Source organism: Humulus lupulus, chromosome 1 (assembly GCF_963169125.1).
Source record: "Humulus lupulus chromosome 1, drHumLupu1.1, whole genome shotgun sequence".
In the NCBI taxonomy this organism is placed as follows: Eukaryota; Viridiplantae; Streptophyta; class Magnoliopsida; order Rosales; family Cannabaceae; genus Humulus; species Humulus lupulus.
The window spans coordinates 231907795-231979883 of NC_084793.1; the positions used below are offsets into that span (position 1 = coordinate 231907795).

Sequence of the window (72089 nt, forward strand, 5' to 3'; positions counted from 1 at the left end):
ATGTTTTCCCCCTGGACATGTGGCGCGATGCAATGGGCCCATGGGCTCCCTTTTAGAGCTCTAGGCCCATTTTGAGCTCGATGAACAAGGAAGTAGAAAGTTCTAAAGGCTGAATCATCAGTAAGCCTAACAACGTCTGATATGTGCGACCATGACAAGGGAACCAAGACCAAGATGTACGCCCAATTCATCTTCCCGGTCCCAATCTGACTGTATCCTCCTGGATGCCAATAGAAGTGGTCGACTAGCTAGTCTGTGGATAGACCATGTCGTGGATGAACCCGTCCTAGTGAGTGAACCAGGACTCTGGCAAATGAACCAGGATATTAGTAAAGGAACCTGGACCAGACGTTTGGATAGGGCAAGATTGATCTTCCCTGACCCTGACATATCCCCAAGAAACACAGAAGTTGGTCTCCTCAACTGGCATGCATAAGAGGTTACATACGGAATGTACATTGCTACTAGGAAACAGTACTGCCACTACTCTAACAGATCCTGTCCCCAGGATCCCCTTAGAAGCCCACATGGACCAGTCTGGGGTTATGTACGATTGACAGCTGTAAGGCTTGGCCATGCCCAAGTCGGCCCAATGGGCCTTGATTAATATGTATTATTTAGCAATATTAGTTGTATTAAGCCTCCATTAGCGAGCAAACCATGATTACATCTCTATTGGGCCAGGATTAGTCTGGCCCAAGCCCATCGCACCTAACTGCCTATAAATAGGACCAGTTGTGCACTGTAGCGGGGATCAGAGATTTTCTCTGGTAAGCAATAACTCTGCTCAAACTTGCAGAAAACTCCATTGTCAAAAGCTCACTAAAAATCTAATACAATCGACTCGTGGACTAAGGCTCATTAACGCCCCAACAACGTAAAAATCCTGCTTGTTTATCTTCTATCCAATCTTTCTAGCTCTTTTTTCTTATTATATTTCTAGTTTCCGAAAAACTCGGTAAACAGTTTCAATAATGAAAAACACACTCATATAATTAACATTAACAATATTAAAAAATATATACATTATGTAAATAATATAAAAATTCCCAAACTCTAAAATATTAAACAAAAAAAAAAACAAAGTCAAGTTTAAGTGATCTATACCTGTTTTGAAGCTTGAATATGTGTTCTAATCCTCCACAAACGTTCAAAAAATGCAAAAAATGCAACAACAAAAAAAAAACCACCCATAAAACATACATTAAAACCCCATAAAACCCACTAACAATCTCTTCAATTTTTCCCTAAAACTTCAAAATATATCAATTTTATGAACATATATACATGATTTAAAGCATTAATAGTGGAAGAAAATTAAAAAAAAAACACATGAAAATGGTGGAAGTGGACATTACCGTGCCTGGGGAAGAAAAGGTTTCTCCATGTTCTCGCGTAGTGAAAATGTGGGAAATGAGGGGTCTGTAAAGGGTCAGGGACGACGGGGTAGGTATAGGAGACTTTTCTCAGTGGTTTTTATGGGAAGCTCCTCTTTCCCACATTCATAACTTTCCATTGCATTTAAAACAAAACCACAATAATATAATATTTTTTAGGCGGGTATTAAATATGATATTTGAGAGTCATTAAAAAAAAAATTCTGAGCTTTTTATTTAACGTTGAAAAAAAAGCCGATAAATCTTATATTTATAGTAGTGAATTAAGAAATTATTTTAGTAATAAAAATTAGAAACTATTGTTATGTTGCCTTCAAGTTCCCTTCAATTCAATATGCTTGTGAGTCATTTTACTCGTCTTTTTGTCGTTTTATTAATATTTATCATGAATGAATAATTTCAATTAACGTTCCTTATATAATATATTTTTGAGTAATGCATGTGTTCGTTTTAATAATGTTTAATGACTATTTATATATATGGGAAAATAATTGAGTGGTCTGTTTTTTTATAACTATCTATACGTACTTTGCAATATTTTTTACATAATTTTGTATAATGTAGTTATAACGAAAATATTAAAGCTAACTATAGAAAGTGATTTAAAAGAGTTACTACTGTAGTGGTACCCATACATATATTAATACAGATCATATTTTTGAATATTTTTTATTATTATGCATATTAATTACCTATCGTTTGGCACGTTTGGCTATTAAGTAACTTATGGTATTAGCCAAAAACAAAACTGAAAACAGCTCATACTAAGTTAATATAATTATAGTGAGACTTAGAGTATGTTTTCTTCCTTAACTAAAAAACTGTTGTTATACCCAGATTTTGAGCCATGGTAAATGTGACCTCGAAAGATGGATTCGCAACGAATGGTCTCGTAAGGATTAGAGTATGTTCCAGGATTGTATATCGAGCCTGCAAAGTACGATGTATGACCTCGAATATGGTGACCTCGAAACGATCTCGATCTCGAAGGGTAGCTCCGACAACACACTCATCCTCGGGGACGACTTCGGATCGGGGGTCTCGAGCTCGATGTACGTACGATCTCGAAAGACACGTGATCTCGGGAGATGTCATTAGCTCGCACGATGACATGAGACCTGGGATGCTAAAGCCTTAGAGATACGCGATAACCACCTTGAATATCTACAAGTATTATAAATATGAGATGTAATCCTCATTTATTAATGTAAATCCCCAAGAATCGTGGGATATTATTAGGTCAGTTATGCGTTTCCTGGTCTTCAGGGGCGTTTCCTTTTATATCTGATTATAGGCATTTAAAGCCATTTATTTTATTCACAAAAGAGTAACTACCCAAAATATGTGGGATAGTATTCTGCATCCTTCTCTATAAATAGAGAAGCCATGCACCATTGTAATGGACCGAAATTCTGATCCTTGAGAGAAAACTCTGAAGAATTCATGCTTAAGAATTTTCAGAGACAATCTTGAGATTAATAACAGAGACTAGTGGACTAGGAATATTTAACTGCTGAACCACGTAAAAATAGCGTGTTTGATTTGTTTTATTTCATTTAGCCATTGTCATTCATTGTTTACGTGCTCTTCTTTCACTGTTTGACGAAAAACGGCGTCAACAACTGTTTTATTGTTTATAAAGTTAAGAACTATTTTTTGAAAACAAGTAAGGGGGTTTGGTATTGTTTTCAGAAAATAATTTTTAAAAACAAAGTTACAAAAAACATAAAATTTAAAAAAAAAAAGTTGTTTTCAGTTGTTCTCAAATTTTTTTGTCAATTTTTTTTCTCATATAACATTTTTAATTATTATTATCCCACATGACTTTCACTCTCATTAATCTATCTCACTTTCTCTCTCATCACTTTTGATCTTCTTATTTTCTATCTCATCACTTATTATCTCATTATTTTCTTTGATAGCCACGGCCCAGAGGTACTAGACCAACAACACATTAGTACAAGGGCCAAACAATGGATAAAGGAAGCCCAAGACCCAACTCTGGAAGCAGCCCAAGATGACACCAAACACGGTATCAAGCCGACAGGAGAGGAGAACTCAACGCAGGAAAACCCCAGATCCAGTGAGACTACATTCGGAGCCTATCATGAAGCCGAGCAAGGGAGTATGGGGCGTGGGATGAGAAAACATGGGAAGCCAAGCTGGTTGAAGGAATTCGTTATGGCAGAAAGCCGTTAACCCATGTTTGTTACTCACGGCTATCAAGAGCCAAGTTGGTTATTGTTGTTTGTTGTTTTTCTTTTCTGTTTTTGGGAACCCATATGTAATGGAGATAGTTTGTATTCGGGATTTTTATGTTAAAGCAAATGCCAATTTGAGGCTGGGGAGTTTGGCACAGACTCGAAGTGTGCTCTTCTAGTATCATTCTCTCTCATCACTTCCTATATCATCATTTTCTCTCTCCTCATTTTTTATATCTCACAATTTTCTCTCTCATCACTCTCTCACATTTTTTTTCTTGAATCAATTTCTCTCTTCTTAATTTTTTTTCTTCAAAATTTCTCGTTACTTTCTTTCTCCTTATTTTTCATCACTTTTTCTTTCACATTACTTTATCTCATTATTTATTAAAAAAATTTAAATGATTTTTCTATTTGTAAATATATTTATTAATTTTTTATTTAAGATATAAAAAAAAACTAAAAAAATATTTTTAAAAAATATTAACCAAATACCTGTTATTTTTTTAAAACTACAAAAATTGTTTTCAATTCTTATTTCTAAAAATACAATTTTAAAAATAAAAAACAGAAAACAATACCAAACAGGCCTTAATAATCAACCATGACTAAAAATTACTAAGAATTCGTAATAAAAGAAGCTTAATGCTGTAGGCTCAAACAATTTGACTAATCATTGAAAAGTGTTTTTATTTTGTTTGAATGAAAGTAATTCTATCACGTAATATATGCTACTGGTGCATGTATTTTTAATCTACTTATTTTGCACGGGAAAGATTAGAATTTGCTTAAAAGATCTTTATGCGGCTTGAGGCAAAGTCCAAACTGCTGTGTATGTTAAAAAGTAAAGACAGTCCATACCCAAGTCAAATATTACTCAAATAGTCAAACAATTTAATGAGGGAAAATTGAGCATCACTCTCATGATGTTACTGCTATTTGTCACATGGTGTGGAGGCTGAGAATGGTTGAGGATAAGTGGAACTTGGTGCTAAATGAGAATGGTAAATTCTCAACCAAATCTGCCTATATGACCTTGGTGGAAAGTCGTTGTCCTAAGCAAGAGTGGATAAAGCTGTGGAGCTCCAAAACTCATGACCTTCCGATTTGGTCAATATTGGCAGCGCTCTTCCCCGTTGAGAACCAACTGTGCCCTTTCTGTGCACAAGTTCTTGAAATAGTGTATCACATCTTCTTGCATTGTGATCTAGTCTATGGTCCTCTTCTCCTGAAGTCTGGCTGCCCCCGATTAGTACTTGTAGAGATTGGCTAAAATGGCTTTGGAGTTCCGGCCAGCGTCAAGTGCCGCATGATAAGCTGCTTCTTTTTGCTTCTGTGGTGCTGGACTGCATTTGGCGTGCTAAAAATGACCCTGTTCACAACAATACCAGCCCTGATATCACTACTCTGTGCAGGACTGCTCTTGCTTATAAGGATTTTTTCACCACTCTCTTGCAAGTTGATTCCAAAGTCCAAGGCCCTGGTGCCCACCTTTAGATGGTTGAATTAAGATTAACTTCGACATGGCCTTTGGACAAGGTATTGTTATGCTGAGTGCTGTTGCTAGATCTAGCTTTGGGGAGATTGTTTCTCTGCAGGTCTAACCCATTGCCCCACGTACCCCTGTCTGGTGAAACTCAGGCCGCTTTAATGCTATGGAGGTGGCCTGTGCGCCTTGTTATTGCTTTGTCATAAGTGAAGGGGTTCCAAGACTGCCATCGATTGCCTCAAGGGAGTGCAATCCAACAGGGAGGCTCAACCTTGTGTGAATGAGGCCAATTCACTTCTAATTTTAGCTGTTCCTCTAGTTTCATTCCTAGAACCTTCAATTTTTGCACTCATCATAAGGTCATCTCCAATGCATATTATAAATTTTGTGCTAAATTTGACTCAAAAAAGAGCAAAATTAACTCAAAAATCAACCAGTTTATTTAATTTTTATTAAAAATATATATAAAAAATAAATAAAAAGTTAAAAAGCTTTCAATTAATATAAAATATATTAATTAGTGGCAAAAAAGTAAATAAAAATTGTAACATTTATTGTATGTCAAATTTGACTCATGCGTGCAAAATTTGGCACAACTTTTAACATGTAAAAAATTTGGCACAACTTTTAGTATGTGCTAAATTTGACACATCTTTTACAATATTATTAGAGCTATATTTTTTAAAGATGTGCTAAAATATAGCAATGCATCACTTTTATAGCACTCAATTAGTGATACTTTCTACAACTTCTATAGCACTCCATTTGTGATACTCTTCAATGGAGTGCTAAAAAGGTAGTGCATTTTTATATTTAACACATTTTAGTAAAACTATCACTCCAGTTGAATTCTAAAAAGTTAGCCCAATTTTGAATTGGCCATGTTGACTCGTTTTTTTGGTAACTTATATGGAATAATAAATGAAGAGTTGTTTTGTGTGTAAAATCCGAAGTGGAATCTCTGCTGTGAATAATGAACCAAAGAAAGAGAAATAAATGCAGTAATAAATGAAGGACACACATGTTTATAGTGGTTCAGCCCAAAAAAGATGACCTACGTCCATTTTATTCAGTAATATTTATGATGAACTTTGAACCCGCAAGAATAGCTGTACTGAGTTTGATCTTGTCCTTGTGTTAGTTACAAGAATGGAGAGTATGAGCTCTCTCTGAAAATGAATGGTTATTGACTTGTTTCTCTTCCCAGAACAGCCAACCAACCCCTTTTACATTTTGATTTGCACTATTTATAGTCGCGGAGATGGGAAGAGTTGATGGTGGCAAGTTTTCAAATCAGGCTAATTTTTGGGACACTATGATGAAGACATGTTTATGTCTCACCAAAAATGGTAATGTGATGTGTCCTACTAAATTAAGAGGTTGAGGATGCACTCTGGTGTAGAAGATGGCTCATGTGGCTAGGGCCACCAGCAATTGGCTTGCGCTCCTGGCGATTGGCTAGAGCCCTTTCCCTCTTGCGATTGGCGGCAATATGGTCATCTAGGGACCACTTGACTTCACACAATGGGAGAAGTAGACTTGTGTTGGCGAGGTCCTTTTCTGCCTAAGTGTTGAGGGAATGACGGGGGTCATCCTCCTTGGTGAGCGATCATGACTGCGATGTCTCGCAACTTCACCACTTGTTTTGAGACGTCATTAGCTTCCCGGGCCGCCACATGGCAATGCCAAAATTTGGGTATAAGAGTTCAAATTTAGCACAACAATAAATAACACTTTTTTATTTGTCATAATGTGGGTAATTATTATAATTTATTAATAATAATTGACGACTAAGCGTATTATTTTTTTCTACACTTTTTTGGGACAATAAAAATGAAAGAAGATTAATTTTTTTCATATTATCAATAAATATTAAATGTTTTGTTTACTTTTGTAGTGAATTTGCATCGTGTGCATTGGAGCACAATTATAAATATTGAGTCAAATAAAATATTGACTTATTTTATCTGCAAAATTTAGCACAAAATTTACATATTGTATTAGTTATGGTGTAACGTAACCAAATTGACTCTCTTTTGTAACCACACAGTGGTGGTATAGAACCCGTCAATGGTGCCTTTTAGGGCCCGTTTGGTTGATGGTAATGAGCCAAAAAGGAATGGAATGGAATGTTAATAGGCTGGATTCTTTTGTTTGATTGGAAATAAATAGTTTGGAAAAGAATTCCACAGTAATCCTTATTCCTCCAAACTAACGGAATATCTTTTCCAATTTTGAGTCAGTGGAATTATAATTCCATTCCTGCCCATTAACATCATCTCTCTCCAGGGTCTTCGTCTTCTTCCCCAAATCGCTCCACCTACTGAGGACTTCTTCTCCAACTCGCTCCACCGATGAGTTCCTCAGGTACTTATTTGCTTTATTTATTTTGATATCTCACTCTCCTCTTGCTCAACCCCTGAAAACCACAAGCAATCCGACATAACCATCTCTCATTCTCACTCTCAGCAAGCAACACACCCAGTCGAAGGTAGCTGCTCGTCCCAGTCGGAGGTCCGTGTTAGAGACACTCTTCTCTTCTTCCTCTGCTTTTCTAATCTGTTGCAGAGGTACTCTCTCTCTATCTCTCTTTCTATGAATTCAGTAAAAGCACCAAATGTTTGATGGAATGCCTGCCTATTTGCATATTTTAGATTTTTTGGCTTCAGTTTAGTGATTGAATTCCATGTTTTATGATGAGAATTTAGTGCACATTCTGCGACTTAAGTGAATTATTTGGTGTGCTTTTGATGGTCAGATCATATCACAGTTCGTTCATAAACATTTGTTATAGTATGATGATTTTTGGTAACCTGCATGAGAATTGATCATGTTTGCATATTCTAGTTGGTTTCGTAAGGCATAATTTGTGGATTTAGTGCAAAAGAATTTTGGAATATGATCCTCTCTTTCCTGGTGATTTTAAATAATGCCTTGAATCTCTTAATATCTGTCTAGTCTAGAGGCTCCATATGGGTCATTATTAGGTTTAAAGATATGCTGTAATAACAACTATAGTAAAAGCTAGGGCCAAGGAGTTGTATCATTGAGCATTATACAAACTGGATTCATAAGCCAAATCCATTGCCCTGTATCGATTAAGCAACTCCCCTATTTTCATGCACACCTTTGCCACTTTTCTAATTCATCACTCTTAAACAAATAAAAAAAATTATCATCTTTGGTAAATGAAACAAACCCCATATAATAATATTACTCCCCCAAAATCCCACGTTCACTCCCCCTTTACTACATTGAAATCCATGCTAAAACTAAGGCTGCAAATCCCTCAGTTTCCGAACCTGACCATATTCACCTTCTCCCTTCAAAACCCAGTTAGCCCTTTTCCATTTTTTAATCAAATTTCAAGATTCTGCTACATATATAAACACACCCTCTAGCCTCCTCTAACCCTCTTCCGAGCTTTTTTTTATCAGAGCCTTTTTATCAAACCCATCATACTAATATAATTCATATCAAACCATGGATGCTTATGGCTATATATATGTAATCAGTCTACTTAAGCAATATTAATGAGTACCTTTTAAATCTTGGATTTAGTATTAACTATCAGGAACCAAATGGAATCTGAAGCCCTTAAACTCACACAGGGAAGATGATTAAAAGGGCTTTTACTGAAAAGTAATACCATTATGATCACCTAGTTGTACTCAAAATTTACCTGGAAAAAGAGCTCATAAAGCACTGGTTAATTTTTTTTACATATTTCAATTAGTTCGGATATTGTATATAATATTTTATTATATTAATACAAATAGGACCAGATGAGAGCATAAACAAAACAGCTAATAGAATAGTATCAAATCTATATATGTTCATTGCAAAGGAAACAGCACACACAAATTAAAGCAATTTCTTCATCATTGAAAAAGCAAACCCAAAAGAGAGCAAAATTAACATAAACCAAATATTAATTTTGAAAAGAAATAACTAATCATATTATATTTTAGTTTGCACAATATAAGCTCACCAGTCCACACATTCAAATACATACACACAGACACTGTGATTCAACACTGCAATAGAACCACCAAGACTGGTCCTTCTAAAAAGGGTCATGGCTTTTCTAGAAAATGTTCATCTCTGGTCAAAGAACAGCGAGCCAGAATTTACATTCTACGCTGCTGTGCCACCATGCTTCTCTGCTGGTATATTCAAGGAGATGACTAGTTATGGTCATCTATAACTATGGTCTTTATATTAGAAAAACAAAAAAGTCATCTCTTTTTCTCTTTCTCACTCACTCTTCTAGAAATTGAGGGATTAAAAAGCACACTTAATATGTTGTAGCAAATTGACAGATTGTTAGTTTTCAATACATTCTTAATACTTAGTTAATTCATTGAATTTATAACTAATCAAATTAGAACATGGGTTTTTGCATTTGGCCATAATGTTTCCTTTGACTTTCGAGGAAGGAGATATTTAAAGTTTGGACCATTTGTGAATTTGTGATTTGAGCCAAACATGAAGCTTATTAAGTTTAACCAATCTTATTTTCCTTTGGTAAATGTTTTTATTCAATGACCATATAATGAAAGAACATTTTTTTCCAATTATATACAGCTCCAAAAATTTTAACTGCTTGATTATATTTGCTTGTTGGATTAAAAATTTTATTTTCTTGATTATATTCATTGTAGGATAATGGTTCGTTTAACTGTCAGTGAGAGACAAATTTTGAGAAAGAAGAAGACCATGGCTCTTTATTTGCATTGGATGAATGTGTTGCATGTAGTGCAGTGGTTTTTCAAATTATGGGAAAAAATTATTGTACATGGTATTGAATCAAGCTCTTTGGGAAGACAATTATACATACTTGATGTTTTTGTCAATAGGAAAATTGTGCATCAAATAGCTTATGAGAGTGATGTCATTTGTTTTGATCAACTTAGGATGAATAGGAAAGCATTTAGCAATTTATGCATAATGCTTGAAACTAGGGGTGGGTTAAAAGCATCTAAATACTTGCAAGTAGATGAGCAAGTGGCCATGTTTTTACATGTAATTGCTCATCATGTGAAAAATAGAGTCATTAGATTTCGATTTATGAGATCTGGTGAGACTATTAGCAAATTTTTTCACAATGTGTTACATTCAATCATTCGACTACATGGAGCGTTATTGAAAAGACCTGAACCGGTTGTTGAAAACTCAACAGATGAAAGGTGGAAATGGTTCAAGGTATATTATATATTACTTGAATTAAAAATCACTACAAATTTTTATTTGTTTGAAATACTAATAAACAAAGTTTGTTTATTATGTGGTAGAATTGCTTAGGGGCACTAGATGGAACTCATATTAGAGTGAGAGTACCTATGGCTGATAAACCAAAATATCATACTCGAAAAGGTGAAATAGCTACAAATGTCTTAGGTGTATGCTCCCAAGACATGCAATTCATATATGTGTTACCTGGATGGGAAGGCTCTGCGGCAGATGGTAGAGTTTTACGTGATGCCATACGTAGAACAATTGGTTTGTGTGTTCCAAATGGTATGATTTGTGTTTTAGATTATACATTTTTTTTGGATAAGTCATTTAGGAGACAACTTAATCCTTATCTTTATTTTATTTTAGGTCATTATTATCTTGTAGATGGTGGATATACTAATTGTAAGGGATTTCTTGCTCCATATCGAGGCCAACGCTATCACCTCAACCAATGGGAAGATGGGAATCCTCCCAGAAATCCACAAGAGTTTTTTAATATGAAGCACTCATCTGCTAGGAATGTCATTGAGAGATGTTTTGGTGCAATTAAGAATCGATGGGCAATTCTTAGGAGTCCATCATTCTATCCAATAAAGACTCAAAACCGAATCATTTTAGCATGTTGTTTGCTTCACAATTTTATTAGGAGAGAAATGCCTAATGATAATACTGATATGCATCCAGAGAATGAGAGTGATAGTGGAGACGAAGAAGATAGCATGGATGCTGATGGATCCATAAGAAGTATTGAAGCTTCTGAAGGGTGGACAACATTTAGAAATCATTTAGCACTTGAGATGTATAACGAATGGAGAGAACATAGGAGAGCAAGCTAGTTTTTTTTTATTTCTTAGATTAAATGCATAATGATTGTCTAGGTTTCTAAATTTTGTTTCACTTGGCTATGCCAATTCATTTGACTGTTTGTGTAATTGACCACCCCAAAAACTTATATCACTTGCTTTGAAATGGAAAATTTATCTTTAAATTTATGTAAAACATAAATATTAAAGTCAAAGGTAATCTAAAAAGGCAGAAGGACATGTGAAGGATTTACGAGAATGTTTTGATGTACTGAACAAGTACCATATGAAACTAAATCCTCTCAAATGTTCCTTCGGAATTGGATCAGGGAAGTTTTTGGGGTTCGTTGTAAATTCAAGAGGAATCGAGGCCAACTCCGACAAGATAAAAGCCCTGATCGATATGAAATCTCCAGAAAGACTCAAAGATGTACAAAGTTTAACCGGGAGAATTACAGCCCTAAGTAGATTTATTTCAAAGTCAACAGACAAGTGCGTCCCTTTCTTCAATTTACTTAGAGGCAATAAGAAGTTAGAATGGACGGGAGACTGCAAGCAAGATTTCCAGGCCTTGAAAGCCCATATGGCACAACCTCCCATCTTATCAAAGCCAATCGAAGGAGAAACTTGTTTATTTACCTGGCGATCACTGAAGTTGCTGCCAGCGCGGTACTAGTACGAGAGGAAGAAGGCGTACAAAAAGCGACCTACTATGTTAGCAAGAGGCTGATCGGGGCAGAGCTGAGATATCCACCCGTTGAAAGGTTAGCATATTGCTTAATCCTGGCCTCAAGGAAGCTACGCCCTTACTTCCAAGCCCATCCTATCACAGTTTTAACCGACCAGCCCCTTCGGCAAGTCCGCCAAAAGCCAGAAGCGACTGGGCGCTTATAAAAATGGGCAGTCGAACTAGGGCAGTTCGATATAAAATATTCGTCGCGAGCAACAGTAAAAGGACAAGTCTTGGCTGATCTTATTACAGAATTCACCGAACTCCCAGACAGCGAACAGTGCGAACAGCCCAGTGCGCCTGAGCCTCAAGAGAAAGCTCCTTCGTGGAAGTTATTCACGAATGGGTCGTCCAACAAATCCCACGCAGGAGCAGGGGTGATATTGATACCGCCAGAAGGGCATCGATTTCACTGCGCCATTAGGTTTGACTTCACCGCGTCAAATAATGAAGCTGAATACGAAGCCCTCCTCGCTGGATTGAGAATGGCGAAAGACATGAGCATAAAGACGCTTGATATTTACAGTGACTCACAGGTGGTTGTGAATCAAGTTCTTGGGGAATATCAAGCGCGAGGCTTAAAAATGGTGGCCTACTTGAATAAAACTAAAGACCGTCTAGCCCAGTTCCCGAAGTATACCCTCCAGCAAATACCGCGGGATCAGAATTCAAATGCAGACGCCTTAGCCAAACTCGCAAGCGTGAAAGATGCTGACACCTTGAGCATTGTGCCAGTAGAAAGATTGAATGAGCTGAGTATACGAGCGGTTGAAGCCAGTATGGAAATTCGAATGGAGGATACTTGGATGGCACCGTACTTGGAGTATCTGACAAACGGTGTGCTACCAACAGATAGAAACAAAGCCAGAACTCTACAAAGGCAGGCCGCTAGGTACATACTGGTCGATGGTGTTATGTACCGAAGAGGGTATTCGATGCCACTACTCAGATGCATTACGCCAGAAAAAGCTAAAGAACTAATGAAAGAGGTGCACGAAGGCTTCTGCGGGGATCACGCTGGGGGGCAGAGTTTGGCAAAAAAGATTCTAAGGCAAGGTTACTTCTGGCCAACTATGAACGAGGATTCGATGGAATTTGTACGAAGATGCGATAAATGTCAAAGGTTCTCCAAAATTCCACGAGCAGCTCCGAACGAGTTGAAATAGATGCAGAGTCCGTGGCCTTTTGTGGTGTGGGGGATAGATTTGATTGGATCCCTGCCCATGGGAAAAGGTGGAGTGAAGTACGCAGTTATGGCAGTTGATTACTTCACCAAATGGGCCGAAGCTGAACCACTCGCTACCATAACGACCAAGAAAGTTCTTGACTTTGTCATCAAGAACATTATTTGCCGGTATGGTTTTCCCCGAAAGATCGTTTCAGACAACGGAACCCAATTTGACAGTGACTTATTCACCGACTTCTGCAAAAGGCACGGAGTTATTAAAAGCTTTTCATCAGTTGTGCATCCCCAAGCAAACGGGCAGGTCGAGGCCGTGAATAAAACCCTTAAGGACACCCTAAAGAAAAGGCTTGAAGACGCTAAAGGAGCATGGCAAGAGCAGCTACCAGTAGTCCTCTGGTCGTATAGAACGTCTCACCGAACAGCGACAGGTCATACCCCATTTTCCTTAGCCTACGGATATGAGGCTATGTTACCTGTCGAGTTAGATCCCCCCTCACATCGACGCTTAACATACGACCAGGACCAGAATAGCCAACTAATGATGGAGTCCCTAAACTCAATTGACAAGATACGAGAGAAAGCCCAACTCCGAGTTGCTGCATACCAGCAAAAGGTGGCCCGTTACTTTAACTCAAAAGTAAAAGAAATAAAATTCAACGTTGATGACTTGGTGCTACGACGAGTTTTCTTAAATACCCGCGACCCCACTGCTGGAGTACTCGGACCTAATTGGGAAGGACCTTACTAGATTGAAGAAGTCCTTCATCTGGGCACCTACAAACTTGCACGCCTAAACGGAGATCTCGTTCCACGTTATTGGAATGGAGAACACCTGCGCAAGTATTATCAGTGAACAGTCCTTTTTAAAGGACTGGCTTGTATTAATTTTACTTTTTACAAGTTTCGCAGAAAGGGTTAGCCACATTTTATGGCTAATCGCTTATATATGTAAGATCTTTTTTTTAGGATCACTCGTAAAGACATGTTTAGTCCATTTTTAATACGAGATTATAAGGGACTGTGCGCAGCCAGTCATTCTTGCCAACCTTTGTAAATTTATTTTTACAAGTATTTGTTCATTACGTGTGTTGTTTTGCTGTATTACAAGTATTACGTTTCGTACTGAGCAGAAATGTTCGAACAGGTCGTGGTCAAGGCAAGTGACCCAGGACCTAAAGCTCCTCGATCACTTGGGGGGCATAAAAGGCACATCGATAGCAAAGCGTACCATGAGGTATGTAAAAACATGAACAAAATAAGTGAAAGCATGCTAAGGTACTTAGAGCATTTTTCAAAAGTCGTATTATGTTAAATCAAACCAAAGTACTATGCTAAGTTTGGTCATACGGACAGATATTATAGTAAATGAAAATATTATAACATTGTAATGCAGTCTTTTACACTGCAAGCATCACTGCTTGGATGTAATTGTTCTAATAAAAGGAAAGTTTGCTGCCCACGCAGCAAATTCAAAAAAGATGTATAGTCTTTACATCATGACCCGTGGGACGTGTAATTGAAGAAAAATAAAAAGAAAATAAGCTTAAGGAGCAGTAGGAGCAGGAGGTTCTTGCTCAGCAGACTGGTTGGCCTCATCCTCAACAACTCCTCCTTCCTCTGCGCCAGTGGCCGGCTGGATGCTTGGGGAAGCAGGGATCCTTGCTCTTTCCTCTTCTTCAGCCAATCGAGCAGTGCAGCGGGCCAGTTCAGCATTCCTGATATCTTCTGAAAGGTAGTCGAAGTTGGCACCCTGGTTGTGTTTCCAGAAGTTATAGAAGCACCAAAGCGTCGCATTCTTATACCTTTCCAGATTCTTGGAGTTGTCAAGCTTCAGGTGCTCTATTTGGCTCTCAAGATCAGCCACGACCTTATCCTTGGAAAGATTCTCCTCTTTGAGTCTCTTGCATTCGCGATATTGGACTCGGTTGGCCTCCTGGTACTCCTCCCTTTGCTTCCTCAAAGCTGCCTTCGAGGCTTCGACCTTCGCCAGCTTTGCCACCGCAGCATCCCTCTGCTGGGTGACCACCTCCAACTCCCCCGCATGCCTGGCTTCTGCAGCCTGGAGCTCCTCAGCAGCTTTCGCCTGGTACTTCTCGATGGCCTTTGCCCGAGCCTGGTCGATGGTAGCTTGGGCACGGGTAAGAGCAGCAGTTGCGATCAGCAAGGCCTGTAGACAAAGGATAAAGTTAGAACATATTGCAAAGAATAAAAGACTAAGGCCAAAGAGATAAGGACCACTTATGCTGGCCATTTCATTTAGGGCCCTGTTCAGAATTTGGTCGACCCCCATTTTCTCTGCGTCAGCCATCGCATCCTTACAACGATTGTACTTCACGATGTGTGCAAGGCGGTCCTTGGCCGCTCGCAGGGAGCGGCTCGAGAGTTTGGCCCCAAGAGCTTCGTCCCGCTGGGTTTGTTCTTTGGCAGCTGCAGGTGGAGGGTTCGTCGTAGCAGGTGGGGTTTCCTTCTCGACAGGAACCGAAGGCTGGGCAGAAGTTTGCCCAGTTGGCGCATCCTTGGGAGGATCTTCTGTTCGACTCTTCTTGGCAGGAGATTTTTGGCTCAATTCGACGTTATGCCTCCTGGACGTCTTTCGTCGAACTAGAGGGACCTCTACTTCCTCCTCGGTCTGATATAAGTCGAAGACGTTGGGAGTGGCCATATTTGCACACAAGTAAACATATGCAAATGATGAGATAAAGGCAGATAAAAAATCTTGATAAAACAGAAAAGAGGTCACAAAGTTTAATACCCGAGCTACAACTACTGGTCACTATACTATTGAATCTATTAGTCACACACTCACTATCTGGCACGAAGAAGTCTGGCCCTAGATTTGGAGCATACGTAAAGTTGCCCTCCCCGTCAAACAAGTGACAGGGAATTGGCAAGCTATTTAAAAGCAAAATAACTGTACCATTTTCATCGGAGGATTCCCCCAAGTCCACAACAGATTCTGTTGCCTTTTGTTTCCCCTTGCCTTGGGGTGCAGAAGGCCTTTCTGCGGAAGGATTGCCCGTTGGTTCCCTGATTGTAACCCCCGTCGGCCTCCTTCGCGGAGGGGACGCAGGGGGTTGCTGCTCGGGAACCCCTCGGTAGTGGCATCTGCAACCACGGGTCCTCTTGTTTCATGGCGAGGAGCCAGGAGGCCAGCTAGCCTCAAATTTTCATCAGTAACCAGGGACTTGACGCTTTTTTCTGCATCTGTCATCCTGGCCAGTGCGGTGGACCTCAACACCATGTCTGGTGTTGGGGTCGGATGTAACCATGGGCCTGAAAGACAAAATGTGCTTTAAGAAAAATGAAGGAAAATTCGCTGATGAAAAGTATCGACCAGTAAAAATAGCACTTACCTTCCCAGGAGAAGGCTAGGTTGTTGCTGGTCATGTCTGGAGTAAGGAAGTACTCCTTGCTGTACTGCCCCACGTTGGATATGTGCGTGGTGTCACTCAGGAACGTTCGGTTTGTCTCCTAGTGACAAAGATGGAAGAAGCCCGTCCCATACTGTTGAGGGTTGGACTTGAGGTCGAAGAGATAATTGACCTCATGGGGGGTAGCTTCTGGCCATTTTTTTAAGTTTGTATAGGATATAGAGTGCGGCCAGCATTCTATATCCATTTGGAGTAATTTGGAAGGGGACGACACCAAAATAGTCGGCCACCCCCTAATAAAAAGGATGTAGAGGGAGGGTAGCCCCCGCCTCTATGTGATACCGAGACCAAGCACTGTATACACCTCCTAGGAGGTTAGCCCTTTGGTCTGCAGCAGTAATCTTGAGATTGACCCCTATGAGAGGATACTTCCTAAGGTAGTTGGCAAGCATCCGAGGAGTGACTTGGCTGGTCGGGGAGAGATACCACTCGACATCAGGCAGATTATGATGGCGAGGGCGGGCTCTAGTTTGGATATTAGGGTCAGGAGCAGGATTTTCTCGACCACTGGTCAAAGGAACCCTAGCCTGTGAATCAGGCTGGGCAGAAGAGTTTGGACTATCTTCGGATTCGGGTTTTTTCTTGCCTAAAGATTTAGAACGGGCCATTTGAGATGGAGATGGGCGAGGTCTAGGAGAAGATCGTGAAAAAGGGATCTCGTGAATTCTGTCGGTCGGTTGCTCTTCGCCTTCGAGCAGCAGGGAAAGAAGATCGTCGTCGATGGGCCGTTCACCTCCCCACAAATCTGGCATTAAAGTCTGCAAACAGAAGAATGGGGAGGTAAGGATAGAGAATTTTTAAGACTTCTTAGAATAGCGCTGTTCGAGTATAAAAGTTAAGCTTTTATACAGCAGCATTCTAAGAAAAAGCTAAAAAAAATTCGCACGAGCAGTTTGAGAAACGAATCAAAGGTTGAAAGCAAAAAGTTTTTCATAAAATCTTTTTCAACTCCCCTTAGGGCGGGAAAAACCAATTTTTCGGCTGGCCTAAAAATCGAATTTTTACTTCGGTTTTACGTCCTAAAAAGTGTGATCCCAACTATCAACTTAACTTGTAACTTTTTTTCACCCACAAGACATTCTATTGACAAGCATCTCAACCCAGAAGCAGATAAACTCAACAGTAAACATACCGAAACATGCATTACAAGAATATGAAGCATAAAGGGTCAAAAACTTATCGGAAAGAAGGTCGTGGAGATTGGTGAGAATTTTCGAAGATCGAGGAACTCTCGGGCTAAGTCTTGAAAACGCAGAAGAACGGTCTCCAGAAGAAGATGGAAGCTCTGGTTTTAGGGTTTCTTGAAAGAGTAATGGCGTGTGTAAAAAGAAAAAGAAAACTTCGGAGATGTTATATATAAGTTTGTTCGTGGCATTAAAAGGGAGTAATCATCAGTTTCCCCTTTTTCGAAGTATGGGGAAGCGAAAAGTCATGATTAGACAAGAGTAGGTTGCTTTTTCCAAGAACACACGAAGGGTTCTGACACGTATGGCGGGGTCACCGAAGGGTCGTTTCCTCAAAAGTTTATTTATTGCTCGTAATAAATAAACTTGGGGGGCAAATGTTATCCAAAAAACTGGCATAGATGATGTGGCAAGTGATCCCTGGACACGTGGCTGACACTTGGAAGAACTCTGCTAGGATATCGACCAGAAGGCACGTTATAAGCAGTAGGCGGCCTAGTCTTACCTGCGACCAGTCTGGTCGATGGTTCCGCATGCAACATGATGTTTCCATAAAGACCTTTGTATATCCCGAAATTGACTCCCTCAATCTCCTGAATATCCGATTATTTAGGAAAGAATATCTGTAACAAATTCATGTAATCCCCCTTGATCCTATATAAATAGAGAAAGATAGCTCAAGGAAGGGACTTTTGGCTTTCGAACTATTTGAGACTAGAGTAATTTTATCTGAGATATTGTATTGTTCTTCAGAGGTTAGTGAAACTCATTGAACCCTAGCTCCTTGATCACTCCTTTGACTCTTAGATCAATAACAATCTAAGTGGACGTAGGTTATTACCAGTTCCTGGGGCCGAACCACTATAAAATATTGCGTTCTTATTATTTTCGTCATCACGTTCTTTTCAATGCATTCATCCACGTCAAGCGTATTTTGACTCCGTGTCAGTTGACCAAAATCTGGGTCAACAGACACGTCAGCTCGTATTTTTTAGAAGCTACATTTTCCCCTCAAGCCTCTACTTCTGCATGACATCACCCTTGTCTCTTAAAAGCTTAGTAGATGTTTTTCCACTTCTCATTGGGAAACAAGCTCACCTACCCTTTTGAGTACTTTGACATGTGTCGCGTCCCAATAGGAGTTTGTTCGGGTTTCCGAGTACTATTGACAGATCTCTTTTCACCTTTTTGCTGTCGTTTCATCCATTTAACCACGACCCTTCGATCTAAAGTTTTCTTGATCGAACGGTCCTTGATTTCCTATAGGATTTGATTATATATACATTTTTGTTTCATCATCTCGTTTTTTACATTTCATCTCTCTTTGCAAAAAGATTTTTTCAACTTTCTTTCTGGTTTTCCTGAAACCCTCGACGATTGACTTTCTTGATTCAACTGAAACAATCCTCCCATTTTCAACTTCATTCAAGACTTTCTTCATCACCAATATGTTTTTGAAATCCTTGTTGCTATTATATATATTTACATTTTGAGATGCTTGGTATCTTGCGTTGAGTATTTGAGGAATTTTTTTTTATAAACACAGCATGTTGGGGATGGAGAAAAACCTAGTAGGCAATTTTAGGCCTTTTCCCTGCTTGTGTTTTTTCAAGAACAATTCGATGAGCTTATAGGGTAATTTTCTATGCTAGTATTAAAAAATGAGGTGGCTTGTAGGTTATGAAATTTGAGCAGTCTTTACATTAAAATCGCTTTTTGTAACATCTCGTGTTTTGAACACCATTAGTAGCCAGTGAAGAATTATGTGAAATATTATTTTGATAAATGATATTATATGAATTTGTGATGATTATTGAATTTTATAGCCGTTGTAATGATCCGGTAATGAATCTAGCTCTAAGCAAAAAAAGATTGGTCTCAGACCAAGGAATAAACCCTAAAGGGAGAAAAACTCAGATTAAATAAAATATGAAATACTATGGCATAAAAATATTAATTATGTCTGACAACTGAGACTTTATAGTCGAGCCAATAAGTTTAAGAAAAATTGATTGAGGTTTGAATTCCAATCAACCGAACTTAAGAATGAGAATTTCTTGCTCAGGTCACTAAGGGCATTTTGGTCAATTTGATAAAATTACCAAAATTATGTGATATGTGACAAATTGTATTTTTGGGTCACATTTTTTTAATTAATTAAGCTTAGAGATATTTAAAAACTATAGGGTAAATTTTAGGGAAGTTTAGATAAGCAAAATTACCAAAAGGACCTTGAGTGTCTAAGGAGAGAGGTAAAGATGAGCAAGGGCATAAAGGTCTTTTCCAAGGGAGGAGAGAGAGAGGGGTGGGCGGCAAGAGCTAAGCCTAGGGCTCTCAAGAGCTTAGGACACCTACCCTAGGAAGAGTAAGAGCCTTACCAACCCATTTGCTAAACCTCCAATAATTTCCCTCTTACACATCCAATCATTTTTTTTATTTAAAAAAAATTATTTTTCCTCAAGAAAATAGCTCTCTCCATTTTCTCTCCCCAAAACTGAAGCCCTAGTCTCTCTCTACTCTCCATTGCTGCCATTTTCTCTCCAAGAGCAAGAGCACTCTTTCCCCATTGATGGAGGGGAGAAGCTCAAAAGCACCCTAAGGAAGAGTAAGTTTCGAACCCTACTCTATATTTTTCTCCTCTCTTCCTCTTCAAACCCGAAACCCTAATGGTTTATGTTTCATGCATGTGATTTAATAGCCATGCATGGCTTTGATCTTGTGTTCTAGGGTTTGAGAGAGTCTTGTATGAGTAGCACCTCAAGGAGTTAGGTCTTTGGTGATCTAGTTAAGGCAAGGTAAGAAATCTTGGTAGTTTGCATGTTTTCTTCCTCATCTAAGTTTTCTACCCAAATCATTTTCTTAAAAATATTCATGTGGAACTTCGGGATCAGTTTTTAGAGTTTGGAGCACTAAGTTAAGGTGTTGAGGAGCTAAGGAACACATCCCCAAGCTAGGGCTTCGAAAGGTAGAATCTATGGTTGAGTTCTTTATGTTTTGTGGTGATTCTTGTAGATCTGGTTGTATAGGGTGTTTCAATGGTTTTTGAGCTTATTTTATGCTTGAGGTTGAGATTTATGTGTGGTATGACGATTTTCATGCATGCATGTGGTTAGGGTTATGGTAGAAATGCTTATTGTTGTTAGGTTGTGTAAAAATGCATGCTGCCAAAATTTCATTGTCTAGCTTCCAACGGATCAGATCGCACCCCACTGCCACTGTCTATGAAAAATAATTATTTAGTTGGATATTTATTTGTGAGTACTTGATAATATCCTTTGGAAAATCATAAAAAGGTATTTTTTAAACCCGAGTTATGAACGTTTTGGCATTTTGATGTAAATCTGGAAAATTTCTGGGTAGCATGCACTGTCCAGATTGTTTTGACTTTTAAACCCACTTTAATAATAAAAAATATATGAAATTTTTTAGGGTGTTACTTTAAACATGTATAAGGGTCACTGTAAAATTATAGACTAAAATATGTTAAGGTATAAGGGATATAATTTTTCAAAGTTTGCCCTAAAATCTGGAAACAAAACTTCAGGGCAGTAAGCACTGCCCAGATGTATTTAAACATTCGGATGAGTTTTATAATTCCGAAAATTATAAAAAAATTTAGGAAGGTAACGTAGACATTAAATTGAGGTATGGTGTAAGAGAAATAAATTTTCAAACTTACATTAAAATCGGGGGAAAAACATCTGGGCAGTATTGCTTTAAATATTTGAATGGGTTTTGCCATCCCAGAAATTATGAAATTTTGAAGGGAATCTGTTGCAGTGTGTATAAAGGCTCCTGTAAAATTTAATAGAAAAATGTGTCATGGTTTAAGATAAATTATTTTTCTAATTTTCCCTAGAAACTGAAAAGTAGTAATTTTGAACATTCACAAATTTTTTTAGGAGGTTAGTTCTCTTAACCTACAACAATTTTTGACGTGAGGCTTTCACCTAGTTCCCATCCATATGACACAGAATATGTGAACAATAGTTTAAGGGTTTTGCCTAAAACTCAACTTAGGGAAAGAGTTTAAAAAGGAGACTTTACCACTTAAAATAAAATAGTGGAAGTAAAGTTTTTGAAATGAGAATAAATAATCCTTTTCAAATATAACTAAGGATTTGGAGACTTAACCAATTCCAAATCTGCATGAGTTAATTTAAAAGTTGATTTTTACCATTTTTAAGTTAAGGGTCCAATTGCCCTTCTTTTAAAAAATAACGTAAAAAGAGATCCTAGGTTATAGATAAAAATGGTAAGAATGGGAGTTGGGTTTTGTAGAATCTTTAAGAGAATGGAATAACATTGTCATATAGTATTTGTATATGGTCAAAAAGTGGTATTTTGGTAAATGATAGAAAAGGTAAACTTTTGTAAGAGGATGACAAGTTGGTATTTTTCTAAAGATAGGAGCTGAGTAGAACTCTTATTTCCAAAAACCAAAATACAAGCCATCCGATAAGGGAGTTATCTAGTTAAAGAATATTAAGATGCATGACACGGAGAGCGTGTTGCGGTGAGATCAATTTTCTCATGTTACTACAAAGACTGAAACAAAATCCGGTCTTTATTCCATGTAGCCATCATAGAATATTTGCTATAAGAGTATGTCATAGTTTAATTCAAAAAAACTATATTAATTACGATAACCGCAAAAGGGAAAATGAATAGCGGTGTTAAAGATCCATTTGGGAACTAAGGACTCCAAGTAAGTTAGCCTTTCTCTTTCTTGGCTACAACATGAATATACTAGTGTGTGCTTGTAATAGTAGATTACACTAGCTTTGTTTTGGTCGTCAAGACCACAGTCTTATGCATTCTGCGACTTAATGGTAAGTGAGTTTGGGTGGGAGCTAGAACCTTGTTATAATACTGTCCGGGTTGGAGCCAGGACATTATAAATATATATTCCGAGTTAGAGCAAGGACAATGGTAATATAGTCCGGGTTGGAGGCAGGACATGGTAAGTATATAATCTGGGTTGGAGCCAGAACAATGGTAATATGGTCATGGTTGGAGCCAGGACATGGTAGAAATATAGTCCGGGTTGGAGCTAGGACATGGTAAATATATAGTCTGGGTTGGAGTCAGGACAATGGTAATATAGTCCGGGTTGGAGCCAGGACATAAAATTTTGGAACCGGGTTTAGGCCCAGATCCCTTGTTGTTAATCTATTGATTAGTTATGATATGTGTTATATATCTTAAATGTTCTGGGATTTTCTGAGTGTAGGTTATCATGATATGTGTAACATTGTTTGTTAGGTACAATCAATGTACTTGATTTTGATTTGGCTATTGTTTGAGAATTGTATGATAGGGTTGGAATTTATCCAATACCCTAATGACCGGTAGTGATAACTATCTTAGGTCAAGATGTTACTGGGTTTAGTATATTTGTGTGCAAGGCTATTCTTACTAAGCGTTTTCGCTTACCTATTTGTTTCATGTTGTAGGGAAGAGCAAAAGCAAAGTGGAGCAGTGAGCGCCGGAGTCTGCTTGCGGATATGTACATGTGGCCTGACCTGGGGAGGTTTTTTGTGGATCCCCATTTTGAAAAGAAAAAGCTGGAAGTTTGTTATTTCTTTTGGGATAACTGGTTTGTTATAACTTTGTGGAAGAGAAGTTGTATTTCTGTTTGCTAAACTAAAAGTGTGCGCACACGATCTTTTTAAAAGTTTTTTTATATGGATTTTTAAAAGTTTAGATTTCTGCATGTTTTGATCTTGTATGTTTGAGGATCGTTACAAGTAGTATCATATCTCGAGTTGAGCCAATTTTGTAGAAAACCCCACATGTACATTCTGCAAGGTAGACCGACACTCACTATAAGTATGGTCTTTTCATATCTATTTCCTTATTTTCTTCTATTTACCTCAATTCTATAAATTTTAGGTTATGGCCGATATACCTGAGACAGGTGACCTAGTGACAGGGAACGTACCCATGATCCCTACACCTAGGGTCGATTACCATAGACTATTTAACAATGAGAATCCTCATTGCTTCGAGTATGATCAACGACATTGACGTGTCATTTGGAAATGGACGTATTACACGACAGAGGTCTTTAATAGGGCCAACACACCCGAGCAACGGAGAGTGTGATATGCTAGCACTTTTCTGAGAGGCTCGACACAGATATGGTTTCATCATAGATGTTGGTGGTTGGTTCGCGACACGTTGGATAAATTTCGTATGTAGATCGAGCTAGCGTTGGTTCATGGAATGGCCAATCTCCGTGGTTGATAGCATACCTCGAGGCAAGGCAGTAGATCACGAGGAGGATCCCGAGTAGACTGGCAAGGATTCCAACATGGAGCTAGATATACTGATGGATATGGTAGATTAGGTTTTGCTGTGAAAGTCTTGTTGATACTTTTTTAAAGACTTTGAAAACCTACTAATTTGTAAAAAAAAATTTGAATTGTTCTAGCAGGCAGATGTAGAAACTTGACGTGTAGCTAGGGTTCTCTTCTCTTTTGTATTTATCATTCTACTAACTAAAACTGTATGGCATGATCGATCATGATCATTTTGCATTGCTAGGTTATAGCCCTGAATGTTGTGACTACCTACTTTGAGTTGAATCGTTATGGTTCTTCTTTATTGTGTACGAGCAAAACATGTATGCTCATTTAATGCTAGGTTAGTATTCTTCCCTACTATACATTTTTGTATAGAAATTTGAAATGGTGCCTAACACCCGAGCCAGGGGAGATCGAGCTGTTAACCCACCAGACCCAGCCAAGGGAGCAGCCGTTGACCAAGAGGCAGATCGTGGTCGATGCAGAGGGTGGGGTTGAGGCTGAGGACAAAGGGTACAGCCGGAACCCAATTTGGCAACTCAGATAGAGGATTTTAGAAGGACTGTGCCTAAATAGAATGTGAGAAGATGTTCCCGAACAACAGGAATTCCGGAAGCGCCACACAACCTCGCACCCCCAGCACCCGGGAAGACGTTCCCAAACAACAGGAATTCCTAGCGCAAGAAGACCCACTGGTGGGAGCAAATCCACCAGATGACGCATCTAGAATAAAACAACCGAAATTGATCTCAGAACAGTTTAGCAGGCAAAACTAACTCATATTCAAAGGAACTTCGAACACTCTGGTGGCAGAAGAATGAGTCAGCATGCTGGAGAGAATCTTTGATTTTGTGGCGGCTACTGAGAGGGAAGAGATAATCTGTGTTGTGTATATGTTGAGGAAGGACACCCGCATCTGGTGGGATATTGCTAGGAAGGGGCGTGACGTTGCATAGATGGAATGGGCAGAATTCCGGACCCTATTCAATGCCAAGTACTACAACTGGACAGTGATAGATCATAAGGTGATTAAGTTTGCCAACCTAGTCCAAGGGTCATCTAACGTATGGGAGTACGTGTGCAAGTTTTACCAACTCTCAAGACTTGCTCCGGATCTGGTACACACTGAAGCAAATCGGGTACGCAAATTCATGAAGGGGTTGAAAATAGAAATAACTCAGTTCGTGGATACCGGGAAGACCAGCTTGGATACTTATGATGAAGTCGTAGAGCGAGAAATATGCCAAGAATCCTGGTTAGTACAAGAAAAGAAGGAGCCCCACAGAGCTGAAGAATGAGCATATGTTCCAAATGATCGAGGAAGATACTCGAACAACCAGAGCAGACTTTCTGGGAGGTTTGCATCTAGAGGCAATCGAAGTATGGGGAAGACTAATACTCAAGGAAGCTCTAGATTTCCCAATAGTGGGAATAACAAACGAAGAATGGATCTGCAAATTTGAAGTTCAAATTTCAATAAACCAGGGTTAGAGCATAATTATTGGCCACACTGTAACAAATGTAACCGGCGCCATCCAGGCGAGTGTAACAATGGTAATTACTTCACCTGTGGAAAACCTGAGCATTTCTCCAGGCACTATCTGAATCTTTGTCAGAATGAGGGGAAAGACCTACCAAAGTAAATTGGAGCTAAACCACGAGTTTATGTATTCACCTAGGGTGATAAAAGAGTTGGGACTTCCGACTTGGTGTCAGGTTAGCTTCCTGTGGCTAATAACTCAGCATATGTATTGATGGACATTGGTGCATCACATTTTTTTTATTGCTGCATCTTATTTTGAAATGATAGAAAGGAAGCCTGAGCCTATGGAAAATGTATGTGGTGTATCCTTACCCTCGGGGAAGGATATGATGGTATGATTGTAGAGTCCCAGAATGTTTACTTAGCTAGCTAGATAGTTAGTAGTAGTTTGTAGTATTTTAGATTTCATGGATTTTGGTTCCAACCGGGACTTAGTAGGACACTCGTAGCAATAGTTATGGATTTTATAAGTTTAACCTATAGTTTAGAAATATTAATTATAACATAAGGTTTAATTTTTTTTAGTAGTTATGATTATTATAGTATAGTATAGGTTTATGATATTAGTAGTCTTGTTTGTGGAAAATGGGGTGATTTCATAAGAACAAATTAATTATGATATTATTAAAAAGTGTTATGGATCGAGTCTACTTAAAGCCCAAAAGCCCAATAAGATTTTGGGCTTAGCAAATTCGAAGTCAGCCTAGGGAATTAGAGTTTTTTATTTTATGGTTAGTTTAGATATTTCTGGATTAGGTTGTTATTTAGATAATTAAATAGATTTTTTGTAACTTTAGGGTCACTACAACAGAATAGGCTTACTACAACAGTAGAATATAATACTATTAAAAAAGTATTATATTATGTGGGAATGAAATTATGGGTGGGACACTTAAAATTTTGGGAGTTTGTGCTATTTTTTTCTATTTTTCCCTCTTTACGCTACTGATAAGCTTTACTTTTTTTTTCTTTACCCAAATTTATGTCTCTCTAAAAATTTTCAATCTCTCTCTGAAGCCCTAGAAATCTTGTATGCCTTCGTTCTCTCACCACTACCCCTTAACAAAAATAGAATCTCCATTTCTAGTACTGGTAAACATAGATTCTAGGAAGGGTGATGAGATGACGATAAAGGGACCAAACCCAAACAAATATCTTGTTTCATGAGATTATTTGTGTACTGCCCAGTTTGTCTATATATCACACCTTAATACCAGTTCAGCCACGTAGACCCTTTTCTTCTCCTCTCCTTCCCTAAGCCTTGCACCAATCCCCTCCCAGGGAAGACCTGTAAAATCCCAGCTCGGCTTCTACACCATCGAGTTTCTCCATCGCCATTGCTCAGCTCAAGCCATCTCTGCTTCTCGGTCCAGTGAGGTACTGTTGTTTGTATTTTAGGTGTTCTTGTAGCATGTATTTTATAATACGAATGGATATAGCAATATTTGTGTCTGATCCCTCAAATATCCCACCTTGCTTTCATATCTTTTTCCCCCAATAACCCAAAAAAAAAAAAAAATTCTAAAATGGTTTTTGTTCAGTAGCAGTATTACAAGTGTTGTTTCTTCTCACCCGAATTTCTAATTTTTTAACAATACAGTGATATTGAACCCAAGGCACCCGAACGATTGTTGACACTGCACGCCGCCGCTAATCTGCCGTCGGTCTCCTCTGCTCTGGTTCCAGAGGTAGGTTTTCTTGCCTTATATCTATTATCCTTTGCTTCTTTGAAAAAGTTCTGGGTTAGTTTTTGGAATGTTTGTTTGTATTGAGGTTCATGGTATTGTAAGGTAACTTTGGTCTATGTTACTCTTGAACTAATGGTCAATGCCCCACAAGTGTATGACAAAATGATGCAAAGAAACTATATACACATTATGAACTTGGACAGATAGAATATGGTGTATGAGCCCTTTGGTTTAATGAAGTATTCAAGATAGTTTTAGAGGGTGAGCTATATATTTCTAGGCTAATAATATAAGTCTTGAGACAGAGAAAAGGTAGAGGAGATAGAAAAGATGCATAGTCTCAGTGAACAATATACGTTTTAAAATAGTAATTAACAATGTTTCTTTGTTTAATTGTTATTTCGTAGAAAAAAAATTAAAGCTCCCATGATCAAGGATATGATTCAAATCCTTTTGTCTCTTAGTGTAATTGCTCTGTTTTTATGGTAATCAATTAGTTCCTAAAATACACATTATCTAAAACATACCTCTGTTATTTGGAATAGAGTAAAGGAGATTCATTATTTTGAGCTTTTCTTTTCAAGTCTACTTGATTTAGTAATGAGTGAACATGATTTAGCTCTGAGCCTTTTATTGCTAATCCCACGGTTTTCTTCTCATCTTCAAGTTCAGTTAATATAAAAAAAAAACTCCTACATTTGGTCTTGCAATTCTGTTGAGATTTAGGAATTTTCCTTGTCTTTAACAAGTCCTGGTTGATTTGGTTGGGTACACAGACAAAAGCAGTATGGGTGTTCTTTGCCTAGAGTTCTCTTTTTTTTTTTCTTTTTTGAGAGAGAGAGAGAAGACATATTTGAAAATGAAGAAGGAAAAAAATGAGAGTAGTGAAAATTTTGTGGGATTTCAGATAATTTTTAAACAAAACAAACATAAATGCCCAAAGCTTTTTTAATCCAAAGTGTTTTTTTTAATCCAAAGCATGTTTGTGAGTATGCTAAAAAAAGTGGTATTTTTCTGGTTCAGTGGATTGGGACAATAAGAACGTCAATGATTACAATGCTTAGTCTATTCTGGTAGTAGTTGTTTCTCTCTCATTTCCTGTGTTTTTTAGTTTATGAATTGTAGTTTGTGTTGTTGGTTTCTAGTGCAGGTGTTCTAGTAATTTGCAAGTTGTCTTTTTTAATGTACATAATAAAGAAGCCACTACATTTCTCAAACAAACAAAAATAAAATAAAAGAAGCCACTACACGTACATTATTTAATTTGCATATAATATATATTTTTTGTTGATTCAATTATTCTCTGTAATTAATTTTTATAAAGTCTCACCACATTAATTAAAAAGTTGATTAATTATGTACTCAATTATTACAATTGTCCTTCAGCTCTAATTATGTACTCAATTGTTTGAGCATCAAGTAATTAAATTTCAAATACAGTAGATAATAAGTAAGTAGTTGTTCTAGTTAACTTCTTAACAAAATTCTATGTTTTTTATTGGATAATTTTGGTACCTATTACACCTCCAAAAAAACTCACACAGAAGGAAGTATTAGGCTCATTTTTTATTCAAAATAAATGAACTAATTAGAAACAAAATAACAAAAAGTCACTGGGAAGGGAACGTCACTAAAAACTTCATATAAATAATTTTATAGTTCTCCAACAAAGCATGGATATTTTATAATTTGAGACTAACTTGGTTTGCTTTTAACTACAAGAAAGTCTACTTTCCATAACACAATAAAATAACTCTATTAAAAATGTGTTATTGTATTCATTCTTGTTGCTTTTGCTGATTTACTTCAAGTCACATTTGGCCTAATATTTTCTCTTATATTTTTGCTCTTATTCATATATAGTCGATTTAAGATGATGCTTATTAACAAATGGCTTATTTAGTATAAAATAAAAGTGCATTAGTGGTACTTTTGGATTTTCTTATAGTTGAAATTTCTTCGATGCAAGTATGCATCAGTTGTGAGTGCTATGAATGAAGGAGTTGAAGTAAGTTTCTCTTCGAAAACCACCTAAAAGAAATTTTAGAAATGAAATCACCTGCAAAAAGTTCAGTTGTTTAATCATTTGGATATATTAATTCCTTGCAAGATGAGTTACAAGACATGATTTTGAAACTCTAAACCAGAACTTAAACCTCTTAATGTTCCAATGTGGTTTGGTATATGAATGGTCCATTGAATTAAAGCATTTAATCTTCTTCCCAATGCCCCTATCTCCCTTTTGAATTTAGATGTGTGAAAAGTATTCAATTAGTTTTTCTTGACATGGTAATCATTGTTTTATGTTCTACATTGGCACTCTTATGGATGGCTTTTATATTTTTTTTTTCTTTTTGATTTTGTGTTCTTGCTTGACAGTCTCAGTAAATGAAATTTCATTCTGTACAGAAAAAGTGACTGATAAATTATATTTTGATTCTCCTTTCAACAAAATAGCTTAACTCAAAACTGTACAAAGTTACAAAACTTAAATTTTTTGAAAGAAATGCCAATCAATAGTTCTATGTTCTATTTTCAATAGGGATAGTTAGTAATATTTCTTATTGTATCATTAATACTTGGTTTGTTGTGACCAAAAACTTTTCTAATTATCATCTTGATACTAAGTTGAAATTTACTAGGTTGCCAAGGACTTGTGTTCCTACCTAAACATCTTTAAAAAAATCCTCCTTGCTTCCCATTCTAGTTGGTATATTTCAGCTTTGATTTTCTAGTTGGGAATTGAGATCTCTTACTTTCATTATTTATGGAAATCCCATGCTTTTTGTATAGAGAATCAATGCTAATATATATGTTTTTGCCTTGCTTTTTAACCTGTTTATGCTTTAGCCAGCCATGGGTAATGTTTCATGAGCAATTTTTTCTTCAAATTATCTCTCTATGATTTCTAGCAAGAAGCCAATTGGCTATTTCAATTGCAAAATGTTTTATTAAAACTACAGTTAAAATTCTCCCTTCTTGGGATGATTTGAGAAACAATCAACTTTAAACAATTTGTAACCATAACATGTTATTGGCATTGATATCTGTTCCCTTTTTCTGATGGAGATAGCATAGATTTGTTTATTTATTCGAAGTTGTACTATTTCATTGTTATAAGATTAGTTTATTGGTTAATGATTGGTATGTGTATATATGAGGTGGCTTCTCTTTGCAACTCATATCTACGTGTTTTTTCATTAATACAAGTTTCGTTAAAAAGAAAAATGATGTGGGTTCTCCTTTTTTTTTTTTTTTGCTGGAGGATGGGACTTTTCTTTTATGGTGTTCTTTTTTACTTATTTCTTGATTCTGCAGAGTCAAACATGTGATCATAACTTCAATTTTCATCAATCCAATATATTTGATGATCTTGGTATATATATGTTACATTTGTAATGATGTAATCCATGTAGTTGGAATAGAAGGGAATGCTTCTCCTGTAACTAGTTAGTGCCAGAGAGCCTTGTCCAAATGGTCCTTTTGAATTTTCCTGTTACATGCTTTAATACCTTATTGATTGATTGGCAGACTCTGATCTTTAATTGTCATATTTCTTGTACTTGATTTATTTCTCTACTCTGTTTGTAGAGGCAAAATCTGGTCAAAGGGAATATGCAACTATTTTTAGTGGAACAATAGAGAAGTCAAGCTCTGGAAGCTCATGCTGCTGCTTTTGCACAATTTAAAGTGTGTAAATTAACTTCTCCCTCTCTTTATCTCTATTAATTCTCTTGTTTTTTATCGCACTTGGTATGCATATCATATATGCATATTTGTTGATTGATTGTCGAATTTATAAAGGTTCCAGGGAATGAGAATCCTTCTACTCTCATTTCCTTTGCAACAAAGACTTTTAATGCTGGCCAAATTGCATCAAAGTTGCATGTTATAGATCTTGGTGCCCAACCAGGTTAGCTTAGTATTATTTAATTCACCCCCTTTATTAAAAAAGACAAAAATGTTTGATAGGTCTAGAATCTTAATCAGAAATTTATTCCTTTCTTTCTGCCTTGATGAATAATTTTTACATCCTTTTGTTGGTTCATCACAAATTAATATTCCATGAATGATTTCAGGTTGTCCAGCGATTGCAAGAACTGTTTGCGCAAATGAAGTATAAAGAAGCTGCTGAGTCTCCACAAGGAATTCTTCGTACTCCTGATACAGTTGCCAAATTTCAGGTTTTTCCACTTTGCTTTTGTTGTCATGTTGGTGTCAAGTTATTCTGTAACTTTTTACTATGTAGATTTAAAGTAATTCTCAAATTCAGGTTGTGTAGACTGTATAATAGACAAACTCTCTGTCAATGATATAGAACGTGGCATTCCATATTGTGGCAGTTTGTTACTATGGGATGCCTGTCAAAATGGCTATTTCCCATTGTTTAGAGGGCTACGGATCGGAGACCAATTTCAAATGGTTGTTTCTATAATTTTTAAACAATTGGAAATTTATGAACCTAATTGAGATAAAAGTACCAATCAATTACTTGGAGAAAGACAGTATCAGGAAGCTCAAATAGAAGTGGAATTGGTTATTATTGGCTTAACAACAGATACAAGTTCACACATCCTTTTTATGGCATACAGTACTTTTAAGTTATGCTGAACCTTTACGATTAGTAATTAATTCTTATTCTTATTGTTGCAGAGTGTTCCTGTACAAACTGGGCAAACACCACCCCTTTTGCAGTATTTTGGTACTCTCTTGACTAGAGGAAAGCTTAATGCTTTCGAGTCATTGGAACTATCGCGTCTTGTTGTGAACCAGAACAAGAATAATTTTTTGGAAAATTGGCTAGGAGAAGACAAATTAGAATGCAGCGAGGAGCTAGGAGATCTTGTGAAGGTTAGTATTATGGAATTTGTTAATTACGCAGTCCTGTGTTTCTTTTCTCTTGGCAATAATTTAGTTGTTTACTTCAAATAATGCATGTGTCATGTTTTTTATGGTATATCTTAGTTTCTTTTTAATTATTTAATTATTTAGGCTTTTTCCTCCAGTAATGGATGTGAGATTCTAACTAGTCTAGTATTGGTTATCTGAAAATCTCATCTTCTCAACCTTCCGTTTTTTTTTTAATTCATTTTGGTATCTTAGTAGTGATTTTATTTCTGCTATGTTTTTTGGTATCTGAAAAGAAAGTGCATATGAAAATGTTGCATACCAGGCATTTGATGATAATTCTCAAAGAATCTAAATTATCATTTGGATTTGGGATTTGATTTTAAATTGGTAAGTACTGTTATTATATTTTCAACATTGGGTACGGGAAAAACTGAACCATTTTCTTGTGTTTATTAATGGTTTTTTTAACTCTCTCAAATTCATGCTCGCAACATGTATTTTTTGGCTGGTTTGTGTTGGTGTTGTAGTTTGTTGCAGTAATTAGCTAGAAAAGGAAAGCCAGACTTGTTTTGTTCTGCTTCTAGTTTTATTGATGTTGTTATGTCTACCATTTCTCTTGCTTCTGATGGTACATTTAGGTTTGCTTCTGATCTTGTACTTCCTTTGATAATTCTAGATATGCATGTGCTTTGGTTTCCTCTATTTTTATAGCTTCTTTCACTGCTGCAATTTTCAACTTTTATGTTGGATGACTAATTATAAACAATGTTTACTAAACTCAAAATTGTTTTTTTGAAATATGGGATCCAGTAATAGTTTAGGTTAGTGATAGACTTGATAACTTAACAAAATTTAGTGATTTTTTATGAGAATCTTTGGTATGTTTATATTTAGTGTTGGTAATGGGCCTATTGGCCATGGTTAGCTACTTAGGATTTCTAGCTTTTTGTCTGTTATGGATTTCCACATGATGAGCTTTTGGTTATTGAGGAAAAACAAATGGTTGAGTTTTGAATTAAATGTTGGTTTCTGTGTGTGATACTAGATATGCATTTTTTTTAAAACTACATAATTTAACAATGAAGTGTAGATAATCACTACAACAAAGTGAAGTAATTGTCACTTAAACAACAAAAAACTATGCACTGCTTACTGTGTTTTCTATGATCGATGTAATTATAATAAAAAAAGATCAAATAAATTATATGTATATATGTTTTTGGTTAGATATATATATGTGTGTGTTTTTAATTAGATATATGTTTTCTACGTTAGAAAGTAGGAAAAAAAAGGTTAAAACTTTGAAGAAAAGCTATTGAAAATCTCTATTAGCTATAGTATATAACTTTAGTGGGGAACGTATCAACACATGTATCAGACCAAATAATCAATACTCACAGGAACACATTGAAATTTATGTATTAATTAAATGCATTTTTTTAATTTTCTTTTGGTTGGTTTTGTATAATTACCAAATACTAATTATGTATATTAAGTGTGGGTTATGAAAGTCAAATGTTGAAGTTGCATTTGATGCTAAATGAATTGAGACAATTGGCAGGGGCTATAATTTAATTACACTTGTTCTCTTGCTTTTAATTTAATTTCTTATCCTTTGTGGGTTTAGCTTCTATAAATATATATGTACATCTTTGTGCCTATTGATTTTCTATAGTCTGATTACTTTGAAGAAATAAGAATTTCTATTTACATTTGGTATATATATTGTTATTAGCTTGTTATTGTCTCGTCTGTTTGGGACTATTTCATGGCATAAATTGCATGTATAGACACTGTGAGATTGATAGACTTAACTGGTTGTGAGTTTAGGCACCTAAGGGATGGCTTGTACTAGTTAGCTAAAAGCTAATTTAATCACAGTTATGCCCAGCTAGGTGTTAGTTACCAATTCTCTCTTTTATTTTGTTTATGTTTTTCTATATGTTTGAGTGAATATAGTGGTTTGATCTGAAAGATTTTTTGTCTTATTTTGTGTTTGATTTTTAGTATCTAGCTTCTGATCTGCTTCTACTTCTGGGGGTGTCTACTATTGGAGCACCAAGCTTGCTGGCCCAAAATGGTCACCATTTGCTTCATGGATAACTGGCTGGTATATAATAATATTCCTTTTCTAATTGTTAACTTGGGAAAATGTCTTTCTTCAATTTTTTCTAGTTGACTGTTTATACTCTGGCTTGGAGCTTTTAGAGTTTCATTTGGGGTCTGAGACTGTAATGCCTGTTCAATACAAAGTCACCATTAGTAAGTATAGCACATACTTTAATCTTAGCACTAGACCTTATATATATAATTTAGTTAAATCAGTTAATTTAGTTAAGTTATTGAGAGTAATTTTGAGCTTAGTACTGGACCTTATATGCCTAAATTAGTTGAAACAGATAGTTTATTTAAGAATAGAATTGTATCTTACTTTTCTTGATTCTTCTATGTGGCATGTATATATTGGTACCACTTGTATTCTATATTCATTCAATTCAATTCAATACAATTTCATTTTCTTTCATAATATGGTATCATAGAATTAAACTATTCTAGCTTCATTTATCTCCTATACTTTAAAAAGACAAGGTTCAAACTTGTATCTTAGGCATGTCTTTGACTAAATGAGATGTTCTTCATTGGAGATCATCACTTATAGATTTGTAAACTTGATTAGAACAAATTTAAAGGAGCTAGGGTCTGGTCTATCCTATATAGGGTCAAAAAGACTGATTTATAACACAAAATAACTATGCCAAATCCATCTTTTTGAAATAACATCCTCTGCGAATATGTATCACTATTTTGTAATTACTTGTTAGTGCCCAAATAACTTAAGATCTAGAGTTTAGTACCTGTTTGAGCTCCATATTCTATTACACCTCTCCTTTAAATGAGATATGAGATTCGATGGATCTACCCTAGAAATAATAGTATCATTCTAAATGCTTTTGTAACTCAAATCTCCCAAACTTGTAACATGTTGTCTCAGTAATTAAGCACCTGGACCAGAGATGTCTTTAGGGTGAAATTGAGGCCCCTTTAACCTGAAAATGTTAATGTTTGTTTACTGTAATATGTATCTATTCACTGTGTGATAGCAGTATTTTGAATTTTGAAGTATGTTCACCTGGTATTGCTTGCTTAGGTCTTATATTGTATACAATTTTATTATTTGATTCATATTATTTAATTTTTTTAAGCATATACCTTACCTTTTATTTGCTATTGCAGGAGAAAAATGTCTCTTTCTCAATCAATTGGAGGAGAAAAGGATACTTAATTTTGAAGGCTTTGTGTTGGGCAGCTGTAGAATATTTTGTGCTGAAAGTAGTAACTTTTCAATATGTTGAATATTTAAGACTACTTGAATACTTAAAGAACATTTTGTTGTTGATGACAGTGTTGAATGTTTTAAACTAATTTGTGGATTGTTAATACAATGTTGAATGTTTTTACTTCTTGTTATTTGAAAATCAAGTTCATTTGATGATGCTAGTATATATTAGGAAGTTAATTTTAATTATATAAAAAAAATTAAAATATAATAGAATAAATTAGTGTTATATAAATGAATATATAATGAGAATTTAAACTTATCTAAATATTAAAATAATATGATAATTGTGTTATAATATCTATTACAATAACACTTAATATGTAAAGAATTTTGTTATGCAAACTTCATTATATAACACAAATAATGTGTTATACTAAAGTGTAGTATAACAAAAAAAATGTGTTATACTAAAGTGTAGTATAACACAAATTTATAAGTATTAAAATGTGTTATATAATCGACTATAAATAATATAATTAAACACTTATCTATTTATTAAAATAACACAGAAAGTGTGTTATCGTTGACAGTATAATAGCACATCTGTATAACAATGATAAAGTGTTATGTGAAGTACCTTGACCTAGGATTACATAGTCGGTCTTAACACATCAAAAAGTGTTCTGGTATGTTTTGATAACACATTTTTGTTGTTATTAAAAGCATTTTTTCTTGTAGTGGGTATTGTAAATTTTGACCTATTTTTGACCCAGTTATGTTATGAATTTAAAAAAATATTATTTCTAGAAAGTTGTATATAATTGAATTAGTTTTCTAACGGTATAAAGATGGTATAAATCGAATCTTACAGCTCTAGTTATGTTGATTTTACTACAGGTGAGTTTAGAGTTACGAGATTTAGGAAGTTAGAAGTTAGGATTCTATTTTATTCAGATTTAAATTTAGATTATAGTTAGAATGAAATTAAGTATTTTAAAAAAAAAAAAAGAAAGATCTAGAAACTCTAGAACTTTCCAGAACCACTAAGAGCATGACACTTGTCATAATCATGTTTATTTAAGGATTTAATTATAAAAGAAAGTTCTAGAAACTCTAGAATCTTCCAGAACCACTAAGAGTATGACACTTGTCATAATCATGTTTATTTAAGGATTTAATTATAAAAGAAAGTTCTAGAAACTCTAGAATCTTCCAGAACCACTAAGAGCATGACACTTGTCGTAATCATGTTTATTTAAGGACTTAAGTATTTTTTTGAATAGGATAGTTTCACTCCTCAAAATCTATAAATAGGTACTAGTGCTCAGCCATTTTCTTTATTCTTCAAGCTGTGTTCAAAGCCTTCAAGCTGCTAGGATTTCTATAGAGTGATACATTTGGGTTTTGGGGAATAAAAGCTTTATCGTCTTAAGCTTTATAAACACTTGGGTGAGGAGATAAAGTGTGTTTTCGATATTAACAAGTTCTAGTTCATCCAAGGTAATATTATTCATAAGTTCTATTATTTATGATTCCTTAGTTTTCCTTAAGTCTCTTTTAGATCCTAACTTCTGTTTATGGTTTCGTGGTTAGGTGTTTAAGTTCTTAAACATTAAGGTTCTCGTTAAGTTTCCCTCTTTGATGGTTTAGTTTTCTTTCATCTTCTTTTCTATAGACACTCATATGTTTTTATGTTGGTTTTAGGAGTGTTCCAAATTTCGTTCTTGTTCTCAAATATCCCGGTGTTGGTAAGGAAAATATGATAGATTTTATGTATTTATATGTTATGATAAGTATGTTTTTCAGTCGCTTGGGCACATGACTTGCTTAGACAAGCAAGCCCCGAGAATTTATCATTGGGCATATGACTTATTAAGATAACAAGCCGCAAGAATGGATGATTGGGCATATGACTTGCTTAGATAAGGAAGCCCCAAAAAGTGATATTGGGCATATGACTTGTTTAGCTAACAAGCCCCAATAGTTTATATTGGTCATTAATGTTGTAGTCATATGTGATATATGTTTATAGTCATATGCTTTATAGTATATGAATATGATGTAGTCTTATGTTTATGATATATGTTGTATGTTGAGAGTAGATTTTCCTTACTGGGTATTAGGCTCACTCCTTTATTTTTAGCTTGATGCAGGAGAATGAATATGGAAGGTGGAAGGATTCTTGGCAGCTTGGCTTGTGTGTTGAGGATGAATGGAATGGATGGACTGTGTGTCGATCGAGGATGACGTTTATTTTAGTCTTTTAAAATTATGTTTTGAGGTAATTTCGCAACTAGATTTTTTAAAGTTATGTTTTATGTGTTGTAAATAATGGGATCTCATACCATGTCACATTTTATTTTATATTTTTACTCTATTTTGTATTAGTACAATATTTTGGGTTTTCAATAAAGATATGTTATTTCTTATGATCGTATCAAAATAGTAGCTATGTTTAGTAGTTTTAAAGGTCAAAGGTCTTAGAAATAGTTGGGTCATTACAATTGGTATTAGAGCAACGATCTATTTTGCATGAAGTTCTCCTTGATACACACGCTCAAGCTGGGAATCTAACCGCCAATGTAAGTGTTTATGTTATAGTTTATGATTATGTGTTTAGTTAACGTTTTAGCCCTTATGTTTTCAGTTAAGAATATTTGTAAATTAGTTTATTTTCTTTATTATCTTTGCATTTATGATTGTTTTTAGTGAAAACCTTTTTTAAAATGAATATTATTGTTATTTTTGAATGACATGTATGAGTTTTATTTTTTTCTATAATCTTAATAAATTATAAATTTAATAAATAATGGCCAAGTTCGGTGAGGGTGGATACAAATCAATGGACCAGGTTCTATATTAAGAGTTTAGGGGGCCATAGTAGTGGGAACGATTTTACTGATCCCAACCCTCCCTCAATATGGTTAACTTTGGAACAACGATGAGTTTCGAGCCTGAGAATTAAGTCATATAGGATGATTAGAAATAGACTTAGTAAATTATAAAGATGGTTTATTTTTCTAAGTTTAGAAACACACCCTAATCATAAGAAAGCTTACATAATTTTTCATAAGAAATCATAATTAATATGTCCGAGTTATGTTTGCTTAGTTTAAGTTTTGCCTTATAGCCTATTAGGGTAAGTTCTAACATGTTCTCGACTGTTAGAACTTTTGCTGAAGATGTCGCTCAGAAGGTCTGCACGCACAAATGTCAATGCCTCCAACGTTGCTCCTGAGACTAATGAAGCCCCTCCAGTTCGAAGAAGGGGAAGGCGTGCAACCACTTCTGCTGCTAACTGAAGTGCACTGCCGCCGCCGACCGACAACACTGCAGAAATTATCAGGCTACGGCAACAAGTGGAAGAATTACTACAGCAACAGCGACAACAGACTCATCCTCAGCCTCCACTACAAGAAAAAACAGTATTCATAACACTTAAAAATTGCTAACCGGGAGTATTGATAACGCTTCTGAAAACACTAACATAGCCCTTGTTATTAAAAGTCCTGTGTTTTCTATAACAGTATTTGAATGTTATATTCGATGTTATCTTAAACTATTCAATAACACATTTTTAGTTGCTATAATATTCAAATAATAACATTTAGTTAGAGTATTTGGTTATAAATTTGACGTTTAATCTTATACTTTTTGCATAACACTTTTCAACTAGTCAAGGTCCTGTGGAAGAATAGTACGGAACGAGAAGCAACATGGGAGTTGGAGGATGACATGAAAGCAAGATACCCTGAGTTATTTGGTAAGAAAGAATTTCGGGACGAAATTCCTTTTAAGGAGGGTATAATGTAGTGCACCAAATTTTTTTTTTTAGATTATTAAAATTTTTATGATTTATTTTATTTAAATGTTAAGTGTGATGAATTGTTTTATTTAAGTGTTGTTATTTTTTATTTGGATAATTATTTGTTTTATTTGATTGTTTATTATTTTATTTAATTGTTAGAATTGTTTGGTTAATTAATTTAATAAGTGAATAATTGTGTAACATGTTTATTTTACTATTAGTGTTACATTTTAATTAAGTGTGACAATTGAGGTAATTATGTGAGCTATGGTGGAATGCACTAAGGTGCATGATAGATAGTAATGCACCCTAGTGATTTAGTGTGTGCTAGTGCATGGTAGCATGGTGCACATGTGTAGATTTTCTACACATTTTATATTTCCTTATTTTAGATTTTATTTGAGTTAATTTATTTATTTATAAAAAATAAAAAAATAAAAAAGGGAAGAAGAGTGTTTGGGCGTGTGACCTAGTGGGAAAGGAATGATTTCTTTTAAGTAATAAAAATCAAAATTGAAGACAATAGTTATTTTGGGGATAGGCATGATCATTTTTATTCCTTTATATCTATTTAAATAAAGAGAAATTAAGAGAAAATAAATGGAAAAAGGAAACTTACCTTATTGTGTTGGGAGGCTTTATGAGAGGATTATGATAAAGGGGAAATGAAAGAGGAGAAGAGCCATTTGCTCTTGTGTGGCTGCCGTGACCTAGAGAGAGAGAGAGAGAGAGTGGCGTGTAGAGAGAGAGAGAGAGAGGAAGAAAGAAAGAAAGAAAGAAGGAAGGAGAAGGTGAAGAGGAACCCCTCTTAGAGTATGTCCTCTTGTTTTTCTTATTTGTATAATCTCTTTTATTGATAATATGTTATTGACTTGTGTTATTGTTGTGTGTTTGGGTTCTTTCTTCTCCTCATAGTGGTTTTCCAATAAAAACCCTAGGCTTGAACAAGGGTGTGGAGTTTGGGTATTGATCTTATTGTGTTCTTGATTTTACAATCAAGAGAGGTAATGGTCTTTTCTTAGCCTTTATATTGTTTTTGGTGGGTTGTCTATGAGGTTTTGATGATGATGCTAATGGTAGATTTTTGGTAGGATTGGTGTATATGATTTGTATATTGTGAGAGTATGATTTGTGTTAAAAGGGTTGTGATGTTGATTTTTCTATGCATAAAAAAATTGTGATAATCTATGAATGCATGCATGGAGATTTCGGCCTAGGCATACCTAAGTATGTTCTTGATATTTTTGTGATGTTGAGTGAATTTCAATATAGTAGATCCATGTTTTAGGACCTATGTGATATGGGTAAGATAATAATTGGCAATCTTGATATTTTGATCCATGAAATTTTGATAGATGCATGTTATATTGTGAATGATTAAATTATAAGATGCATGAAAATCATGATAGAAACATGTTAGGATAATATAAGGAATATGTGAATATGGTGTTTATGATTTATTATATGTTATTGTCATTGTTAGTGTTTTGTTGGTTTTCAATGGAATAGAAAAAAATGGTTTTAAAGGAATTCATGTGAATATGTTAGTGATATTAGAATCATGCATATTATAAGAGTATGATGAGATTTTAAACATGTATGATTTTATGTAATTTTTGGGACAAAAGTTGAGTTTTATGAGGAATTAAGCTTGATGTTTTTTTGTAAATAATTGGGTAAAAGTTGATAAAAAGATGAGTTGCATGCATAAGTAATGTTCTTGATGTTATGTTAATTTTTATGAAATTAAAAAGGGGATTTTAAGTCTCATGTTATGATATTTTACTCAATTAATTACCTACAGAATTTTTATTGATTTTTTAGAAAATATGAGCTTTTAAATTGATTATGGTGATTTTTAATGATAAAAACAATTGCTGGAATTTTTGTAATAAAATATGAAGTAAATGTCACTAAAATGAATTTGATGAGTTTTTGGAATAAATTATTTTTCCTAAGTTATGGTAATATTGAAAAATGATATTTTAATGGTATGAATACATATTTTGATAAGTAATGATTTTTCCTTTATTTTTATTGAGAAAAATATTTAGATTCTATTTAATTGTGACTTTTGAAGAAAATAAATGGTGGCTGAAAGTTTGTTTTAAAAAAAGGTTAAAATTGTTATTAAATTTGTCACATAGGGATTTTGCTACATAAAAACTAAGTCTTTAATAATTTAAATCAAAATGTATTTTTCCACACTAAAAATATATTTTTCACATCATTTATGTAACACAATGATAAAATATATCTTTAAAAGGGACATATTAAAAATAGGCATTTTAATTAAATCCAAGGTTTTTGGTTAATTCTTTGTAATTTGAGATTAATTAATGGAGATGTCACATATTATATTTTTGAGCTAAAATAAAATAATTTTATAAAATAAAATAAAGTTTTGAGAAGTTTAATCAACTTAGAAATTTATAAGAAAAATAAAGCATGTAATATGTCTATTGATTTTCAAACAATAAAAGCAAGAAATGTAGAATTATCGTTTTTGAAAACGTCTTTATTACGCAATGTTCCCACGTATGCATGTTACATGCAAATCAACTTTTACGTCCAAAATCATGATTATTATTCAACTATGTGATTTTTATAAAACAATCATGTTAGTAAAATGGGTAGAACGAGCATTATTCTTTTTGGCGATAATTGCATGTTTAGTGTAACTGTTATCATGAGTGCATGGCCCATGCACACATGAGTTGTATGGAAGGGCAAAATAGTAATTTTATGAACCTAAGAAATGTTATTTTGATTATGATATAGGCTCGTTGAAAGATTGTGAAATTCTTAGCTTGGACCTGAGGTAAGGAAGTTAGATAGATTCTATGATTTTATGCTATGAATGGTAAGACTGCTGTGTGAATAAATTGTTATGAATTATGAATGCCTTAATATGATGATTTGTTGAATGTGATATGTGTATGGATGTTAGATACATCAAACAAGTTACGATGTCAGATACATCAAACCAGTTACGATGTCAGATACATCAAACAGATTACGATGTCAGATACATCGCACGAGTTACTAAGGACATTGAGACGTGACTCCTAGGGCGGACGCGCCGAGGTTATTCAAGGACCAGTGATCTCCTGTTTACCTCATAGGGTGACATGGACAACTAGCGTTCCATGCTCATCATGTATGCTGTATGTTTGTGATAAGATGATATGTCACATTTATGTTATGATATGATGATATGTTACGTTATGTTATGATATGATGATATGTTACGCTATGTTATGATATGATGATACGTACAATTATGTTATGATATGATGATATGTTACGATTACGTTATGACGTACCATGATGTCTTAGATGAATGTTAGTGTTTGGTTTTTGTTGTTTTCTTACTTGCTTATTTGTTTGTACTTCCTTACTGGGCTTTTAGCTCACCCCCCTTACTTTCCTTCCAGGTAGCAAATAGGATTTCTCTATGGCACGCGTGGTGACGTGAGGAGTTCTTTCATCATGGGGTGTATGGCGTGGGGTAATCCTATGGACGATAAAACGATCAACGTAGAACGCCATTTAAATTATGTTTTGTTTTTAAGGGACTTTCCTAAATTATCAGTGGGACTCTGTTATTTAATTTATTTGGTTTCTTTGAACTTTGCATAAAAACCTATGTTTTATTTTAAACTTGTGGTGCCAACTTGCATGGTTTTAAATAAGTCCCCCTGAGACTTTAATAATGGATGGTATTCTTTTATAAACTATGTTATGCGAATGTTTTGTAAGTATTAGTCTAGGGCGTTCTTTACAACATACATGTGCTTGCCTTTGCCTTTGAGTGTCTATATGTTAAAAATTTATGCAAGCGAGCTAGAAGATTGAGAGAAAGAGTATATAAGCATTATGTATGTACCTTACATAAACAGAAAGCAGAAAGCAAAAGTGAGGTAAACATGACAGTCTCAATACAGTCTGATAAAAATCTTTACTACACAAAGCATTAATAGCATTAATAAGGAATACCAAACCAAAACAACAACAACAATAATGATAAAATGTTAATTGAAAATATTTTACTCGAAAATTGAAGGTCCACCTTTCCAAAAATATACTTAATATAACCTTCAATGCCACTTATACAACCTTATCAAAGAAGTCATATATAGTATGTATATATATAACTACAGAAATGGAAGGCACACTAAAGTGTAAGTCATAAACATTAGAGAGGCATTCCAAACACACATAACATGTATGCATCGAAACAAGGGTATTTCCTCCAAGTATTATTTAAATGTATCAAAATTATATAATGCACGTGAGTATAGACATATAATATAAAATCAATGACTAAAACTTTTATGATACAATCAGAATTAGAAAGTTTAGAGCATTTCTATTGTTTTTTTCACCTACAAAAAAAGGAGGTTAATTTTAGGGATCATATAACTATTGTGACATAATAAGTTATGAGTAGGATTTTGAATCATAACTATTGTGGTTTCTATTGTTGATTTGACTTTTTGTTTAGCCATAATGATAGCACTTATAAGGGAGTACAAAGTTTTAATCTTTTGCATTGCATTATATGTTGAATCTAACTAGTAATTTTGAGGTCATTGAGAATAATAGCAGACATTATCATAAGCACTAGTAAGTTTTAATGGGTTTAACTAATAGAAATAATTGTACTTCAACAATATTATTGCCCAACGAAAAAATGTTTAACAAGTGTCAAGGAATGAACAATTGAAAGATGGGGAAAAGAAAATCAGTGATGACATAATTAGGTCTTGAAACCCTTTCATCACTAGATCCCAGTGATGACATATTTATGGAACATTAACATAAATAAGATACGAAAATTAAATACAAGAGGAAACAAAAAAATTAAAGAGAGAGAGGGAAACCTTAGTGGCCAATCCTTGAGCAGAAGAGAGAGAATTGACCCTTTGAGCTTGGAGTGATGGTGATGCCCTGACAGTTTGGGAGGTATCCCCTTTGTAGCTACCATTTTAGCTTTAGAGTTAAAAGACTTAAATAAAAAGAAATTTATTAGTGCCATTTTTCAAAGGTTTAAAGCATCAACACATGTGATCAATAATTCTATTTACACTCATAGTGATATTTTGAAAGATTAAAACAAAATCCCTTTTAATTGTACTATAGTAAATTGACTATATAAAATAACAAAAATACTAATAATGTAGAAGAATACAAAACAGAAAACAAAACTAGTTACAGAGCATAAAAGATACCACTAACAGGAGCCTAAAACAGAGATCATGATCTGTAGTGACAAATGTGAAAATCCCAATCTGCAGTAACAATATAAAAGTAACTAAAGAGAAGCTAGTACAAATCTTTAATGTATGACAGAAACAATCTCCACTACAGCTTCTTAATCACAAACTACCAATTAAATCATTTTCCAAAATATGTCCCAAATGGAAGATACATTACATCAGTAAAAAGGAAAGAAAAAAAAAAAAAAGACAATTTGCAAGGTTGATTGTAAGGAGAGGACATGGTGAGCAATACTCACAGAATTCCAAACTGGTTTGTCTGTCCTGCATCAACAAAAAAAGAAAAGGGGAAAAATTAAACTCTATAACAAGCTTAAATATTCTTAGACATTGAAAAACTCTATACTTTTATTGTTGCCATTGGGTTTACACAAGAATAGACCAACAATTATTAATATAACCAAAACCAGCAGAGCAACAACTAATCCATAAAAAAACCATTACCAAAACCAGATGTTTATGACACAAAACTCGTCCATTACCTGATCTATTCTTTTAAATTTGGTAATTTATTCCATTGTATGCACTACTAGGAACACAAGGACATTGTTAAAGTAATTGGACCTATGTAATTGTGGCATGATTAAATTGCCAAATTTTAAAAAATAGATCAACAGTAGTAGTAAAAAAATAACACAAACGAGTAACAAAATACACCAAAGCCAATAGCAAAATACATATTCTGTGCCATTAAACCAGTAGCTTGTATGCCATTACACAAGTTCAAATTATAAGAATAAATAAAAGTGAGATCAAGAAAAAGCACAATATGGAATATAATATTTTCTAGTTATAAATTAAAACAGATAAGCTGGTCCAGACAAAGAACTAAATCTAAACATCTCACAAAGTGTACATTATACATGTTTTTAATAATTTCAAAAAGTAGAAATAGCAACACACACATGGTTCTTTGAGGTATTTTCAGAAGCACATGGTTTACATTGTATCCGTTGAATGGAATAATTACATATGATCAACACTTAAATCTCATCAATAATGAATACATTAATATATACCCAATAATAGAAAAGAACAAGAAATCAAATGTACAAAGTAAGATCTTGAGATCATTTCAATCTATCTAATCCTCGTCTTCATATATTTCAATGATAAGAAAAAAAATTACAACTTTATACCCAACTTGTTTCCTTCTAATTTATCATTCATAAATGATTATTTTATTCATTCTTTTATGTTTTTTACCTTATATTTTTTAATCCAATCCAATTTCACATTCCAAACATGACCTAAAAATACTGATGTTGTGCTTCTTGTAATGTTCGATTTGTCTCCAGATATGTTTATGCTTATTTTTATAAGAATTGCTCAAACCATATAGCAAATTAGATACTTCAACAAAAATCATGAAAAAGATGGCCTACAGTTGTGTTGAACAAGTCTAATGGTCAACCAATTAAGCAAATAAAATTTCTTTAAGATTAATCATTCAAATCTATTTGAACAAACAGAGCATCTTATATTTAACTTCTTAGGCTAAAATCCTTTCAAGATGGCTCTGGAAATGGAATACACTAATAGGCCAGAAAGAGCTTAGGCTAAAAACCTTTCAAAATGGTACATAAATTATGGTCACTTATATTTAACTTCTTATGTTTTGGGCAAAAGAACTACTTTCTGTTACCTTGGAGGTCAGCTCATCTAAAGCTGAATAAGCTTTAGCTTCCAATTCTCTTGTGCGAGCATTAAGACAACTACAAATATCTTCTAGTGCAACTTCTAGGGCCCAGAATTCGAATGGAAACTCTGCATTGCATGACACAAGGTATCCAAAACCATCATAAATATTAAGCTCAAGCGATAATCTAAAATGATAACAAGAAAGCGTACAAATAGCTTAATATAAAAAGAAAGCACTATATAAGTATTCTAACACTTGTTCTAGCAATGCCACATTCAAGGTTCAATGTAGGCACAAGAACTAGACAAGGAAACTAAGCATAAAACTATAATTTCATTATGCATTGGCATACCATTTTCTTCGCTGGTTTCAGTTTCATCTCGTGCCCCTGAGGCTTTCTCTTCTTCTTCACCATGGCCTTTTGGACAGGCTCTTGTTAAAGGTAAACGTCTTTGAAGTTCCTCTACAATGGGGATTACATTGTCATCGAATGGATCTCTAAGTAGCACCTATACCAAATGTTTTGTCTCTAAGTTCAGTACAGTTCATTTTACTAGAAAAGCATTCTAGATATGCAACACATAACTCAAAACTTTTTTTTCAACAATCACATAACTCAAACAAAATTAAACATATGAAGATTGAACTGTACAATTGGAAAACAAACACTAAGAAGACCCCACCTCAATAATTTTCTATATTAGTGTTCACAATGCCTACAACAATGCATACCCCTGTTAAAAGGAAAACTACACCAGCAAACCAGAAAACAACACCAGACAGCAGTGAGAATAACTCACAACCCCAATCCCAAAATCAAAATGTTAAGTTTCTCTGACACATAGGGATCGATTACAAGATTCAAACAGTAAAAGAGGTAGACAAAGACAAGTGTTAAAAACGGTGAACTATCGAGCTAAACCATTGGAAGTCCTAACCATTGTTGGCCTAAGAGGAATAACGACACTCAGTATATATATATTTATAAATATATGATATGCACAAAAATGAATTAAGAACAAGAAATTTTCAAACAGGTTCTTCAACACACAGCAAGAACTAACATTTTCACAACATTTGTGCTCTTAAAAGTTTCTCTCTTAACACATAAAATCTCTTTGCTCTTTCTTGTATTCAAATGCTTACAACCTTTAATTTTTCTCACTATATCCTCTCCCATAGAAACAATTCCAACACAAACAAATATATGTATTGATATATTCAAATGTTTTCTTGATATTAAACTAAAATCTAAAAAAATAAAAGGAAAAGAAAACTCACAGAGAAGTACGACTTCTTGAGCAGCTGGGTTGCTTGGGTTCTTGCTTCAGCATGGGCATCGTCAATAGTGCTTCAGTGACTCAACGGAAGAGAGTGACAAGAGAATAAAATGTTTCAGTAGGCTTAGTCATGGTTTTACATTCAAACTAGAGAGTATAGGCATGAGGGAGAGAGAGCCGAGAGACTGTGACGAAGAGATAGAGAGAATGAGAGACTAGGTTTCAGAGAGAAAAAGAAGCAGAGGAGGCGTGATTAGGGTAGGGATAAGCATTTTTTGCTGTATCGTGAGAGGAGAACGATGCCGTGAGGAAGAGGGTGGGTGGCTGTATTGTGAGAGAAGAAGAGGCTGTCGTGTGGTTTTGCTGAGCTCCTTTTTCTGGTAACAGATTTGGTGGATCGGGAGAGAAGCTAGATGGTGAGAATGAGGTATTTAGGTGTTAGAGAAACCCATATTCAGCAAGAGGGTTTTTCTTTTACCTTTTTCGTTCATCTTAGAGAGAACGAGAGTAGTGTAAAATAATAATAAAAAAAAAAGTAACAGGCGGCATTTAGTATTTCACTTGGCGCCAAAAATTTCAGCCCTTTTATGTTTATAGCTATATCAATAATAACGCTTTAACAAATGTGTAATATATTAATGTAATATATACTCAAAATTCTTGTAGTGCTCAGCCGCAACCGTAGCCTCAGCAAATGGCTCAAGCACCCCATCAAGTAGGTCCTTATGGGGGATGGCCAATGGAAAATTGTGCGCCATACCCAACTCAGTACATGGAGCCAATCTACGAGCTGTTTCATAAAAAATACGCTCCAAACTTTGAAGGGACAACATACCCCTTCGAGGCGGAAGAATGGCTCAGAAATGTAGAGCCGATCCTAGCGCACATGAGTCTCAGCAACACAGATCACATATCCTGCGTTTCGTCTCTGCTTAAGAAGGATGCTAGAATACGGTGGGACTTAGTTCAACAGTCTCACAACGTTGCCACCATGACATGGACCAGATTTGTGGAGCTGTTCCACAAAAAGTACTACGACTCAGTAGTCATCGCCACAAGGATCGAGGAGTTCACTAGTCTGAAGCAGGGAACTTGACGGTAGCGGAGTATGCTCGACAGTTTGATAGATTAGCCAAGTTTGCACCAGAGTTGGTTCCAACTGACTTTCTGAGGGTGACCAAGTTTGTTAGAGGACTTAGACCAAAGATTGAGTTAGGGGTTAAGCTAGCAAACCCTGGAACCACTACTTACGCTGATGCTTTAGAAACGACTATAGAAGTAGAAAAGGCTTCAGGCAAATGTTAGTAAAGAGGAAGCTAGTAAACCTGAGCCTAAACAACAGAGTCAACCTCAGAATGGTTGGAACAACAACCACAACAACCATTAGCAACAACAATATTAATGGTAAAAAAAGAATGCATCCTGACAATAAGCAGTCCGATAACGATAAAAGGGCATGGACGAACAATGGAGATAATAGGCCGGGTTATGTAGAATACCCGCAATGTGCTAAGTGCCAAAATAAACATCCTGGTGAGTGTCCTACAAACACCAAAGGATGCTTCAACTATGGTCAGGAAGGTCACCAAAAGAGGCAATGACCCCAGCTTATGCTAGAGGAGAAAAGGCACAGGAAGATGGTTCCAGCCAGAGTCTTTGCCTTAACCCAGGGAGAAGCTGACTCTAGCAATAAAGTGGTCACAGGTCAGATTCCTATCCTCGATAGTATATGTTCTAGTGTTTTTTGATTCAGGAACAACATACTCGTATATCTCATTAGGAATGATAGAGAAATTAGACAAACCTTGTAAGAACTAGGTTTGTGACATAGTTGCCTTCAGGTGAAGTAGTCCTATCATCACGGATAGTACGGGGCGTACCGATCAAAATTGAGGACGTAGAACTAGAAGGAGACCTGATAGAGTCAGAGATCAAATACTTCGACGTAATACTGGGCATGGATTGGCTAGCAAGGCATGGCGCAACCATTGACTACAGACGTAAGCAGGTGATGTTCGAGACTCCTGACGGTCAGAAACTATGCTATATGGGAAATTTTTTAGGACTACGTACGCTGCTTATTTCATCTCTCAAAGCTCAGAGGATGATAGAAAAAGGATGTCACGCATTCTTAGCCAACGTCATGGATGTGGTAAAGGAAACACCACTAAAGGTTGGAGACGTCCGCATTATAAAGGAATTCCCAGAGGTATTTCCTGACGACTACCAGGATTACCACCGACACGGGAGATAGACTTCACAATCGAACTAGTACCGGGCACCGAGCCTATTTCAAAGGCACCATACCGGATGGCACTGACCAAACTCAAGGAGTTAAAGACGTAGCTACAAGAACTCTTACACTTGGGTTTCATTAGACCAAGCCATTCGCCATGGGGAGCATCGGTTCTATTTGTGAGGAAGAAGGATGGAAGTATGCAGATGTACATAGATTGCGACGAGTTGTATAAGGTGACAATTAAGGATAAGTACCCGCTACTCCGAATTGACGACTTGTTTGATCAACTTCGAGGGGCAACCGTGTTTTCAAATATTGATCTACGGTCCGGGTATCACCAACTCAAGGTACGAGAAGAGGATATTCCCAAGAAGGCTTTTAGAATTCGTTATGGACATTACAAGTTTCTAGTTATGTCTTTTGGTCTTACCAACGCTCTAGCTGTGTTTATGGATTAATGAATAGGATCTTTTGGAAAAATTTGTCGTAGTATTCATCGACGATATCTTGGTGTACTCAAAGGATGAAGCTGAGCACGAGGAACATTTAGGGATGACCTTGTTACTTTACGCCAAGTTTAGAAAAGGCGAACTTTGGCTTTCACAAGTAGCGTTCCTCGGGCACATAGTATGCAAGGAAGGAGTTACTGTAGACCCATCAAAAGTAGAGGCTATGAGGATTGGCCAAGACCAAAGAACTCGTCTGAGGTAAGAAGTTTTCTGGGACTAGCAGACTATTGTCGGAGGTTTGTAGAGGATTTTTCTAAGATAGCTACTCCGCTTACCAGCCTAACCCGAAAATAGCAGAGGTTCAACTGGACTGATAAGTGTGAAGAGAACTTCCAATTGCTTAAAGATAAGCTATGCTCAGCAACAGTACTGTATGTACCGACACCCAACGATAAGTTTGTAGTCTACTGCGATTCATCGAAGCAAGGGTTGGGTGGTGTGTTGATGCAGAATGACAAGGTAATAGCTTCCGCCTCAAGGCATCTGAAGGAATACGAACAACGCTATCGAACACACAACATGGAGTTGGCAGCGGTGGTCTTTGCGTTGAAAATCTGGTGCCATTTTCTTTATGGAGAATGGTGTGAAATTTATACGGACCACAAAAGTTTAAAGTATTTATTCACGCAAAAGGAGCTTAGCATGAGGCAGCGCAGGTGGTTAGAACTAGTAAAGGATTATGACTGCGAAATTCTATACCACCCGGGAAAGGCAAACGTAGTTGCTGATGCGCTAATTAGGAAAAGTTATGGAAGTCTAGCAGCATTAGCTAGAATAGAAAAGCCACTACAACAGGAGCTGATCAATGTCGGAATAGAAGTAGTCATTGGTAAACTGGCTAACTTGTCCATCTAGTCAAGTCTGTTAGAAGATATACAGATCGGGCAAGGGCATGATGACACATTAGTAGCACATATGGATGTAGTTAAAGAAGGCAAGGCCATAGATTTCTCGATCTCAGGACAAGGGTTTTTGAGATATAAGGATCGGGTATGTGTGTCGAATGATCATGGAATTAAGATGAAGATTTTAGAAGAAGTGCACAATACCCCATACTCAGTTCACCCAGGGTCGACCAAGATGACTCACGACCTCAAGGCGTTGTATTGGTGGCAAGGAATGAAGAAAGATGTAGCGGAGTATGTGTCTAAATGCTTAGTATGTCAGCAAGTGAAAGCAGAACACCAGTGGTCTGCAGGCTTATTACAATCGCTTAATATTCTAGAATGGAAATGGGATGACATAGTCATGGATTTCTTCACACGACTACCACGAACAAGTAAGCAGCACGACTCAGCTTGCGTAGTAGTAGATAGACTAACCAAGTGAGCTCATTTCCTGCCTATCAAGACTACGTACACAGCAGATCAATACGCAAACATTTATGTTCAGGAGATATTACGGCTGCATGGAATCCCTAAGACTATAGTGTCCGATAGAGGATCGGTGTTTACATCAAGATTTAGGGGAAGCTTGCAGCAAGCTATGGGTACCAAGTTAAGTCTTAGTATGAAATTTCATCCTTAGACAGACGGTCAGTCCGAGCATACCATACAGATTTTAGAAGATATGTTGCGCACTTGTGTACTTGATTTCGGAGGATCATGGAGTAAGTATTTGTCGCTGATAGAATTCTCCTACAACAATAGCTACCAATTAACTATCGGGATGGAACCCTACGAGATAATTTATGGAAGAAGGTGTCGATCATCGTTGCATTGGGACGAGGTAGGAGAAAGGAAACTACTTGGACCCAAAGCTGTTAGAGAAGCTCAGGATGCAGTAGCGCTGATTAGGAAGCATATGCTCGCTGCTCAGAGCCGCCAGAAAAGTTATGCGGATGCCAAGCGGCGTGATGTGGAATTCAAAGTCGGAGATCAAGTCTTCCTAAAGATATCTCCTATGAAAGGTGTGAAGCAGTTTGGGAAGAAAGGCAAGCTTAGTCCTAGGTTTATAGGTCCTTTTGAGATATTGGACAAAGTGGGAGTAGTTGCATATAGATTAGCCCTACCGCCAGCTCTAGCAGATAGCTATAATGTGTTCCTAATCTCGATGCTGCGTAGATATGTGTCAGACCCATCTCATGACCTCAAGTATGATACGATAACACTACAGAAAGACTTGAGTTACGAAGAACGGCCAATTAGGATCCTAGAGGGATGAAGGAATTATGGTCTAAGAGTATTCCAATAGTCAAAGTCTTATGGAGTAATAGTTATGAACATGAGGCAAGCTCAGTATCCAGAATTGTTTGGTAAGTAAATTTCGGGGACAAAATTCTTTGTAGTAGGGGAGATTTGTAGAGTCCCAGAATGTTTACTTAGCTAGCTAGATAGTTAGTATAGTTTGTAGTATTTTAGATTTCGTGGATTTTACTTCCAACCAGGACTTAGTAGGACACTCGTAGCAATAGTTATGGATTTTATAAGTTTAACCTATAGTTTAGAAATATTAATTATAACATAAGGTTTAATATTTTTAGTAGTTATGATTATTATAGTATAGTATATGTTTATGATATTAGTAGTCTTATTTGTGGAAAAGGGGGTGATTTCATAAGAATAAATTAATTATGATATTATTAAAAAGTATTATGGATCGAGCCTACATAAAGTCCAATAAGATTTTGGGCTTAGTAAATTCGAAATCAGTCTAGGGAATTAGAATTTGTTATTTTATGGTTAGTTAATATATTTGTGGATTAGGTTGTTATTTAGATAATTAAATAGATTTTCCGTAACTTTAGAGTACTGTAACTTCCGACCTATTTTTGACCTAGTTATATTATGAATTTCGAAAACGAGTATTTCTAGAAAGTTGTAGATAACTGAATTAGCTTTCTAAAGGTATAAAGATAGTATAAATCTGAATCCTACAGATCTAGTTATGTATATTTTACTACATGTGAGTTTAGAGTTACAAGATTTAGGAAGTTAGAAATTAGGATTCCATTTTATTTAAATTTAAATTTGGATTATAGTTAGAATGAAATTAAGTATTTGATGTGTGTCATATACCACATCAATTGTAACAATGATTTTCTTTCAATACTTCCAATTATTTTAGTATAATAGCAAGCACAGGTTGAACCCACGAGGACTATCGTTCACTTTATTATTCAATAATTAACACTAAAACTTAAAAGGGAGATTTTGATTTTTAACTCAAAATTAAATAACATAAACTAGAAAGCAAATAAAGATTGATATTACGATATTAAGAGACAGTTAAAAGTTAATCTCCACCCTCAACAATCATTCTGAATAACTAATAATAAATATTATTCCAATTTCTCAATTAAACTATTAACCCCACAGATAATGCTGAAGCAGAGAATTATCCCAGTCTCCCTATTATAAGTAATCAAGGCGAAGCGCTCAATAATTAACTCTTTTATCTAAGTAATAAATCTATGAAGCATACAATCTATTTAACTTAGATAAAGCATTAATTCCTATGGAAAAAAGTTAATCTAGGCAATAAATTAATGAAGCATATAATTCATTTAACCTAGGTTCTATTTTTCATCACAATCAACAATTCTTTTGACATCACTATCAATTGCAATTTATCACATACACTTAGAATCCTAAACTATTAGGTGAGTAGTAATTCTAAGACGACAATTGAATAATGTAAAACCTTAATTAGTTAGCCACCTAACAAGAAATCACAAAATTCATAACATTCAATTAGAAAAATAGAAATAATGTAATATTGAGATAAATTAAAGAATAATATTCATTATCAACAATCAAGAATTCATGTCATGGGTTTTGAATTAACCCTTAACCTGAAAAAAAGAAAATATAATTAAGAATTCTTAACAGAAAAAACTGAAACGTCAATTCCAATTAAAGTGTCGCGGCCTGAATTTTATGAGTCGCGACCTATCTTCAATTTCTTCGATTCTTGACCTTAGATAGCTTGTACGTTGCCGCCACTTCAACATTTCAATCCCAAAAGCCTGGAATATTCCTAAAACTTCATTTTAAATACACTTTCCATCAAAATATCAGATTTATCATCATGAAATGTATTGTATAAAATAGGTTGCAGAGTCACGAAACTAAGTAAAAACTACTAAAAATGCTATCATAACACCATCTAAGCATGGAAAAACTTATCAAATATTAATATAAAAATGACCTTATCAGTATTTTTTTTAAAATAAAAGAAAGATCTAGAAACTCTAGAACCTTCTAGAACCACTAAAAGCATGACACTTGTCATAATCATGTTTATTTAAGGATTTAATTATAAAAGAAAGTTCTAGAAACTCTAAAATCTTCCAGAACCACTTAGAGCTTGACACTTGTCTTAATCGTATTTATTTTAGGATTTAATTATAAAAGAAAGTTCTAGAAACTCTAGAATCTTCCAGAACCACTAAGAGCATAACACTTGTCATAATCATGTTTATTTAAGGATATAGGTATTTTTTTTAATAGGATAGTTTCACTCCTCAAACTCTATAAATAAGACCTAGTGCTCAGCCATTTTCTTCATTCTTCAAGCTGTGTTCAGAGCCTTCAAGCTACTAGGATTTCTATAGAGTGATACACTTGGGTTTTGGGGAATAAAAGCTTTATCATCTTAAGCTTTATAAACACTTAGGTAGTGAGATAAAGTGTGTTTTTTATATTGAATTTTAGATCGGTTCTAGTTCATCCAAGGTAATATTATTCATAAGTTCTATTCTTTATGATTCCATAGTTTTCCTTAAGTCTCTTTCAGATCCTAACTTCTATTTATGGTTTCATGGTTAGGTGTTTAAGTTCTTAAACATTAAGGTTCTCGGTAAGTATCCCTCTATGATGGTTTAGTTTTCTTTCATCTTCTTTTCTATAGATACTCATATGTGTTTATGTTGGGGTGTTCCAAATCCCGTTCTTGTTCTCAAATATCTCGGTGTTGGTAAGGAAAATAGGATAGATTGTATGTGTTTATATGTTATCATATGTCTATGTTATGATAAGTATATGATTAGTATGTTTTTTAGTCGCTTGGGCACATGACTTGCTTAGACAAGCAAGCCTCGAGAATTTTTGATTGGGCATATGACTTGTTAAGATAACAAGCCCCAAGAATGGATGATTGTGCATATGACTTGCTTAGATAACAAGCCCCAATAGTTTATATTGGCCATTAATGTGTTAGTCATATTTGATATATGCTTATAGTCATATGTTTTATAGTATATGAATATGATGTAGTCTTATGTTTATGATATATGTTGTATGTTGACAATAGATTTTCCTTACTAGGCATTAGGCTCACTCCTTTATTTTTAGCTTGATGCAGGAGAATGATTATGGAAGGCGGAAGGATTCTTGGTAGCTTGGCTTGTGTGTTGAGGATGAATGGAATGGATGGGCTGCGTGTCAATCGAGGATGACGTTTATTTTATTCTTTTAAAATTATATTTTGATGTAATTCCGCAACTAGTTTTTTTAAAGTTGTGTTTTATGTGTTGTAAAAAATGGGATCCCATACCATGTCACATTTTATTTTATATTTTTACTCTATTTTGTATTAGTACAATATTTTGGGTTTTCAATAAAGATATGTTATTTCTTATGATCGTATCAAAATGGTAGCTATGTCTAGTAGTTTTAATGGTCCAAGGTCTTAGAAATAGTTGGGTCATTACAACTATCATGGGTTAGATTCGTACCAGCCTGGGTAGAAGGCCGAGAGTTGATGATAGACTTGTTGGTATTAGATTTACATGAATACGATATTATATTTGGTATGGATTGGTAAACCAAATCCAGGGCGGTGGTGAATTGCAAACGAAGAAAGGTTAATTCTAATCCACTTGGAGAAGAACCATTTGTGTTTCAAGGCACAACTCGAGAGAAGAATTTTCCTATGATCTCCACTTTGAAGGAGAGGAAGTTGTTGGATGATGGATGTATCAGGTACTTGGCGAACGTGGTGGACAAGGATAGAGAGACTAAGCTACAACCAACCGAGGTAGCAGTGGTGTGCAAATTTCGGGAAGTGTTTCCTGAGGATCTTCTAGGGATACCCCCAAACCGAGAAGTCGAGTTGATCCTAGGCACCGTAGCTATTTCAAAGGCACCGTCTCGGATGGCACCGGCGAAGCTCAAAGAGCTGCAAGCGCATTACAAGACTACTTGGAGAAAGGATTTATACGACCAAGTCTTACTCCTTAGAGAGCCCCGGTATTGTTCATGAAAAAGAAAGACGACTCCATGAGAATGTGTATAGACTACCACGAACTCAACAAAGTGACGATCAAGAACCGATACCCATTGCCCAGAATCTAAGATCTATTCGATCAACTATAGGGAGCATTGGTATTCTCGAAGATCGATTTGAGATTCGGGTACCACTAGTTGAAGGTCAAGGAATCAGATATTCCGAAGACTGCATTTTGAACTCGGTATGGCCACTACGATTCATGGTGATGTCTTTTTGACTCACCAATGCGCTTGTGACATTCATTTATCTTATGCATATGGTGATGGGTGAGTATCTAGAAAAATTCATGATCGTGTTTATAGACGATATACTTGTATGCTCGCAAAACTAGGAAGAACACGCCAAGCACCTGTAGCTGATCTTACAACGATTACGCGAGAAAAAGTTGTACGCCAAATTCTCCAAGTGCAAATTTTGGTTGACTCAGGTGAGTTTCCTAGGGAACATGGTGTCAGTAGATGGAATTGCAGTCGATCCAGCCAAGATCAAAGCAGTGAAATAATGGAAGGCCTCGATGAACGCACAAGAAGTTTGTAGTTTCTTGGGTCTGGCAGGGTATAACAGGCGCTTTGTGGAGGGTTTCTCCAAAATGGTGATGCCTATGACCTCACTGACCGGGAATAACATCAAGTTTGAGTGGACAAACAAGTGTGAATATAGTTTTCAAGAGTTAAAAACCAGTTTAACAACTGCTCCAGTGTTCACTATCCCAAAAGGCACAGATAGTTATGCCATTTACAGTGATGCGTCAGGTTAGGGATTCAAAGCCATATTAATGCAACACGGGAAGGTGGTCTCACGACATGGAGTTAGCAGTGGTAGTGTTCGCATTGAAGATCTGGAGACACTATCTCTATGGGATCCACTACAACATATACACGTATCACAAGAGTTTGAAATATTTCTTCACCTAGAAAGAGTTAAACATGAGACAACGAAGGTGGTTAGAATTGTTCAACGATTAAGATTGCGATAAACTGTACCATCCAGGCAAGGCTAATAAAGTAGTTGATGCAATGAGTTGGCAACCAATGGATCATGTAATTTCAGTGAATGAAATACCCCAAAATCTACAAAATGATATATCCAAATTGGATATGGAGATAGTAGTGGGAAGATTGGCAAAGATATCTGTGCAACCCACGATCATGGAAGCAATCCAAGGGGGATAGCTAGCAGATCCGTGGTTCCAACGACTGGTGCATAAGACTATGAAAGACATGTGACCAAGGTTTCTGTAACGCCCTAAACTCCAGGGATCGTTACGGTGTGCATTTTAAATAGTGCTAAACTCGCTAATCGAGTCATATGGCCATAATCGTGTAACTAAGTATGATTAGTGGTTTAGGGTTAATTTTTTTTGTTAAGATACAATGTTTCACTAAAACGTTTACTGTATACATTGGGATCCCAAAAATATAATTTAAAGGTTAATTATAATAAAAAATTTACAACCAGCCGCTGACCTAAGCGACAAAATAGGGTTTAACCCTAGTTCCTCTTTCAACCCTCGGTCGTGGCGGTCGAGCAGCCGCATATGTACACATCATCACCTAAGCTCTCCAAATCAAGGATGTTCCAGCTTTCTTTTGCCTTTACCTACACCACATAGCACCCGTGAGTCGAAGCCCAACAAGAAAACTCAATATGCTCATGAACAGTAATAACATGTTACTAATCATAATGTGCATGACTAGCAATAATTGCCCTATTCATGCATGCAAATAGGTTCAGATAATGATGGGGGATCCTGCCCTCCTGAATGGATGACTATCAAATCAACCCTAATCAGATCAGTGATTTAACACTTTGAGGTTCTGTTAACCATTATGGGGCATATAGCCCTAATCAGATGAGTGATTTAACACTTGAGGTTCTGTTAACCATGGTGGGGCATATAGCCCTAATTAGATGAGTGATTTAACACTTAAGGTTCTGTTAACCATGTTGGGGCATATAGCCCTAATCAGATGAGTGATTTAACACTTGAGGTTCTGTTAACCATGCTGGGGTGTATAGCTCTGATCGGATGAGTGACTAATTAGTATGTCAATAACTTAAACCAGATGAGTGACTAATGAGTGAGTCACTACGTGGGCTCAGCACCCATAGCCATGTGACGATGCAGTCACCTGGGCCTTCTAGCCCTGACTCTAAGTGACTAGCCATAGGCTAGACAAGCACTTTTAGTTTTCATCGAACTCGAGGTCGGCCCAGCATTAATGCTCATGATGAGTCATTTAATGTTGATGTCGATTAGATCTAATCTTTTTGGCTTGCGTTAAACACGCTAAGATCGTTCTTGACTTATGAGTCAATACCATACGACCAGTGCTCAGTACTACTGCCAAACTTAACTAATGAGTCACAGCTTCACAGTTGATACCATCACCATTGTCGATTCTGACTAATGAGTCAGTGCCATGCACAAGTAAGCAATGCAACCAGACATATATCATATGTCAAATATCCAAATGTAGGGCATTCAACATGCTTACTTAACAGTCGCTAGCATAATTATGATCATGCACAAATGCAGAGACTCAAGCTCTGAACAATCTCATATTCAACAATCATGTCACACTACAACAAATTTGACTAAATATTACATTAAAATATTACATAATTTAAAAAACGCTATTATTGATGATTAGCCAAATGGGTAGAACACGGAAGAGAAAAAAAGGGGCGGCAAATGAATTTTTTTGTTAAAACACCCGCTTTTACTTTTTCCCCAACTCTTAACTCACATTTTCATTCTCTAATATCATAAAACCAAAGCAAATGCTCTCCCCTCTGTCTCTCTCTCTCTACCATAACCTTCTCGCCTCACGCCTCTCCCCTCGGTCTGCCTCTTCCCTCGGTCTCTCTCTCTCTCTCTCTCTCTCTCTCTCTCGCATGGCCAACAGATGAATGGAAGGGTATAGTGCCTCACGCCTTTCCCCCTCGGTCTCTCTCTCTCTCTCTCTCTTGCATGGCCGACGGATGAATGGAAGGGTATAGTGCCTCACGCCTCTCCCCTCGGTCTCTCTCTCTCTTTCTCGCATGACCGACGGATGAATGGAAGGGTACAGGTGCTTCTATATGAAATTTCCCTCTCAAAAGTCCCTCCTCTCAATCCAGCCAACGGTGGCAATTGGAAATGTCCGAGGCTTCGCTCCGAGCTCCGCGAGAGAAGACCAGTAGCCAGTAGGAGAAGAAGAGTGAAACACACTCTATAACCGTACCAGATCACCAGATCTAATACACTCTCCTCTCCTCCTTTTCAGATCTCTCTTTCGCAACTTGCAAAAGTCTAAGGTAAGTGTCTCTCTCCATGTCTCTGCAATTGCTCATCTATAGCTGTTCTTTCCTTTATCGGATCTTGGCTCAATGGCTTTCGATCCGAGTTCTCGGCATTTGTTTCTGGTTGATGCTAATTTCAGTCAGGCGTCCTTTTGATTCACATGTTTTTTTGGTTTAAGATTGGGGAGAATTGCGGAACGAGGGGAATTTTGATTGAAGAAAGTAAAAATGGCGGGTGGTGCAGCTGGTGGTTTTGTTACATGGGCATTTGAATCGATGCTGAAAGAATGTTCGGGGAAAAAACATCCAGATCTTCAGAAGGCTATTCAGAATTATATAGGTTATGCTTCTTTTCAATTTGAAAGTGATAATGTCGATTTTTTCGAATGCATTTTCTTGTTTGCGATTGAAATTAGAGGTGGCTGTTATTGACTAGAATTAGCAATGAACAGTTTTGTTTTGGTTTGTACATTTCACCATCATCACAAACATCCGCTTACTATGTCAATTGTCCATTAAGCTGGAGATGAGAAAATTCAAGGTGTAACTCACTAGTTTGTTTTGTTGTAATAATTTTTTCTCAGATGGTACGAAAGAGGTCAATCAGGTTCAGCCTTCCGCTTCCAGTGAGACAAACAAAGCTGCATCGGTTGCTGGTGATGAGAGGTTTGTACTTCTTATTCCCCCCCACCACCCAAAAAAAATAATAATAATAAAATAAAGATTAATGTAACTGTTACAATCTTTAACTTGTTCTTGTGTAATTTCTGTTGATTTTTTTTTATGCAATCAGGTCAAGTAGCACATCTTTAACATGTAAAACTTTACTTATCAAATCCTCTGTAACAATAAGATGTCCTTTAATTGTTGTGTATGGTATCTCTTTCTGTTGCAGTTCACTTGAAGATGGAGCTGCAAAATCTGAAACAGAGGAAAGCAAGTCACAAACAGTTCCTCACGATGCTGAGGCTATTCCAGTTGCTAAGCCAGTGAGCATAAGTGCAACTATTTCCACTGTCTTGGCAAGTGCTGGGAATACTTTGGAGGGGTCTGTGGCAGAACTTGTGTTGAGTCCTCTTCGACTTGCATTTGAGACAAAGAACTTGAAAATCTTAGAATCTGCTTTGGATTGTCTTCATGTATGTATTTGTCATGTTTTTTATTTTCATGCTCTGAATTTTATAGGTTAGCATTGTGTTTAAAATTTTCCATTTGGCTCTTGATATCAGTTCTCCTGTGCGAAAGATTGAGGAGATTGATAGATGGGAAGTGAATTTTGAGTTTAATTGAGAGATGTAATATGGGAACGGTAAATTTGCAAAACAAGCTTGAATTGTTGGTTTTTGATTTGCATGATCATGGAAAAAAAATATGAAATTCTCTTTTACTAGAGAAAGATATACAAAAAAAGAATATTAGCATTTTGTTGGAAGTGGTTGGATTGAGATGAATGGAAGTGGTTGGATTGGAAGGGTACGGAGGAATGGACTTCCAGGACTGAAACTGCTAATGTGCTGCATGAGCCAGTATGTCTCTTTTCATCTCATCTCATCTCATCTTGCAAGTCATTTATAATTTAAGTAGTTTCTTTTTCTCTAGAGTTAATTATGAGAAATTCATAAACATTGTTTGGTAAATGAAAATTGTATTGTTCTGCTTTACTAACTCTGTTAGATCATTCCTTTTAGAGCCTGAAGTTATTATAGTATTACTCAGTTGTGTAGCATTTTTTTCATTTAAAACCGATGTCTTAGGTTTTATTCATCTTATTTTGTTTTTCAGACTTCACCTTCTGAATTATTGCAGTGATCACTAATTCACTATGATTAATGTGCATCATTATTCATTACAATGTTATTAATTAATTTGTCTGTTTTACTCTTATTTACAAATTCTTTGTGAAATGTTGGAATTTATTAGCTGATGAGATATTCTGAAATTTCATAATGTTCCAAGTGAAATATTTCTTTGTTTTAAGTTAAAGGACAGTGCTGCCGGTTAATTACTGTTTTGAAAGTTAGATGCTTATATTGTTCAGTTTGGGATTGATATAAGCAATGTGCTATATTATATCTTGGTACTTTTTTTTGGCTGTCTTCAGGTTTGGCATATTCAATCCTTCAACTGTTTATGATCATTTGGGAGAAATATATTCTGCCCTTATTTTCGGAAGCTTGGTTTTTTGCATTTTATTATACATAAAAGTAAGGATTTTGAATTGTTATGTAATACAATTGTTGTTCCCCTTTCACAAATATGAACTTAGAGATACATTTTTGAGACTCTTTCTTTCTGTTTTAAGGGCCATGTGGCACCGTCTTCCACTGATTCTGGCTCGTCTGGGAACATCATAATTGATTTCTATTGGGTAAGTGTGATTCTTCTGGGATTTCTGCTTTTCTTGTTTATTAAATTTGGGATGTGGTAAATTAGAAAAAAACTGTAATGAGATAAGGTTGTGAAGGTACATGTAAATTTAGGATTGTCGACTAGATTTTTGGAGTGTGACATTCTTTGTAAGGATAATTCACCTATCAGTTGTTCTTAAGTCTTATTCAAGGGCTTTGTGCTATCACATGTAAATACTATTAGAAATCACAATAGTTCTCTGCTTGATTTCTTCTTCTTTTTTATTTATCTAGTTTTTTAATTTAAATAATCATAATAATAAAATTAGCACAAGTCTTGGCACCACTTGTCAACTGTCAAAAGGACTTTGAGTGGATTTTTGGTGGTGGTGGTTGTTACTTGTTTCTGTTAGTTTTTTGTTGTTGTCATTTTTACTATTTCAATTTTGCTAGAGAGTATGTGCTTTGTAGCAGCTTAAACTCTGCTGGGTTACTAAGTGTATGCGGTCATTATTGAAATTTTCCCAAACCATAACTTTTGAATATCCTTTCGAATTTCGATTGTCTTTTTGCAGGGTATGGAACTCTATCCTCGCATTGGTAAAAACTTCGACATTAAAGTTTTTACAAATTGCAGATTTGGAATGATGTCTTGGGCAGTTCTAGCTGTAACCTATTGCATAAAGCAGGTAGCGTCTATGGGATAGTTGTGAATTATGCCTAATTATGTCAGTAATTCAGCATCACTTTGTTTATGTCCATGGTGTTGGTTGATGTGCCAGTTGCAATATGAATTGCATTTTAGGTTTGAAACTTGGCTCGCTTACAATTTGAAATATGTGGCAGCAGTGTAGCCATTGTATTGTGTGAACTTAGACTGTTAAAATTTTATTAACGAATCTGAGTTGCTTTGCCACAAAATCTCTACAATCCATTTCCAGCGGCCAATCATTTTCCCTCTTGTTCAAGGATTGTTTCTCTGTATAATTCATTTGAACAAAAAGAACACTTAATCTTACTTTACTGTGTGCCCGTGCAGCTGGCCTGGTGGTTATTTCTTACCTCTAAATCAGACCCAACCTTCCTGTTTTACACGTCTACAACAGATTGCTTTGTGGACACACTCTTTAGCTCTTTTCCTAGTATTTAACGTCTATCTTTTTTCTTTTTACCAGTATGAAGTGAACGGCAAAGTGGCTGATTCAATGCTTGTTAATACCATATTGATGCTGGTGTATGTTACTAAGTTTTTTTGGTGGGAAGCTGGATACTGGAGCACAATGGATATTGCACATGATCGAGGTTCTACATCCTTTTATTTTAACTTTCCATCCTTGTTATCCATTATTTTATTAAACATCATTTTGGCAATAATCTTCTGGATGGTTTGATATTTTGGAACATGTACAAATTTAGATGTCTTATTATTTTTTTGAATGCATACTAAGCATAACTTATATTTATGAATTAAGTGAGATAGAAATAAGATAACTTGTCTTCTATGAAGTCATCATCATTAAAGTCTCTTACTTTCGTTACCATTCGAAGATTATAGTTACTTCCCCTTTAACCTTTTCCATCTATTGCTGTATTTGATCCCAATTACTTGGATTGGCTACCATGACGTTGCAAATTCTTGGCCTTAATTTTAGCAGATAAATTGTTTCTACTACCTAATTTTTCACTGTGATTAGAAGAGACCAAATAATTATTAAACAAATGTTCTTGTAGTGCTGAATTTATCTATTGCTTCTTTCTCGTTCTTTTGGTTTGTTCATACTTTCTCTCATTTGGATCATTGTACCTATCATTTTGACAGCTGGTTTTTATATTTGCTGGGGATGCCTTGTATGGGTGCCTTCTATATATACTTCTCCTGGCATGTACCTGGTCAATCATCCCGTACACCTTGGAACTCAGGTATAAAGTTTTCTATTCTAAGTTTATTTGGTCAATAAAATGTAATATTACTGCTTTTGTTCAGGAACAGTTCCAAAATGTTTTTCAACCTTTTCAAAATGTGAACACTTTTCTGCATTACTAGAGAGTAGGAAACTATAGCAATGGCTATGTAGATACCTTGGTGGGATTCAAACTTTAGACCTTATGGAAGCAAACCACATGTCTTCCCATTTGAGCTAACTCCCCTTGGTATACACCAGTAATATTATTATTAGCTTGTAAAAGCTGTATATTGGCAATTTGATTCTAGATTTGAGTTAGAAGCTGCAAATCTATTCTACCAGCCAAATGCAAAAGTTGAATGCTTGTAACTTTGTTTGTAAGCTGCCAAGCCCATGAGATGAGCGTAGACTTGATTTTTTTTGCAACCAACCATACTTTCTTTTCTGTCCTATTTCCCCATTGTCCCTGTTAAATTAATTCTTAATTTTAGTTGTCTACTTTGCTTTGTCACAGTTGGCACTCTACATCCTAGTAGCAGGCATTCTTTGCATATACATCAACTACGACTGTGATAGGCAAAGGCAAGAGTTTCGCAGAACAAATGGCAAAGCTTTGGTTTGGGGTAAAGCTCCATCAAAGGTATATGGTTCTCTGAAACTCGTTATTTGGTTCTCATTATACATACAATTTTCTGTATATCTGCTGCTAAATCCTGCATAATTCTTCCCTTTCTGTTTCACAGATAACTGCCACTTACACTACCACAACTGGGGAAACAAAAAGCAACATTCTTTTAACTTCGGGATGGTACGTTTTCAGGCTCTGCCATGTAAATCTGAACTAACTGGATTTTTTTTTCTTCTTGGTTATGAATGCGGGGGGTTCATAACCAAGAAGAAATATTAGTTGATCCAAGTAAGTAATTTTAGCTGATCCATGTAAATATAACTGCCACTTGTGCAATATTAGCTTTCATTCATAACCACTATATCCCAGAAATATTAGCTGCATTTTTCTGGACTATTCCAGCTCTTTTTAACCACGTAACTTACCTTACGAGTGCTACTAGTTTATTTGCTTGTATGGGAGAGACAAAATCTGATCATGTTAGTGGTTTCTGGTCCAACAGGTGTAGACAATTTACAAACCGATGCCAGTGTAGAGAAAAATAAATAAGTAGACGAAATGAATAATGGTTTGCGCGTTTTCATACAGATAAAGGCATAAAATCTTGACATGTGATTGTTATTGTAGGTATGGAAAATACTGGAAATCGTACTGCGAGAAGGTTCGGTACAGGGTCATCCCCGGAATTTACTGAGAAAATGTTGCACAAGTGTTTGTTCTATGTTGAGAATGGCATGTATATTCAGCCTTTCCAAATTAAATGATGGCAGGCTGGTATCATGTTGTTGTTATTGTTGTTTTTGTAATGGTCAACTTTATGGATGTTGTATTTCTCTCATCTTCAATGACCAAAAACTTTTCTTGTTTAGGAAAATTACTATAAAGTTTTGTTTCTATTTTTCATTTTTGAAGTAAAAATTGTTCAAGATTATAAAACTTTATTATGTTATGCTTTCAAACTTAAGTTAGAACTAAGATCTCATGAAGTAGACACATTTATGGTTTGAATTAGTTATTGTTTAATGTAATACTTATGGTTTATCAATCTATTGAGAATTACATTTTATGATTAATTTTGAATTTTTTTTATCAAAATACAATAATGAAAATCTTTTAATTAAAAAAAAACCATATAAGTATACTTATCAAAATAAAATTTAAAATTTTATTACTATATGTTATGATTTAAAAGCATATTATAAGCGTAAAAAATCGTTATGGTTTATATAATATAACAAACTAAAAATATTATTAAAATAATCAAATGTAACAGTTGAAAAGTGTTATGAAAAAAATACAAGATTAAATTTCAAATTTATAATCAAAAACTCTATCTAAATGTTATTATTTGAATATTATAGCATCTAAAAATGTGTTATTGAATAGTTTAAGATAACACCGAACATAACATTAAAAAAATGTTATAGAAAAGACTGGACTTTTAATAACATGGGCTACGTTAGCATTTTCAGAAGTGCTATCAATAGTCCCAGATAGCACTTTTTAAGTGTTATGAATACTGTTTTTTCTTGTAGTGTCATGCCCTAATCACATGTTTCTCATGCATCACATGCATCACATACTGGGTGCAGTTTTCTTACCTCTGGTTCGAGCGAGAAATAACATTTGAACGACCCTTGAGAACGATCGATCTTTTAATTCCTTAGCGGTTACCTCAATCTCAGAATCATACCCTCTTCAATGGTAGAACATAACCCTAGATCATCAAAGCTTGGTTCCTCAAAATAGCTTCAAAATTCAAAAGAAAATGGAAGAGAAAATGATGATCGGTTGAAGAAGAAGAGGATACTCTGTTTTACAAATTCTAAAGCCTTCTAATGGCTAAATATAACCTTAGGGTGAAAATACCATATTGCCCCTAAGCCTAATTAAAACCCTAAACAGCCACCAAGGGAAAAATCATCCTTTCCCGCCTATTTCGTTAATCATAATTAACACCCTCCAATTCCCATTATTCTCAATATCCTCAAATACTAATAAATCATATCCCATTACCTTTTAATTCTCAGTAATGTTCTAATCCTCAAATACCCCAAGACTCACCCCGAGCCCCGAAATGAACCCCGTTATGACCAGACCAATAACTTGCATTCAAAGATCGTCTCATGCCGAATGACTCGAACAAATCCACATATAATGTGGTATTATTCATAATTCACCAACATGCATAAAAATACACAATTACACCCTTAACGGGCCAAATTACCAAAATTCCCTTATAATTAAAAATGGACCCATATGCATGCATTTATCATCATATTATAATATAATTCACATAAACATGCATATAATCATTTAATAACATAACAATACAATTATGGTCCTCCCGGCCTCCTAATCAAGGTCCTAAACCTTATTAGGGATTTTGGGGCATTACAGTTTCACATCTCAGAGGATGGAGTGTTGGGTTTCAAGGTTAGATTATGCGTGCCTTATGATAAGGAGATCAAGAAACAAATATTTTATGAGGCTCATAATAATCCTTACGCTATGCACCCAGGAACCACTAAGATGTATCAGGATCTTATAAGATGCTTGTGGTGGGTAGGAATGAAGAGAGATGGAGCGGAATATGTGGCACACTATTTGACGTTCGCGGTCCACACCGTAAGGATATCCCAGGTATCCTTTAGGATCTCGCCCTAGAAACTCGCACTCCGCATGCTAAACGCTGCTCTTGGCCCCTTGCTGCACTCGGCCTCGCACTCCACGTGCTTAACGTCGTTCTCGGCCCCTTGCCGTTCCCGGCCCTGCCGACCTCGGCCTGCGCCATTCCCGGCCCTTGCCGAATATCCACACATATGCATACATATCATAATAAAGCAAATAACAAGCATGAATAAATTCAATCAAAGGGCTATGCCCTACAAGACAATCATATAGGGCCCTGCCCTACATACCAGCTCTATGGGAACAGTAGTTTTCTTACTTGTGTCTTCTTGAGCACCGAAATCACGAGCACGGTCTTCTAACCCAAGCCTCGCTGAAAACCTGTCACAACACATACATATCACTCTCATTACTAACCAATTTATAATCATCTCCTGGAACCAATCCCGTGCTCTCGGGACCTCCCGTTTCCCCCCACAAGGTAGCGAAAGCATCTCTCGAGCCCCCTGAGCAAAAGCCTAAAAACTGAAAATTTCCCCTGCCCAAAAATGGCCTAGCGCCATGGCACTAACCCATAGAGCTGCGGCGCCCAAAATGGTGCCCTTCCCCTGATGCATCCTAGCGCCGCGGCACGGAAGAAAAGGGCCGCGGTGCCCATACACGAACCCAGAAATCTGGGCTTTTCCCAACATTTTTCCCGAGCCAAAACACTCCCAAATCAATACCAAAGCATACCTAAGTCTCAAATTCAATCCAAAACCCCATATAGACCATCTAACAACTCAGAAACATCAACAACAAGGCTAGACACACATTCAAACCCATGATTCACAAATTGGTTTAAAACTTTGTAAAACTTAAACCATAACAGAGCATAACCTCAGAAATGCATGGAATTCTTACCTCAAACAAGAATTTTACCTTGAGCTTCCTCCAATTCCAACTCCAAGCTAAACCCCTTTTGATTCCCAAGCTGAATTCTCACACTAATAAGCCACAAATCCAGCTTTCAGCTTCCATTCTCAAACTCTCAAAGTCAAGCTTGGAAACTTAAAAAAAAACAGGGATGAATTCCTTACCTTTGAGCTTAACACACCCTTGAGCTAACTCCCCTAGTCACAGCAACCAAAATCCTTCAATTCACTAGACCAAAATCCTCAAGACTCAGCAAGCTCTTAACCATCAAGGAGAGGGAAAAAGGAAACCGAATGTGAGGGAGGGAGAGCTGAGAAATTCTATTCTTTTTCCTTTCCTTTGCCTTTTCTAAAATGTTCTAATATTTCCCAGCCCCTATCTAATCATCACCAGCTGCCAAAAAGACCCAATTGCCCCTTAAGTTAGCCTAAGTCCTCATATGCCACCAAGGGCGATTTAGTCTTTTAACACATCCTGCTAAATCCTCGAGTATGCCTAAAACTCCCCGTTTAAATCCCGACATGTCTAAACTATTACTATCACTAACTGCAACTCAATAATTCCCGAACACTTTATAATAATCCCGAAATACCCCGAAGCTCCTCCCGAGCCGGGTATTTGACCCCGTTGTGACTTCCTAACTAAACAGCTCCCTAGGACCGTCTCGGAACGTGCATCAAAAATATATCACCATTATATCACATATATCACATTTATGCCTCAATGGGCTAAAATTACAAATATGCCCCTAACAGCCAAATGGAGCCCACATGCATATTTAATCGCCTAAAAATGCACTCCAATAACATATTCATTAAATTCACATATATTAATACAATATAACAATTATTGCCCTCCAGGCACGCTAATCAAGGCCCCAAGCCTTATTAGCAAATTTGGGTCGCTACAAGAATTATGTGAAATATTATTTTGATAAAAAATATTATATGAATTTATGATGATTATTGAATTTTATAATCGATGTAATGATCCGGTAATGGATCTAGCTATATGCAAAGAAAGATTGGTCTCAGACAAGGGAATGAACCCTAATGGGAGAAAAATCTCGGATTAAAAAAATAGGAAATATTATGGCACAAAAATATTAATTTTTCTTGACAACTAGGACTTTATAGTTTACCCAATAAGTGTAAGAAAAATCGATTGAGATTTGAATTCTAATCAACCGAGCTTAAGAATGAGAATTTCTTCCTCGGGCCACTAAGGGCATTTTGGTCAATTTGATAAAATTACCAAAATTATGTGATATGTGACAAATTTTATTTTTGGGTCACATTTGTTTTAATTAATTAAGCTTAGAGATATTTAAATACTATAGGGTAAATTTTTAGGGAAGTTTATATAAGTAAAACTACCAAAAGTTCCTTGAGTGTCTAAGGAGAGAGGTAAAGATGAGCAAGGGCATAAAGGTCTTTTCCGAGGGAGGAGAGAGAGAGAGGGGTGCGCAGAAAAAGCTAAGCCTAGGTATCTCAAGAGCCTAGGACACCTACCCTAGGGAGACTAAGAGCCTCGCCCCACCCATTGGCTAAACCTCCAATAATTTCCCTCTTACACATCCAATCATTTTTTTTAAATTCTTTTTCCTCAAGAAAATAGTTCTATCCATTCTCTCTCCCCCGAAACCGAAGACCTATTTTCTCTCTACTCTCCATTTCTTCCAATTTCTCTCCAAGAGCAAGAGCACTCTTTCCCCTAAGGAAGAGTAAGTTTCAAACCCTACTCTATTTTTTTTCCTCCTCTCTTCCTTTACAAACCTGAAACCCTAAGGTTTATGTTGCATGCATGTGATCTAACAGCCATGCATGGCTTTGATCTTATGTTGTAGGGTTCAAGAGAGGCTTTTACGAGTAGTACTTCAAGGATTTAGTACTTTGGTGATCTAGTGAAGGCAAGGTAAGAAATCTTGGTAGTTTGCATGTTTTCTTCCTCATCTAACTTTTCTACCCTAATCCTTTTATTAATAATCTACATGTGGAACTAGGGGCTCGGTTTTGTGAGTTTAGAGCACTAATGGAAGGTTTTGAAGAGATAAGTAACACATCTCCAAGCTAGGGCTTCGAAAGGTAGAATCTATGGTTGAGTTTTTTTATGTTTTGTGGTGATTCTTGTAGATCTGGTTGTATATGATGTTTCAATAGTTTTTGAGCTTATTTTATGCTTAAGGTTAAGATTCATGTGTGGTATTATGATTTTCATGAATGCATGTGGCTAGGGTTATGCTAGAAATGCTTATTGTTGTTTGGTTGTGTAAAAATGCATGCTGCAAAAATATTGTGGTCTGGAATCCAATGGGTCAGATTGCACCCCACTACCTCTGTCTGTAAAAAATAATTGTTTATTTGGATATTTATTTGTGAGTACTTGATAATAGCCTTTGGAAAATCATAAAAAATGTATTTTTAAACCCGAGTTATGAACATTTTGGCATTTTGATGTAAATTTGTAAAATTTCTGGGCAGCATACACTGCCCAGATTGTTCTGACATTTGAACGAGTTTTCCTAATAAAAAAGCTATGAAATTTGGTAGGGTGTTATTTTAAACATGTATAAGAGTCACTGTAAAATTTTAGAGAGAAATGCATTAAGGTATATGGGATATAGTTTTTCAAAGTTTGCCCTAGAATCTGGAAACAAAACTTCTAAGGAGCAAGCACTGCCCATATGACTTTAAATATTTGGTTGAGTTTTATAATTACAAAAATTATGAAATTTTTTAGGAAGATAATTTAGACATGTTGAAGAACCCTATAAAATGTCAGAAATATCTGGGCTACAGTATAAGAGAAATAAATTTTAAAACTTACATTATAATCGGGGAAATACTTGTGGGCAGCAGGCACTGCCCATATTGCTTTAAAAAATTTAATGGGCTTAGCCATCCCAAAAATTATGAAATTTTGAAGGGAATTAGTTAAGATATGTATAAAGGGTTTTGTAAAATATAATAGAAAAATGTGTCATGGTTTAAGAGAAATGATATTTGTAAATTTTCCCTAAAAACTGAAAAGTAGTAATTTTGAACTTTAACAAAAAAATGTTTTTGGGAGGATAGTTCTCTTAACCTAAAACAAGTTTTGACGAGAGGCTTTCACCTAGTTCTCGTCCTTATGACTCAGAATACGTGAATGATAGTTTAAGGTTTTTTCCGAAAACTCAACTTAGGGCAACAGTTTAAAAAGGAGACTTTACCACTTTAAATTAAATAGTGGAAGTAAAGTTTTGGAAATGAAAAGAAATAATCCTTTGCAAAGATAACTAAGGATTTTGAGACTTAACCAATTCCAAATTAGCATGAGTTCATTAAAAGTTGATTTTTACCATTGTTAAGTTAAGGTTCCAATTGCGCTTCTTTTAAAAAATAACGTAAAAAGAGATCCTAAGTTATGGATAAAAATGGTAAGAATGGGAGTTGGGTTTTGTAGAATCATTAAGAGAACAGGATAACATTGTCATATATTATTTGTAAAGGGTCAAAAAGTGGTATTTTGATAAATGATAGAAAATAGTAAACTTTCATAAGAGGACCACAAGTTGGTATTTTTCTAAAGATAGAAGTTGAGTAGAACTCCTTTTTCCAAAAACCAAAATATGAGTTATCCGATAAGAGATTTCTCTAGTTAAAGAATATTAATATGCACAGGACGGAGAGCGTGTTGCAGTGAGACCGATTTTCTCATTTTACCGTACAGACTAAAACAAAATCCGACCTTATACACTACAAGGTGTATAAGAGGCTATAGTATAGAGTCTCTAAGACAATTTTATTGCATGTAGCTATCATAGAATATTAGCTATCAGAGTATGCCATAGTTTAATCCGAGTGCACTGTATTTATTATAGTAACCGCGAAAGAAAAAACGAATAGCAATGTTAAAGATCCATCTGGGAACTAAGGACTCCAAGTAAGTTAGGATTTTTTTTTCTTGGCTACAACATGAATATACTAGTGTGTGCTTGTAGTAGTAGATTACACTAGTTTTGTTTCGGTCGTCCATACCAGGGTTTGCTTAATGTCTACCTTTGCAATGCTTAGGCA

The 72089-nt window shown here is 35.8% G+C and overlaps 3 protein-coding genes and 1 long non-coding RNA gene across 6 annotated transcripts; all 4 read left to right on the forward strand.

The window, feature by feature from the left end:
- The first annotated feature begins 9772 nt into the window (after positions 1-9772).
- On the forward strand, positions 9773-11311 carry LOC133829293 (protein ALP1-like). Its single transcript, XM_062259110.1, has 2 exons — positions 9773-10292; positions 10382-11311. Exons 1-2 carry the CDS (start codon positions 9807-9809, stop codon positions 11159-11161), a joined length of 1266 nt encoding a protein of 421 aa, XP_062115094.1. The 5' UTR covers positions 9773-9806; the 3' UTR covers positions 11162-11311.
- Positions 11312-26402: 15091 nt separating this feature from the next.
- On the forward strand, positions 26403-35527 carry LOC133804279 (clathrin heavy chain 2-like). Of its 3 annotated transcripts, XR_009878399.1 has the most exons (8): positions 26405-26887; positions 27111-27198; positions 30790-30888; positions 31003-31111; positions 31278-31382; positions 31852-32049; positions 34057-34159; positions 35284-35525. XR_009878399.1 is itself a non-coding variant. In XM_062242432.1 (7 exons), exons 5-7 carry the CDS (start codon positions 31311-31313, stop codon positions 34150-34152), a joined length of 366 nt encoding a protein of 121 aa, XP_062098416.1. In that variant the 5' UTR covers positions 26405-26887; positions 27111-27198; positions 30790-30888; positions 31003-31111; positions 31278-31310; the 3' UTR covers positions 34153-34160. The 3 variants fall into 3 exon arrangements, 1 of the variants encoding a protein (XP_062098416.1); XR_009878401.1 differs by lacking the exon at positions 31003-31111 and having other exon boundaries at positions 26403-26887; positions 35284-35527; XM_062242432.1 differs by lacking the exon at positions 35284-35525 and having other exon boundaries at positions 34057-34160.
- A 24352-nt stretch (positions 35528-59879) lies between these two features.
- Positions 59880-60999, forward strand: LOC133829329 (uncharacterized). The gene is made up of 3 exons (XR_009891692.1): positions 59880-59945; positions 60190-60271; positions 60501-60999. It is a non-coding gene; the product is annotated as an uncharacterized LOC133829329 (long non-coding RNA).
- Positions 61000-61647: 648 nt separating this feature from the next.
- On the forward strand, positions 61648-64727 carry LOC133804288 (7-dehydrocholesterol reductase-like). Its single transcript, XM_062242448.1, has 7 exons — positions 61648-61809; positions 61908-61973; positions 62529-62642; positions 63129-63255; positions 63773-63873; positions 64372-64497; positions 64601-64727. Exons 1-7 carry the CDS (start codon positions 61663-61665, stop codon positions 64700-64702), a joined length of 783 nt encoding a protein of 260 aa, XP_062098432.1. The 5' UTR covers positions 61648-61662; the 3' UTR covers positions 64703-64727.
- Positions 64728-72089: the final 7362 nt, after the last annotated feature.

Excerpts from the sequence above, each read along its gene's own strand:
- LOC133804279 (XM_062242432.1), top strand. The coding sequence starts at position 31,311 with ATGAAGTATAAAGAAGCTGCTGAGTCTCCACAAGGAATTCTTCGTACT. Across the intron at positions 31,383-31,851 it reads ATACAGTTGCCAAATTTCAG|AGTGTTCCTGTACAAACTGG; the intron begins GTTTTTCCACTT and ends TTATTGTTGCAG. Across the intron at positions 32,050-34,056 it reads AGCTAGGAGATCTTGTGAAG|TATCTAGCTTCTGATCTGCT; the intron begins GTTAGTATTATG and ends TTTGATTTTTAG.
- LOC133804288 (XM_062242448.1), top strand. The coding sequence starts at position 61,663 with ATGTGCTATATTATATCTTGGTACTTTTTTTTGGCTGTCTTCAGGTTT. Across the intron at positions 62,643-63,128 it reads TAACCTATTGCATAAAGCAG|TATGAAGTGAACGGCAAAGT; the intron begins GTAGCGTCTATG and ends TCTTTTTACCAG. Across the intron at positions 63,256-63,772 it reads GGATATTGCACATGATCGAG|CTGGTTTTTATATTTGCTGG; the intron begins GTTCTACATCCT and ends TCATTTTGACAG.
- LOC133829293 (XM_062259110.1), top strand. The coding sequence starts at position 9,807 with ATGGCTCTTTATTTGCATTGGATGAATGTGTTGCATGTAGTGCAGTGG. Across the intron at positions 10,293-10,381 it reads AAAGGTGGAAATGGTTCAAG|AATTGCTTAGGGGCACTAGA; the intron begins GTATATTATATA and ends ATTATGTGGTAG.